The 66,189-nt window shown below is 43.3% G+C and overlaps 2 protein-coding genes across 3 annotated transcripts; both read right to left on the reverse strand.

Moving 5' to 3' along the window:
• Positions 1 to 34,991: 34,991 nt before the first annotated feature.
• On the reverse strand, positions 34,992 to 40,556 carry LOC129867895 (GTPase IMAP family member 7-like). Of its 2 annotated transcripts, XM_055941365.1 has the most exons (4): positions 40,448 to 40,556; positions 39,518 to 39,580; positions 38,518 to 38,571; positions 34,992 to 38,346 (listed from the first exon to the last, which is right to left on the reverse strand). In XM_055941365.1, exons 1-4 carry the CDS (start codon positions 40,470 to 40,472, stop codon positions 37,439 to 37,441), a joined length of 1,050 nt encoding a protein of 349 aa, XP_055797340.1. In that variant the 5' UTR covers positions 40,473 to 40,556; the 3' UTR covers positions 34,992 to 37,438. The 2 variants fall into 2 exon arrangements, with proteins under 2 accessions (XP_055797340.1, XP_055797338.1); XM_055941363.1 differs by lacking the exons at positions 39,518 to 39,580; positions 40,448 to 40,556 and having other exon boundaries at positions 38,518 to 39,494.
• A 9,311-nt stretch (positions 40,557 to 49,867) lies between these two features.
• zgc:64002 (uncharacterized protein LOC393330 homolog) lies at positions 49,868 to 60,690 on the reverse strand. The gene is made up of 4 exons (XM_055941266.1): positions 60,619 to 60,690; positions 57,672 to 57,881; positions 51,076 to 51,283; positions 49,868 to 50,364 (listed from the first exon to the last, which is right to left on the reverse strand). Exons 2-4 carry the CDS (start codon positions 57,811 to 57,813, stop codon positions 49,941 to 49,943), a joined length of 774 nt encoding a protein of 257 aa, XP_055797241.1. The 5' UTR covers positions 57,814 to 57,881; positions 60,619 to 60,690; the 3' UTR covers positions 49,868 to 49,940.
• Positions 60,691 to 66,189: the final 5,499 nt, after the last annotated feature.

A 66,189-nucleotide genomic window follows, 5' to 3' on the forward strand; every position in this document is an offset into this window, starting at 1 on the left:
GTGGGGCCCATTCTACATGGAAACCTCTATATGTGGGGCCCATTCTACATGGTAACCTCTATATGTGGGGCCCATTCTACATGGAAACCTCTATATGTGGGGCCCATTCTACATGGACCTCTATATGTGGGGCCCATTCTACATGGAAACCTCTATATGTGGGGCCCATTCTATACCTCTATATGTGGGGCCCATTCTATACCTCTATATGTGGGGCCCATTCTACATGGAAACCTCTATATGTGGGGCCCATTCTACATGGAACCTCTATATGTGGGGCCCATTCTACATGGAAACCTCTATATGTGGGGCCCATTCTACATGGAAACCTCTATATGTGGGGCCCATTCTATACCTCTATATGTGGGGCCCATTCTACATGGAAACCTCTATATGTGGGGCCCATTCTATACCTCTATATGTGGGGCCCATTCTACATGGTAACCTCTATATGTGGGGCCCATTCTACATGGTATCCTCTATATGTGGGGCCCATTCTACATGGAAACCTCTATATGTGGGGCCCATTCTATACCTCTATATGTGGGGCCCATTCTACATGGTAACCTCTATATGTGGGGCCCATTCTACATGGAAACCTCTATATGTGGGGCCCATTCTATACCTCTATATGTGGGGCCCATTCTACATGGTAACCTCTATATGTGGGGCCCATTCTATACCTCTATATGTGGGGCCCATTCTATACCTCTATATGTGGGGCCCATTCTACATGGTAACCTCTATATGTGGGGCCCATTCTATACCTCTATATGTGGGGCCCATTCTATACCTCTATATGTGGGGCCCATTCTACATGGTAACCTCTATATGTGGGGCCCATTCTACATGGAAACCTCTATATGTGGGGCCCATTCTACATGGAAACCTCTATATGTGGAGCCCATTCTACATGGAAACCTCTATATGTGGGGCCCATTCTACATGGAAACCTCTATATGTGGGGCCCATTCTACATAGAAACCTCTATATGTGGGGCCCATTATACATGGAAACCTCTATATGTGGGGCCCATTCTACATGGAAACCTCTATATGTGGGGCCCATTCTATACCTCTATATGTGGGGCCCATTCTACATGGAAACCTCTATATGTGGGGCCCATTCTACATGGAAACCTCTATATGTGGGGCCCATTCTACACCTCTATATGTGGGGCCCATTCTGGAACCTCTATATGTGGGGCCCATTCTACATGGAAACCTCTATATGTGGGGCCCATTCTACATGGTAACCTCTATATGTGGGGCCCATTCTACACCTCTATATGTGGGGCCCATTCTACATGGTATCCTCTATATGTGGGGCCCATTCTACATGGTAACCTCTATATGTGGGGCCCATTCTACATGGTAACCTCTATATGTGGGGCCCATTCTATACCTCTATATGTGGGGCCCATTCTACATGGTAACCTCTATATGTGGGGCCCATTCTACTACCTCTATATGTGGGGCCCATTCTACATGGTAACCTCTATATGTGGGGCCCATTCTACATGGTAACCTCTATATGTGGGGCCCATTCTACTACCTCTATATGTGGGGCCCATTCTACATGGAAACCTCTATATGTGGGGCCCATTCTACATGGAAACCTCTATATGTGGGGCCCATTCTATACCTCTATATGTGGGGCCCATTCTACATGGAAACCTCTATATGTGGGGCCCATTCTACATGGAAACCTCTATATGTGGGGCCCATTCTACATGGAAACCTCTATATGTGGGGCCCATTCTATACCTCTATATGTGGGGCCCATTCTACATGGAAACCTCTATATGTGGGGCCCATTCTACATGGAAACCTCTATATGTGGGGCCCATTCTATACCTCTATATGTGGGGCCCATTCTACATGGAAACCTCTATATGTGGGGCCCATTCTACATGGAAACCTCTATATGTGGGGCCCATTCTACATGGTAACCTCTATATGTGGGGCCCATTCTATACCTCTATATGTGGGGCCCATTCTACATGGAAACCTCTATATGTGGGGCCCATTCTACATGGAAACCTCTATATGTGGGGCCCATTCTACATGGTAACCTCTATATGTGGGGCCCATTCTACATGGAAACCTCTATATGTGGGGCCCATTCTATACCTCTATATGTGGGGCCCATTCTACATGGAAACCTCTATATGTGGGGCCCATTCTACATGGAAACCTCTATATGTGGGGCCCATTCTATACCTCTATATGTGGGGCCCATTCTATACCTCTATATGTGGGGCCCATTCTACATGGAAACCTCTATATGTGGGGCCCATTCTACATGGAAACCTCTATATGTGGGGCCCATTCTATACCTCTATATGTGGGGCCCATTCTACATGACCTCTATATGTGGGGCCCATTCTACATGGAAACCTCTATATGTGGGGCCCATTCTACATGGAACCTCTATATGTGGGGCCCATTCTACATGGAAACCTCTATATGTGGGGCCCATTCTACATGGAAACCTCTATATGTGGGGCCCATTCTACTACCTCTATATGTGGGGCCCATTCTATACCTCTATATGTGGGGCCCATTCTACATGGTAACCTCTATATGTGGGGCCCATTCTACTACCTCTATATGTGGGGCCCATTCTACATGGAAACCTCTATATGTGGGGCCCATTCTACATGGAAACCTCTATATGTGGGGCCCATTCTACATGGAAACCTCTATATGTGGGGCCCATTCTATACCTCTATATGTGGGGCCCATTCTACATGGAAACCTCTATATGTGGGGCCCATTCTACATGGAAACCTCTATATGTGGGGCCCATTCTACATGGAAACCTCTATATGTGGGGCCCATTCTACATGGTAACCTCTATATGTGGGGCCCATTCTACATGGAAACCTCTATATGTGGGGCCCATTCTACATGGAAACCTCTATATGTGGGGCCCATTCTATACCTCTATATGTGGGGCCCATTCTATACCTCTATATGTGGGGCCCATTCTACATGGAAACCTCTATATGTGGGGCCCATTCTATACCTCTATATGTGGGGCCCATTCTACATGGAAACCTCTATATGTGGGGCCCATTCTACATGGAAACCTCTATATGTGGGGCCCATTCTATACCTCTATATGTGGGGCCCATTCTACATGGAAACCTCTATATGTGGGGCCCATTCTACATGGAAACCTCTATATGTGGGGTCCATTCTACATGGTAACCTCTATATGTGGGGCCCATTCTACATGGAAACCTCTATATGTGGGGCCCATTCTACATGGAACCTCTATATGTGGGGCCCATTCTACATGGAAACCTCTATATGTGGGGCCCATTCTATACCTCTATATGTGGGGCCCATTCTACATGGTAACCTCTATATGTGGGGCCCATTCTACATGGAAACCTCTATATGTGGGGCCCATTCTACATGGTAACCTCTATATGTGGGGCCCATTCTACTACCTCTATATGTGGGGCCCATTCTATACCTCTATATGTGGGGCCCATTCTACATGGAACCTCTATATGTGGGGCCCATTCTACATGGAAACCTCTATATGTGGGGCCCATTCTACATGGAAACCTCTATATGTGGGGCCCATTCTATACCTCTATATGTGGGGCCCATTCTACATGGAAACCTCTATATGTGGGGCCCATTCTACATGGAAACCTCTATATGTGGGGCCCATTCTACATGGAAACCTCTATATGTGGGGCCCATTCTACATGGAAACCTCTATATGTGGGGCCCATTCTACATGGTAACCTCTATATGTGGGGCCCATTCTACATGGAAACCTCTATATGTGGGGCCCATTCTACATGGAAACCTCTATATGTGGGGCCCATTCTATACCTCTATATGTGGGGCCCATTCTACATGGAAACCTCTATATGTGGGGCCCATTCTACATGGAAACCTCTATATGTGGGGCCCATTCTATACCTCTATATGTGGGGCCCATTCTATACCTCTATATGTGGGGCCCATTCTACATGGTATCCTCTATATGTGGGGCCCATTCTACATGGAAACCTCTATATGTGGGGCCCATTCTATACCTCTATATGTGGGGCCCATTCTACATGGAAACCTCTATATGTGGGGCCCATTCTACATGGAAACCTCTATATGTGGGGCCCATTCTACATGGAAACCTCTATATGTGGGGCCCATTCTACATGGAAACCTCTATATGTGGGGCCCATTCTACATGGAAACCTCTATATGTGGGGCCCATTCTACACCTCTATATGTGGGGCCCATTCTATACCTCTATATGTGGGGCCCATTCTACATGGTAACCTCTATATGTGGGGCCCATTCTACATGGAAACCTCTATATGTGGGGCCCATTCTATACCTCTATATGTGGGGCCCATTCTACATGGAAACCTCTATATGTGGGGCCCATTCTATACCTCTATATGTGGGGCCCATTCTACATGGAAACCTCTATATGTGGGGCCCATTCTACATGGAAACCTCTATATGTGGGGCCCATTCTATACCTCTATATGTGGGGCCCATTCTACATGGAAACCTCTATATGTGGGGCCCATTCTACATGGAAACCTCTGAATGTGGGGCCCATTCTACATGGAAACCTCTATATGTGGGGCCCATTCTACATGGTAACCTCTATATGTGGGGCCCATTCTACATGGAAACCTCTATATGTGGGGCCCATTCTACATGGAAACCTCTATATGTGGGGCCCATTCTATACCTCTATATGTGGGGCCCATTCTATACCTCTATATGTGGGGCCCATTCTACATGGAAACCTCTATATGTGGGGCCCATTCTATACCTCTATATGTGGGGCCCATTCTACATGGAAACCTCTATATGTGGGGCCCATTCTACATGGAAACCTCTATATGTGGGGCCCATTCTATACCTCTATATGTGGGGCCCATTCTACATGGAAACCTCTATATGTGGGGCCCATTCTACATGGAAACCTCTATATGTGGGGCCCATTCTACATGGTAACCTCTATATGTGGGGCCCATTCTACATGGAAACCTCTATATGTGGGGCCCATTCTACATGGAACCTCTATATGTGGGGCCCATTCTACATGGAAACCTCTATATGTGGGGCCCATTCTATACCTCTATATGTGGGGCCCATTCTACATGGTAACCTCTATATGTGGGGCCCATTCTACATGGAAACCTCTATATGTGGGGCCCATTCTACATGGTAACCTCTATATGTGGGGCCCATTCTACACCTCTATATGTGGGGCCCATTCTATACCTCTATATGTGGGGCCCATTCTACATGGTAACCTCTATATGTGGGGCCCATTCTACATGGAAACCTCTATATGTGGGGCCCATTCTACATGGTAACCTCTATATGTGGGGCCCATTCTATACCTCTATATGTGGGGCCCATTCTACATGGAAACCTCTATATGTGGGGTCCATTCTACATGGAAACCTCTATATGTGGGGCCCATTCTACATGGAAACCTCTGAATGTGGGGCCCATTCTACATGGAAACCTCTATATGTGGGGCCCATTCTACATGGTAACCTCTATATGTGGGGCCCATTCTACATGGAAACCTCTATATGTGGGGCCCATTCTACATGGAAACCTCTATATGTGGGGCCCATTCTATACCTCTATATGTGGGGCCCATTCTATACCTCTATATGTGGGGCCCATTCTACATGGAAACCTCTATATGTGGGGCCCATTCTATACCTCTATATGTGGGGCCCATTCTATATGGAAACCTCTATATGTGGGGCCCATTCTACATGGAAACCTCTATATGTGGGGCCCATTCTATACCTCTATATGTGGGGCCCATTCTACATGGTATCCTCTATATGTGGGGCCCATTCTACATGGTAACCTCTATATGTGGGGCCCATTCTACATGGAAACCTCTATATGTGGGGCCCATTCTACATGGTAACCTCTATATGTGGGGCCCATTCTACATGGTAACCTCTATATGTGGGGCCCATTCTACATGGAAACCTCTATATGTGGGGCCCATTCTACATGGAAACCTCTATATGTGGGGCCCATTCTATACCTCTATATGTGGGGCCCATTCTATACCTCTATATGTGGGGCCCATTCTACATGGAAACCTCTATATGTGGGGCCCATTCTATACCTCTATATGTGGGGCCCATTCTATATGGTAACCTCTATATGTGGGGCCCATTCTACATGGAAACCTCTATATGTGGGGCCCATTCTATACCTCTATATGTGGGGCCCATTCTATATGGAAACCTCTATATGTGGGGCCCATTCTACATGGAAACCTCTATATGTGGGGCCCATTCTATACCTCTATATGTGGGGCCCATTCTACATGGTAACCTCTATATGTGGGGTCCATTCTACATGGTATCCTCTATATGTGGGGCCCATTCTACATGGAAACCTCTATATGTGGGGCCCATTCTATACCTCTATATGTGGGGCCCATTCTACATGGTAACCTCTATATGTGGGGCCCATTCTACATGGAAACCTCTATATGTGGGGCCCATTCTATACCTCTATATGTGGGGCCCATTCTACATGGTAACCTCTATATGTGGGGCCCATTCTATACCTCTATATGTGGGGCCCATTCTATACCTCTATATGTGGGGCCCATTCTACATGGTAACCTCTATATGTGGGGCCCATTCTATACCTCTATATGTGGGGCCCATTCTATACCTCTATATGTGGGGCCCATTCTACATGGTAACCTCTATATGTGGGGCCCATTCTACATGGAAACCTCTATATGTGGGGCCCATTCTACATGGAAACCTCTATATGTTGGGCCCATTCTATACCTCTATATGTGGGGCCCATTATACATGGAAACCTCTATATGTGGGGCCCATTCTACATGGAAACCTCTATATGTGGGGCCCATTCTATACCTCTATATGTGGGGCCCATTCTACATGGAAACCTCTATATGTGGGGCCCATTCTACATGGTAACCTCTATATGTGGGGCCCATTCTACACCTCTATATGTGGGGCCCATTCTACATGGTAACCTCTATATGTGGGGCCCATTCTACACCTCTATATGTGGGGCCCATTCTACATGGTATCCTCTATATGTGGGGCCCATTCTACATGGTAACCTCTATATGTGGGGCCCATTCTACATGGTAACCTCTATATGTGGGGCCCATTCTATACCTCTATATGTGGGGCCCATTCTACATGGTAACCTCTATATGTGGGGCCCATTCTATACCTCTATATGTGGGGCCCATTCTACATGGTATCCTCTATATGTGGGGTCCATTCTACATGGTAACCTCTATATGTGGGGCCCATTCTACACCTCTATATGTGGGGCCCATTCTACATGGAAACCTCTATATGTGGGGCCCATTCTACATGGAAACCTCTATATGTGGGGCCCATTCTATACCTCTATATGTGGGGCCCATTCTACATGGAAACCTCTATATGTGAGGCCCATTCTACATGGAAACCTCTATATGTGGGGCCCATTCTACATGGAAACCTCTATATGTGGGGCCCATTCTATACCTCTATATGTGGGGCCCATTCTACATGGAAACCTCTATATGTGGGGCCCATTCTACATGGAAACCTCTATATGTGGGGCCCATTCTATACCTCTATATGTGGGGCCCATTCTACATGGAAACCTCTATATGTGGGGCCCATTCTACATGGAAACCTCTATATGTGGGGCCCATTCTACATGGTAACCTCTATATGTGGGGCCCATTCTATACCTCTATATGTGGGGCCCATTCTACATGGAAACCTCTATATGTGGGGCCCATTCTACATGGAAACCTCTATATGTGGGGCCCATTCTACATGGTAACCTCTATATGTGGGGCCCATTCTACATGGAAACCTCTATATGTGGGGCCCATTCTATACCTCTATATGTGGGGCCCATTCTACATGGAAACCTCTATATGTGGAGCCCATTCTACATGGAAACCTCTATATGTGGGGCCCATTCTATACCTCTATATGTGGGGCCCATTCTATACCTCTATATGTGGGGCCCATTCTACATGGTATCCTCTATATGTGGGGCCCATTCTACATGGAAACCTCTATATGTGGGGCCCATTCTACATGGAAACCTCTATATGTGGGGCCCATTCTATACCTCTATATGTGGGGCCCATTCTATACCTCTATATGTGGGGCCCATTCTATACCTCTATATGTGGGGCCCATTCTACATAGAAACCTCTATATGTGGGGCCCATTCTACATGGAAACCTCTATATGTGGGGCCCATTCTACATGGAAACCTCTATATGTGGGGCCCATTCTACATGGAAACCTCTATATGTGGGGCCCATTCTACATGGAAACCTCTATATGTGGGGCCCATTCTACACCTCTATATGTGGGGCCCATTCTATACCTCTATATGTGGGGCCCATTCTACATGGTAACCTCTATATGTGGGGCCCATTCTACATGGAAACCTCTATATGTGGGGCCCATTCTATACCTCTATATGTGGGGCCCATTCTACATGGTAACCTCTATATGTGGGGCCCATTCTATACCTCTATATGTGGGGCCCATTCTATACCTCTATATGTGGGGCCCATTCTATACCTCTATATGTGGGGCCCATTCTACATGGTAACCTCTATATGTGGGGCCCATTCTACATGGAAACCTCTATATGTGGGGCCCATTCTACATGGTAACCTCTATATGTGGGGCCCATTCTACATGGAAACCTCTATATGTGGGGCCCATTCTACATGGAAACCTCTATATGTGGGGCCCATTCTATACCTCTATATGTGGGGCCCATTCTATACCTCTATATGTGGGGCCCATTCTATACCTCTATATGTGGGGCCCATTCTACATAGAAACCTCTATATGTGGGGCCCATTCTACATGGAAACCTCTATATGTGGGGCCCATTCTACATGGAAACCTCTATATGTGGGGCCCATTCTACATGGAAACCTCTATATGTGGGGCCCATTCTACATGGAAACCTCTATATGTGGGGCCCATTCTACACCTCTATATGTGGGGCCCATTCTATACCTCTATATGTGGGGCCCATTCTACATGGTAACCTCTATATGTGGGGCCCATTCTACATGGAAACCTCTATATGTGGGGCCCATTCTATACCTCTATATGTGGGGCCCATTCTACATGGTAACCTCTATATGTGGGGCCCATTCTATACCTCTATATGTGGGGCCCATTCTATACCTCTATATGTGGGGCCCATTCTACATGGTAACCTCTATATGTGGGGCCCATTCTACATGGAAACCTCTATATGTGGGGCCCATTCTACATGGTAACCTCTATATGTGGGGCCCATTCTATACCTCTATATGTGGGGCCCATTCTACATGGAAACCTCTATATGTGGGGTCCATTCTACATGGAAACCTCTATATGTGGGGCCCATTCTACATGGAAACCTCTGAATGTGGGGCCCATTCTACATGGAAACCTCTATATGTGGGGCCCATTCTACATGGTAACCTCTATATGTGGGGCCCATTCTACATGGAAACCTCTATATGTGGGGCCCATTCTACATGGAAACCTCTATATGTGGGGCCCATTCTATACCTCTATATGTGGGGCCCATTCTATACCTCTATATGTGGGGCCCATTCTACATGGAAACCTCTATATGTGGGGCCCATTCTATACCTCTATATGTGGGGCCCATTCTATATGGAAACCTCTATATGTGGGGCCCATTCTACATGGAAACCTCTATATGTGGGGCCCATTCTATACCTCTATATGTGGGGCCCATTCTACATGGTATCCTCTATATGTGGGGCCCATTCTACATGGTAACCTCTATATGTGGGGCCCATTCTACATGGAAACCTCTATATGTTGGGCCCATTCTACATGGTAACCTCTATATGTGGGGCCCATTCTACATGGTAACCTCTATATGTGGGGCCCATTCTACATGGAAACCTCTATATGTGGGGCCCATTCTACATGGAAACCTCTATATGTGGGGCCCATTCTATACCTCTATATGTGGGGCCCATTCTATACCTCTATATGTGGGGCCCATTCTACATGGAAACCTCTATATGTGGGGCCCATTCTATACCTCTATATGTGGGGCCCATTCTATATGGTAACCTCTATATGTGGGGCCCATTCTACATGGAAACCTCTATATGTGGGGCCCATTCTATACCTCTATATGTGGGGCCCATTCTATATGGAAACCTCTATATGTGGGGCCCATTCTACATGGAAACCTCTATATGTGGGGCCCATTCTATACCTCTATATGTGGGGCCCATTCTACATGGTAACCTCTATATGTGGGGTCCATTCTACATGGTATCCTCTATATGTGGGGCCCATTCTACATGGAAACCTCTATATGTGGGGCCCATTCTATACCTCTATATGTGGGGCCCATTCTACATGGTAACCTCTATATGTGGGGCCCATTCTACATGGAAACCTCTATATGTGGGGCCCATTCTATACCTCTATATGTGGGGCCCATTCTACATGGTAACCTCTATATGTGGGGCCCATTCTATACCTCTATATGTGGGGCCCATTCTATACCTCTATATGTGGGGCCCATTCTACATGGTAACCTCTATATGTGGGGCCCATTCTATACCTCTATATGTGGGGCCCATTCTATACCTCTATATGTGGGGCCCATTCTACATGGAAACCTCTATATGTGAGGTCCATTCTACATGGAAACCTCTATATGTGGGGCCCATTCTACATGGAAACCTCTATATGTGGGGCCCATTCTACATGGAAACCTCTATATGTGGGGCCCATTCTATACCTCTATATGTGGGGCCCATTCTACATGGTAACCTCTATATGTGGGGCCCATTCTATACCTCTATATGTGGGGCCCATTCTACATGGAAACCTCTATATGTGGGGCCCATTCTACATGGTATCCTCTATATGTGGGGCCCATTCTATACCTCTATATGTGGGGCCCATTCTATATGGAAACCTCTATATGTGGGGCCCATTCTACATGGTATCCTCTATATGTGGGGCCCATTCTACATGGAAACCTCTGAATGTGGGGCCCATTCTACATGGTAACCTCTATATGTGGGGCCCATTCTACATGGATACCTCTATATGTGGGGCCCATTCTACATGGAAACCTCTATATGTGGGGCCCATTCTATACCTCTATATGTGGGGCCCATTCTATACCTCTATATGTGGGGCCCATTCTATACCTCTATATGTGGGGCCCATTCTACATGGTAACCTCTATATGTGGGGCCCATTCTACATGGTAACCTCTATATGTGGGGCCCATTCTACATGGAAACCTCTATATGTGGGGCCCATTCTACATGGTAACCTCTATATGTGGGGCCCATTCTACATGGAAACCTCTATATGTGGGGCCCATTCTACACCTCTATATGTGGGGCCCATTCTACATGGTAACCTCTATATGTGGGGCCCATTCTATACCTCTATATGTGGGGCCCATTCTATACCTCTATATGTGGGGCCCATTCTACATGGAAACCTCTATATGTGGGGCCCATTCTACATGGTAACCTCTATATGTGGGGCCCATTCTACATGGTAACCTCTATATGTGGGGCCCATTCTACATGGAAACCTCTATATGTGGGGCCCATTCTATACCTCTATATGTGGGGCCCATTCTACATGGAAACCTCTATATGTGGGGTCCATTCTATACCTCTATATGTGGGGCCCATTCTACATGGTAACCTCTATATGTGGGGCCCATTCTATACCTCTATATGTGGGGCCCATTCTACATGGTAACCTCTATATGTGGGGCCCATTCTACACCTCTATATGTGGGGCCCATTCTACATGGTAACCTCTATATGTGGGGCCCATTCTACATGGTAACCTCTATATGTGGGGCCCATTCTACATGGAAACCTCTATATGTGGGGCCCATTCTACATGGAAACCTCTATATGTGGGGCCCATTCTACATGGTATCCTCTATATGTGGGGCCCATTCTACATGGTAACCTCTATATGTGGGGCCCATTCTATACCTCTATATGTGGGGCCCATTCTACATGGAAACCTCTATATGTGGGGTCCATTCTATACCTCTATATGTGGGGCCCATTCTACATGGAAACCTCTATATGTGGGGCCCATTCTACACCTCTATATGTGGGGTCCATTCTACACCTCTATATGTGGGGCCCATTCTACATGGAAACCTCTATATGTGGGGCCCATTCTACATGGAAACCTCTATATGTGGGGCCCATTCTATACCTCTATATGTGGGGCCCATTCTATACCTCTATATGTGGGGCCCATTCTACATGGTAACCTCTATATGTGGGGCCCATTCTACATGGTAACCTCTATATGTGGGGCCCATTCTACATGGTATCCTCTATATGTGGGGCCCATTCTACATGGAAACCTCTATATGTGGGGCCCATTCTACATGGAAACCTCTATATGTGGGGCCCATTCTACATGGTAACCTCTATATGTGGGGCCCATTCTACATGGTATCCTCTATATGTGGGGCCCATTCTACATGGAAACCTCTATATGTGGGGCCCATTCTATACCTCTATATGTGGGGCCCATTCTACATGGAAACCTCTATATGTGGGGCCCATTCTACATGGAAACCTCTATACGTGGGGCCCATTCTACACGGAAACCTCAAAGTAAAAAAGTTATTGCATGTGAGTCCCTGTGTCACATCCAGGACAACCCACATCCCTTGGTTCTTCTCAGGGGGCTCCTACATCTGACTTCCCCGTATACACTTGCAAGTTCCATGCATATGATGAAGCAGCATCACAGGCAGCCCAGATCTTGATTCTATATTTTGAGGGGTTAGACAGTATGTACTGCCTGAAGGGGCAGCGGCCCCTAAATGGCACAAGCCATCACAGTTGGTGTGTCGTGTCATGGTGTGTCGTGGTGTGTCGTGTCATGGTGTGTCGTGTTGGGTTATGGTGTGTCGTGTCATGGTGTGTCATGGTGTGTTGTGTTGGGTTATGGTGTGTCGTGTCATGGTGTGTCATGGTGTGTCGTGTCGTGGTGTGTCGTGTTGTGTTGTGGTGTGTCGTTTCATGTTGTGTCGTGGTGTGTTGTGTCGTTTCGTGGTGTGTCGGGTTGTGTCGTTTCGTGGTGTGTCGGGTTGTGTCGTTTCGTGGTGTGTCGTGTTGTGGTGTGTCGGGTCGTGTTGTGGTGTGGTGTGTTTTTGCGGTCCCTCCTCTATCCTTATCTCACCCCCACTTCCCTCCCACCTGGCTGTCTCTACTCAGAAACGGCCAGTCGGTCTGGTGGTTTCATTTAACCAACACCAGTCTTATTACAAGCCAGTCGGTCTGGTGGTTTCATTTAACCAACACCAGTCTTATTACAAGCCAGTCGGTCTGGTGGTTTCATTTAACCAACACCAGTCTTATTACAAGCCAGTCGGTCTGGTGGTTTCATTTAACCAACACCAGTCTTATTACAAGCCAGTCGGTCTGGTGGTTTCATTTAACCAACACCAGTCTTATTACAAGCCAGTCGGTCTGGTGGTTTCATTTAACCAACACCAGTCTTATTACAAGCCAGTCGGTCTGGTGGTTTCATTTAACCAACACCAGTCTTATTACAAGCCAGTCGGTCTGGTGGTTTCATTTAACCAACACCAGTCTTATTATAAGCCAGTCGGTCTGGTGGTTTCATTTAACCAACACCAGTCTTATTACAAGCCAGTCGGTCTGGTGGTTTCATTTAACCAACACCAGTCTTATTACAAGCCAGTCGGTCTGGTGGTTTCATTTAACCAACACCAGTCTTATTACAAGCCAGTCGGTCTGGTGGTTTCATTTAACCAACACCAGTCTTATTACAAGCCAGTCGGTTTGGTGGTTTCATTTAACCAACACCAGTCTTATTACAAGCCAGTCGGTCTGGTGGTTTCATTTAACCAACACCAGTCTTATTACAAGCCAGTCGGTCTGGTGGTTTCATTTAACCAACACCAGTCTTATTACAAGCCAGTCGGTTTGGTGGTTTCATTTAACCAACACCAGTCTTATCACAAGCCAGTCGGTCTGGTGGTTTCATTTAACCAACACCAGTCTTATTACAAGCCAGTCGGTCTGGTGGTTTCATTTAACCAACACCAGTCTTATTACAAGCCAGTCGGTCTGGTGGTTTCATTTAACCAACACCAGTCTTATTACAAGCCAGTCGGTCTGGTGGTTTCATTTAACCAACACCAGTCTTATTACAAGCCAGTCGGTCTGGTGGTTTCATTTAACCAACACCAGTCTTATTACAAGCCAGTCGGTCTGGTGGTTTCATTTAACCTAACACCAGACCTATTACAAGCCAATCGGTCTGGTGGTTTCATTTAACCAACACCAGTCTTATTACAAGCCAGTCGGTCTGGTTGTTTCATTCAACCAACACCAGTCTTATTACAAGCCACTCACTACAATAATGCACCACTGGCTATATACATATATACAGTATATATATATATTCCACTAATGATATATATATATATATATATATATATATATATATATACACTAACTCTTCACTCTGTGGGAAAAATACATTCCACCAAGTACTAGAATTCCACTAATGATTTGGCCTTCCACTAGAAACGACTGGATACAAGATAAAAGACAAGAAAAACTAAATGGCTAGAGACCAGCTTTCTGTAAAACTCTATTTAGGTCCATCTATGTAACATGCTGTAACATCTATTAGGCTGTTCAATGTGATTGTTTTGGTAGTCGTTGGGTCCAGCCAGGGCGGTGACGTTGCCATGTCAACATGTGTGACTGATTCATTGTCTACCGCTTTCCTTTGCCTTTATTCATTCATTTGTTTATACATGTTTTAAAATTAACAATTTGTGTATTCATGTGTTGCTATTTTGATATTTGTATTTTGTTTCTCTGTGCTCATCACGTTTTAAAATTTGCACTAGGGCTGTCAGAGTTAACTGATTAACTGTAATGTAATGTTTTGTAATTTGTGGCACCAAAAAATTGGAGCGCAATTAATCGCATTTTCTGAAAACGTACAATGAAAACATCAAAAAAAGTATCTACCGCTAAGATCTACCATGTACAAACTACTTGACATTGTGTGGTTTCTCAATTTACCTAATTCTGCTCACCATTACTTAAGCCAAAATCAAGATCTTCTTGTAGTCTTTTTAAAAAATCTTAAATTACAGCTCACTGAACAAATTCTGAATTTGCGATTAATCATAATCAGTAGCAGCAAATTCTGCAAGTTGACACGCAATTGATTTTTATTGTTTGACAGCCCTAATTTGCATATGATGTTTTGATATTTATTTACATTTCCGTCCTCTCTGTGTTCATGGCAGACGGCAGCAAACCAGCTTTCTTTTCATCCACAGTGATGATAACTTTATTTATAAAGAATTTCACATACACTGCCTATAGAAAGTCAACACCTCCTTTAAAAACCTCTTGGCAATAGGGGGGCGCCATTTCGACTTTGTAAAAATTCGTTCCCAAATTAAACTGCCTCGTACTCAATTCTTGCTCGTACAATATGCATATTATTATTACTATTGGATAGAAAACACTCTCTAGTTTCTAAAACCGTTTGAATTATTTCTCTGAGTGAAACAGAACTCATTCTGCAGCACACTTCCTGTCAAGGAGTGAGATTTCTGAAATCGAGGTCTCTGTTCTGGGGTCAGTTTATAAATTCCCATGTAAGCTATGGGGCTACATCCTCTAGATGTCAGTAAGCGGTGAGAATTTGAATGGAGTGGATTGCACCATCTGGGGCCCTATATAAGCCCGTGGAACGGAAGGTCCGACCTTTTCAACGGGGCGCCTGGCGCAGGAGGGACATCACAATGGCGTCCTGAAAAGCTTTCGTTTTAGCAGTTCTATATCTCCGGCTCTGATTTAATTTGATTTTTGTCTTAAAAACTTCATAAGGTAGTTAATTTAAACCGACTTATAGCAGTTTATATCAGTTTATTGCGATTTTCTGGAATTTCTTTGTGACGCGCTATCACAAGTTGGACACCTCTCCTGCACATAGCTAGCGTTAGCTGCAATTTCTACAGGAGAAGAGGACATCTTTCAACCAAAAGACGATTGTTCTGGAGAAAGGACACCTTGCCCAAGATTCTGATGGAAGCTCGTCAAATAGTAAGAAGTCTTTATGCTGTTAATTCGTATTTATGTTGAGAAATGTTGAACAATAATTCCGCCATGAATTTCGGTGCGGTCTCGCTTTAGTGCACGCTGTATGTAGCAGTAACGTTAATTTTTAAAATCTAACACAGCGATTGCATTAAGAACTAATTTATCTTTCATTTGCTGTCCAATCTGTATTTTTTAGTCAAGTTTATGATTACTTATCGATTAGAATAGGTGCCTTTCTCAAGATTTCTCCTGACATTTTCTTTGCAGCTCGGCTACTTTTCTCATTGTATAACCACGATTTGTGCCGCTAAATATGCACATTTTCGAACAAACGCTATATGCATTGTGTAATATGATGTTATAGGACTGTCATCTGAAGAATTCTGAGCAGGTCAGTGAAAAAATTTATATCTTTTGCTGGGTTATACGTTGTCGCTATTTTTGGCTTGAATCAATGCTGTTGTATGGTTTGCTATTGTGGTAAGCTAATATAATGCTATATTGTGTTTTCGCTGTAAAACACTTAAAAAATCTGAAACATTGGCTGGATTCACAAGATCTGTGTCTTTCATTTGCTGTACGCTGTGCATTTTTCAGAAATGTTTTATGATGAGTATTTAGGTAATTCACGTTGCTCTCTGTAGTTATTTTCGTCGCTTTGGTGAGAGTTGTGATGGTGGCTGCAATGGTAAACTATGATTTATACCTGACATATGCGCATTTTTCTAACAAAATATATGCTATACAATAAATATGTTATCAGACTGTCATCTGATGAGGTTGTTTCTTGGTTAGTGGCTATTTATATCTTTATTTGGTCGAATTTGTGATAGCTACTGATGCAGTAAAAAAATGGTGGAGTAAAAAAGTGGTGTCTTTTGCTAACGTGGTTAGCTAATAGATTTACATATTGTGTCTTCCCTGTAAAACATTTAAAAAATCAGAAATGATGGCTGGATTCACAAGATGTGTATCTTTCATCTGGTGTCTTGGACTTGTGATTTAATGATATTTAGATGCTAGTATTTACTTGTGACGCTATGCTAGGCTATGCTAGTCAGCTTTTTTACTGATGGGGGTGCTCCCGGATCCGGGTTTGGGAGGAATTAGAGGTTAACTTGTTGCCTTACAAAATGGGATTTAAAAAGATGGAATTGTAATTTTTATTATTATTGATCTACACAAAACACACAGTACCAGTCAAAAGTTTGGACACACCTACTCATTCCAGGATTTTCTTTATTTTTTACTATTTTCTACATCGTAGAATAATAGTAAAGACATCAAAACTATGAAATAACACATATGGAATCACGGAGTAACCAAAAAAGTGTTAAACAAATCAAAATATACTTTATAGTTGAGATTCTTTAACCAACTAAGCCTTAATGACAGCTTTGCACACTCTTGGCATTCTCTCAACCAGCTTCATGAGGTAGTCACCTGGAATGCATTTCAATTAACAGGTGTGCCTTGTTAAAATTTAGTTTGTGGGATTTCTTTCCTTCTTAATGCATTTGAGCCAATCAGTTGTGTTGTGACAAGGTAGGGGTGGTATACAGAAGACAGCCTTATTTGGTAAAAGACCAAGTCCATATTACGGCAAGAACATCTCAAATAAGCAAAGAGAAATGACAGTCCATCATTACTATAAGATATGAAGGTCAGTCAATCCAGAATATTTCAAGAACTTTCAAAGTTTATTCAACAGCAGTCAAGCGCTTTGATGAAACTGGCTCTCATGAGGACCGCCACAGGAAAGGAAGACCCAGAGTTACCTCTGCTGCAGAGCATAAGTTCATTAGAGAGTTACCTGCACCTCAGATTGCAGCCCAAATTAATTATTCACAGAGTTCAAGTAACAGACACATCTCAACATCAACTGTTCAGAGGAGACTGAACAGGGCACACTTAACCAGCATGGCTACCACAGCATTCTGCAGCAGTACGCCATCCCATCTGGTTTGCGCTTATAGTGGGACTATCATTTGTTTTTCAATAGGACAATGACCCAACACACCTCTGGGCTGTGTAAGGGCTATTTGACCAAGAAGGAGAGTGGAGTGCTGCATCAGATGACCTGGCATCCACAATCACCCCACCTTAACTCAATTGAGATGGTTTGGGAGGAGTTGGAACGCAGAGTGAAGGAAAAGCAACCAACAAGTGCTCAGCATATGTGGGAACTCCTTCAAGACTGTTGGAAAAGCATTCAAGGTGAAGCTGGTTGAGAGAATGCCAAGTGTGTAAAGCTGTTAAAAAAAAAACTTCAATGAGTGTGTCCAACCTATTGACTCGTACTGTATATTTAGTTTTATTAATAAAAATGTAATATCTAAAATACAGTTGTTGTATAAGTATTCACCCATTTGTTTAGTCAGGCCTAAATTATCTCAGAAGTAAAATGTGGCTTAACAAATCAGATAAGTTATATGGACTCACTCATTGTTAAATAATAGGGAGTTGATATGATTTTTGAACGACGACTCCTTCCTCTGTCCCCCATACATACAGCATCTGTGAGGTCCCTCAGTCAAATACTGAATTTCAAGCACAGATTAATCTACAAAGACTAGGGAGCTTTTCAAACGCCTTGTAAATATGGGCATCGATTGGTAGATGGATAAAAATAACAAATCAGACCATTTAAGAATGGTCAGGAAAATAACTATGCTGTGGCTGATGTACAGTGGAAAGTATTCACCCCCTTTGGCATTTTTCCTATTTTGTTGCCTTACAACCTGGAATTAAAATAGATTTTGGGGGGGGGAGGGGTTGTATCATTTGAGATAGACAACATGCCAACCACTCTGAAGATACAAAATATTTTTTATTGATATTAGGTGTGGGTGGATTTTTCTACCTCCCTCTGCATTTGAATACTGGACTTTCTGACGGGCTGCCCCCAGGTGGTAAGGGTAGGCAACAACACATCTGCCACACTGATTCTCAATGCGGTAGTCCCTCAGGGGTGCGTGCTTAGTCCCCTCCTGTACTCCCTGTTCAACCACGACTGCTTGACCGCGCTGTGTGATGCCAGGACAACCTCTACTTCAACGTCAACAAAACATAGGAGCTGACCTCGAGGAAACAGAGCACGCCGCCATTTTACATTGACGGGGTTGTAGTGGAGAACGTCGAGAGCGTCAAGTTCCTCCATCTCCATATGACTAAAGGACCTATCATGGTCCAAACACACCAACACAGTCGAGAGGCACGACAACGCCGCTTTCCCCCTCAGGAGGCTGAAAACATTTGTCATGGCAACTGCTCAGCATCTGACCACAAGGTGCTACAGAGGACAACTACTCTGTACATCACTTGGGCTCCGTGTCATCAAGGACCACTATAACAGGCGGTGTCAGAGGAAGTCCATAAAAAACTGTCACAGACTCCAGCCATGCAGCCACAGTCTGTTCTCTCTGCGGTACCAGAGAGCCAAGTCTGGGACCAAAAGGCTCCTGAACGGTTTCTACACCAAAGCCATAACAACGCTGAACTGTTAAAACGGCTACCCAGACGTTTACCACCTACCTACATATACAGCGCCTTCGGAAAGTATTCAGACCCCTTGACTTTTTCCACATTGTTAAGTTACATCCTTATTCTGAAACTGATTAAATCCTTTTTTTTGTTTCCCTCGTCAATCTATACACAATACTTCATAATGACAAAGCAAAAACAGGTTTTTATACATTTACATAAGTATTCAGACCCTTTACTCAGTACTTTGTTGAAGCACCACTGACAGCAATTTCAGCCTCGAGTCTTCTTGGATATGACGCTACAAGCTTGGCACATTCTTCCCTGCAGATCCTCTCAAGCTCTATCAGGTTGGGATCGGGAGAGTTGCTGCACAGATATTTTCAGGTCTCGAATGCAGAGATGGTTGTCCTTCTGGAAGGTTCTCCCATCTCCACAGAGGAACTCTAAAGCTCTGTCAGAGTGACCATCGAGTCCGTGGTCAGGGAGACTTCTCCACAGAGGAACTCTAAAGCTCTGTCAGAGTGACCATCGAGTCCGTGGTCAGGGAGACTTCTCGCCAGATTGCTCAGTTTGGCACTAGGAAGTCTTGGTGGTTCCAAACGTCTTCCATTTTAAGAATGATGGTGGCCATTTTGTTCTTGGGGCCTTCAATGCTGCAGAAATATGTTGGTACCTTTCACCCGATCTGAGCCTCGACACAATCCTGTCTCGGAGCTCTACGGACAATTCCTTCAACATCATGGCTTGTTTTTTTGCTCTGACATGCACTGTCTACTGTGGGACCTTATAGAGACAGCTGTGTACCTTTCCAAATCATGTCCAATCAATTGAATGTACCACAGGTGGACTCCAATCAAGTTGTAGAAACATTTTCAAGGATGATCAATGGAAACAGGATGCACCTGAGCTTAATTTCGAGTCTCATAGCCAAGGGTCTGAATACTTAAAAAAGGTATTTGTTTATTTTTAATACATTTGCTAAAATTTCAAAAAACCTGTTTTCGCTTTGTCATTATTGGGGTAATGTGTGTAGATTGCTGAGTTCAAATTTAATTTAATCCATTTTAGAATAAGGCTTTAACGTAACAAAATGTGGATCAAGTCAAGGGTCTGAATACTTTTTGTACTCCCCCCCCCCCCCGCCCCCTCCCCCCCCCCCCAACTACCTCGTACCCCAGTACACAGACTCTGTACTGATACCTCTTGTATATTATTTTACTGTGTTACTATTTATCTATTTTATAACTTTTCAAAATGTATTTTTGGTTTAAGGGCTCGTAAGTAAGCATTTCACAGTAAAGTCCACACTTCCTCTATTCGGCGCATGTGACAAATACAATTTGATTTTGATCACATGACATAGTCTCTCTCGCGCGCGTGTGTGTGTGTGGTGTGTGTGTGTGTGTTAGAGAGAGAAAGAGCATCACACAGGGGAGTGTAAACCAGCCAGACAGGACTTTGGAATGCAACAATCAGGAATCTGAAGATCTCTTGCTAAGTTCTAACATCAAACACAGAAGCGCTTGGTGAGAGAAAGAGGTATTTTATTATTTCATAAACCTTTTGCTGTTTACCATGTAATATAATGTTTACAATCACAAGAAACAGTACATTACATTTAGAAAGATAAAATATATTTAAAACATTTATAAAATAAGGCCTACATACACTGTTACGGATACAGATCCTGTGTGTGTTTGTTTTCTCTCCATCATCAGTCGCCACTCTGAAGACACACCTGCTTCTTTTCCTTACCCAATCACATCCCCTTGGTTTTAAAAGGAAGCCCAATCAGTTGTCACTGAAGACACACCTGCTCCTTTTCCCTTACCCAATCACATCCCCTTTGTAACGGCTCTCTTTTGGTGAGTGAGTTGACCAAGGCGCAGCGCGTGATGAATACATAATGTTTTAATGACAAGACGGAAAAACACGAAACGAAATACACTTGAATGATTTACAAAATAACAAAACGAACTAGACAGACCTAAACTATGAACTTACATGAAAACGAGGAACACATAAACAGGAACGACCGAACGAACAAGACGAGACAGTACCGTGTGGTGCAAAATACACAGACACAGCGACAATCACCCACAAACAAACAGTGAGAACAACCTACCTTAATATGACTCTCAATTAGAGGAAAACGCAAAACACCTGCCTCTAATTAAGAGCCATAAAAGGCAACCCAAAACCAACATAGAAACAGAAAACATAGACTGCCCACCCAAAACTCACGCCCTGACCATCACACACATACAAAACAACAGAAAACAGGTCAGGAACGTGACACCCTTGGTTTTAAAAGGAAGCCCAATCAGTTGTCACTGAAGATTTCTCATTTGTTTTTGAACGTACATCTCACTTTGTCCGTTATGCTGTGAGTATTGTATTGTTATGGTGTATGACTGTTGGTTTGTTGGTGAGAAAAGGGGATAACCAGCCAAGTCGTCCTTTTTATTTGCAATAAAATGCAAATGAATTACTTAAAAATCATACAATGTGATTTTAGATTCCGTCTCTCACAGTTGAAGTGATAAAAATTACAGACCTCTACATGCTTTGTAAGTAGGAAAACCTGCAAAATCGGCAGTGTGTCAAATACTTGTTCTCCCCACTGTATATCGACGGAATTAATCGAACAAAAGGACCATTTGTGATGTTTATGGGACATATTGGAGTACCAACAGAAGAAGCTCGTCAAAGGTAAGGCATGAATTATATCTTTATTTTTGCGTTTTGTGTCGCGCCTGGAAGGTTAAAATATGATGGTCTGTGATTGTTAGCTGGGGTGCTATCCTCAGATAATAGCATTGTTTGCTTTCGCCGTAAAGCATTTTTTTTAATCTGACACGTTGGCTGGATTCACAAGTGTAGCTTTAATTTGGTGTATTGAATGTGTGATTTGATGAAAGTAAAATTTTTATAGTAATGTATTTGAATTTGGCGCTCTGCATTTTCACTGGATGTTGGCCAGGTGGGACGCTACCGTCCCACATATCCCAGAGAGGTTAACACGTGATAGTTTGTTCAGTTTGTTCAGTTGCATCCTTCTCCCCATCTAATACCTCCGTTTACAACTGCCCTGATAGTCTAGTCCTGCAGACAAACGCTTGAGACATTTGCACAATTCTTATAATAATCATCAATAAGTAACTTAGTGGATGTTCTAATAAGTATCAACAGCAACATGGGCACCTTGAAAATAACCTTTAAAATAATCTTTAAAATATATATCCTCAATTTTCTGTAAATATTTCCAGATGATTAAAATGACCAGTAAATTAGCATGGTTGTGAAAGAATGCTGTAATTGTGGGCAGATTTGTGGGGAAGTGTGTCAGCGTTACAAAAACGTTCAAAAAATGTACAAATTCCTTTCCAGATGGAGACCATCCAGATGTAGAAGTGTCCCCAAGCAGTACTCAGCCCATCGCTGACATTTGTAGCGGTCTCTCTTTGTTCTCGCATGATAGCGGTCTCTCTTAGTTCTCGCATGATAGCGCGCGCTATGCCGACAATCTCACCGACATAGGCTGTACCACCATTGACTTGTACCATCTCATCTACCTTCGTAAACAACTCCCTAACCTGTCGTTCGTCGTTCCTGGATTTGTTGTTGAAGATACAGTATCTGTCACCACACATTTTCACAAGGTTTTTAAGATCATCGTTTGCCTGTATATTTTGTTCAATGTTTTGGCTGCTGAGTTTATCACCATGTGTAAAGAGAACCACTGCATATTTCAACGCCTCCTCACCAAATGCCTTTTTGAGTAAGTAAATTATCTCATCATCATTCTTTTCAAACCTGCCCAGCTCAACCACTAAGACAAATGCATGCAGCCCCTCTTCAGCGAGCAGGCAACTCTTCATCATCTCATTAAACACATGCTGAGGAGTGTGTTTCCCCTTGGAGAGGCCAGGTGTGTCTATCACCTTGACTTCACTTCCTGCCACTACTGCCGATTTGACCTCGCTCTTTTCTGTTACTGAGTTAAAGCTACAGTCAGACCGGAACTGATCTGATCCTCTCAGACCCAAAATGGTGTTTCCCGATGCACTCTTCCCAACTCCACTTCTGCCCAGCAACACAATTCTTCTCTCAGCTGAGCTCTCCATGGTGTTTTCTGAATTCATGTTGGAAGCTGATGAAGGAACGCAAATTTGTAAAACACTTTTTTTTTTTTTTGTTAATAGAACGACTGATACTGACAATTGTCTCAATAACAAGACATTTCCCCAGATATCCTTTTCAAATGGAATACATACTTTAACCCGCTTGTATTTAACAGTTTCTACAGGAACAACATTTTACAGCACTTACCAGTCTTCTGGAGTGCGTCTAGTTTGGTCAGAAGATTGTCAACCTGATCACGACTCTCAATCTTATTGTTGAACAGATAGCACCTCCCCTGAAATTTCATCACTGCTTCACGGAAGTCTTCAGCTCCTTCTTCTCGAATAATTTCCTCCACTGTCAGCTCATCTGCCATGTCACCATGTGTCAAAAGGATAAAGCTTCTTTTCATTCCATCTTTACCAACTATGTCTTCAATTCTCTCCACGGCTTCTTTCTCTTCATTTGTGAACCTGTCCACTTTAACTATCACAAGGAAAACACAGGGGACAGGAGATTCCTTGGCCCGCTTGCATTCTGCCTCAATCAGACCATCAGAGCTGTTGGTGCTGAAAATACCCACAGTGTCCACCACAGAGATTTTAAGACCATTAATTATGCACATTTCTTCTGCACAATCTTTTGTCACAGAGGCTAAACTCCGTTTGGACAGAAAAGCTTTCCTTCCCAGGATGGTGTTTCCTGACGCACTCTTCCCAACGCCTGTTTTGCCCAACAGGACAATCCTAAGGTCCGGTGACTCTGTCATTCGAGACTCAGCCATCACTTCCGTCTTAAGATGTCCCGAGGATCACTATAGAAAACAACAAGCGTTAAGCACCTTCAGCAGGTGGAGGTGAGTCATTGATGAGCTTTGCTGAACGAACTGTGAAAAATATTGTTAGTTTATCTGAAGAGAATAAAGTAGGATATCCATATAGATCTATCAATGACAATGAGGGAGAAAAACAACAAATTTATTATTATTATTCCTTCGGTCAACTGAAGTCGATGAAATTCTCCGGTTGGAACATTATTCAAGATGTATGTTAACAACATACATCAATAAAGATTGATTCAGTACATCGTTTGACATGTTTCTACTGACTGTAACGGAACTTTTGGACATTTTCGTCACGTTATAGTGGACGGTAGTGGACGCGCTTTGGGTGGGGCGTTTGGTAAACATGTCCAAAGTAGCTAATTTGACAAATAACGGACATTATTGAACAAATACATTATTTATTGTGACCTGGGAGTCCTAGGACTACATTCTGATGGATTCAACAAAGGTAAGGAAACATTTATCATGTATTTTCTGGTTTCTGTTGAGTCCAACATGGCGGCTAATTTGGCTATTGTTCTGAGCTCCGTCTCAGATTATTGCATGATTTGCTTTTTCTGTAAAGTTTTTTTGAAATCTGACACAGCGGTTGCTTTAAGGAGAGGTATATCTATAATTCCATGTGTATAACTTGTATTATCATCAACATTTATGATGAGTATTTCTGTTGAAACGATGTGGCTATGCAAAGTCACTTGATGTTTTTGCAACTAGTGAATCTAACTCGCCAATGTAAACTCCGATTTTTTTATATAAATATGAACTTAATCAAACAAAACATGCATGTATTGTGTAACATGAAGTCCTATGAGTGTCATCTGATGAAGATAATCAAAGGTTAGTGATTCATTTTCTCTATTTCTGTTTTTTGTGAAAGCTATATTTCGCTGGAAAAAATGGCTGTGCTTATTGTGGTTTTGTGGTGACCTAACATAATCGTTTGTAGTGCTTTCGCTGAAAAACATATTTGAAATCGGACACTTTGGTGGGATTAACAACAAGATTACCTTTAAAATGATAAGACACATCTACTGTATGTTTGAGGAATTTTAATTATGAGATTTCTGCTTTTTGAATTTGGCGCCCTGCACTTTCACTTGCTGTTGTCATATCGATCCCGGTAGCGGGATTGCAGCCATAAAAGGTTTTAATTAACCTGTTGAGGATGGGGGCGCTGTTGAGACTATTTATGCTAATCGTGTAATTTTTGAAACGGCTTCCCACAAAATCCTTGATCGTACAATATGCATATTATTATTATTATTGGATAGAAAACAGTCTATAGTTTCTATAGGAGTTGAAATTTTGTCTCTAAGTGGAACAGAGCCCATTCTACAGCAATTTCCCTGACATGGAGTCAGATTTCAGAAATTTTGGCCACTGTTCTGGAGTCAGTTAAAAGGGCACTGTTATTGCTATGACTATACGGACACTGCTTACGTCTTCCCCTGGATGCCTTTACGTGATGACGATTTGAATGGGGTCGATTGCGCGTTCACAGGCCCTATAAATAAAAAAACCCTGTAGGTAGGAGCTCCTTTGCAGCTGCGTAATGCGCGTGGAGGACATCGACCTGCTATTTTTCCAAGCGTTAGTTTAGCCTGTTATATTTTTCCGGTCATGTTTTTACTCGTTATAGGAGTTAAAAACATCATAAGGTAGTTAATTGAAAGCGTTTTATAGCAATTTATATCCGTTTAGTGCGATTTTGGGACATTTATTTCTTTAACGCTGTGAATAGCTGGGCACGCTTCCAGTTCATCCCGAACGCAGTTGGCATTTCCACATGGCAAGAGGACAGCTTTCCACCAAAAGACGATTACTCCCAAGAAAGGATCCTTTGCCCAAGATACTGATGGAAGAACAGCTCAAAGTAGGACATTTTTATTATGATAAATCGTGTTTCTGTCGAAAATTTTTAGTGGCTTAGGACGCCATGTTTTTTGACGTAGCTTCGCTTGGCGCAAACTGTATTGAAAAGTAAGGATAAATTAAAAAATGTAATTCCGCAATTGTATTAAGAATTAAATTGTCTATCAATCCCTGTCCACCCTATATTTTTTAGTCACGTTTATGAGTATTTATGTATAAGAGTAGATCACTGTCTAAGTGGCGCAAGGACATTTTCTGACCAGCTGAGCTACATTTCACATTGTCTAACCATGATTTTGGTGGCTAAATATAAACATTTTCGATCAAACTCTATATGGATTGTGTAATATGATGTTACAGGAGTGTCATCTGAAGAATTCTGAGAAGGTTAGTGAAAAAATTAATATATTTTGGCGATGTTGACTTTTATCGCTCACTTTGGCTAGAATCAATGCTGGGCTGCTATGTGCTATGTGCTATGCTAATATAACGATTTATTGTGTTTTCGCTGTAAGACACTTAGAAAATCTGAAATATTGTCTGTATTCACAGGATCTGTGTCTTTCGATTCGTGTATGCTGTGCATTTTTACGAAATGTTTGATGATTAGTAAGTAGGTAAACACGTTGCTCTAAGTAGTTTTTCTATTCCATTTGTGACGGTGGGTGCAATTGTAACCTATGCCATCTACCTGAAATATGCACTTTTTTCTAACAAAACCTATCCCATACCATAAATATGTTATCAGACTGTCATCTAATGAGTTTTTTTCTTGGTTAGGGGCTATAAATATCTTAGTTTAGCCGAATTGGTGATAGCTACTGGTGTTGGTGGACAAATAAAAGATGGTGGATTATGCTAATGTGTTTTTAGGTAATAGATGTACATCTTTAGATATTGTGTCTTCCCTGTAAAACATTTTAAAAATCGGACATGTTGACTGGATTCACAAGATCTGTGTCTTTCATTAGCTGTATTGGACTTTAATGTGTGAAAGTTAAATATTTAAAAAAAATATTTTTTTTGAATTTCGCGGCACTGGTTTTTCAGTGGGGGTGGGGGGGGAGTGCCGCTAGCGGCACACTCATCCTAGACAGGTTAAAGTACGTAGTTACACGGCACAAAAGTCATTTATTTATCGTCTCTAATTTAACAGCAAAGAGGCCCCTTCCAATAATTTTCTATTTTGGCTTTGTTGAAGTCCTTCTTTGTCATCCCCTGACAAGCTGAATGGTACCGTCTCTGGCACACAGAGCATTCTATCTGCAGTATTAAAAACATATATAATAATAATAATGATAATATAATAATAATAATATTAATAATAATTAAAAATATTAAACAGGGTTATGTTTATTTATGTAACAGTTTACCTTTAGTCCGTCTCCTCGCCCAGAACCGGGGCGAACCAGGGACCCTCTGCACACATCAACAACGGTCACCCACGAGGCGTCGTTACCCATCGCTCCACAAAAGCCGCGGCCCTTGCAGAGCAAGGGGAACCACTACTTCAAGGTCTCAGAGCGAGTGACGTCACCGATTGAAAGGCTATTAGCGCGCACCACCGCTAACTAGCTAGCCATTTCACATCGGTTACATTTACATGTCATTTTCAGTTCTGGAATACCCAAATTATGTTACATGCTTTTGCAATTAGGAACATTTTCAAATTGAATTGGATTTTTGTTCAATTGCTAAATTGTCTTTAATAATTAAGACACTAACAGCTTACAGACGGTAGGCAATTAAACCTGTCTAGGATCAGCGTGGCGCTAGCGGCACACCCCCCCCCCCCCCCCCCACTGAAAAACCAGTGCCGCGAAATTCAAAAAAAAATTTTTTTTTAAATATTTAACTTTCACACATTAAAGTCCAATACAGCTAATGAAAGACACAGATCTTGTGAATCCAGTCAACATGTCCGATTTTTAAAATGTTTTACAGGGAAGACACAATATGTAAAGATGTACATCTATTACCTAAAAACACATTAGCATAATCCACCATCTTTTATTTGTCCACCAACACCAGTAGCCATCACCAATTCGGCTAAACTAAGATATTTATAGCCCCTAACCAACAAAAAAACTCATTAGATGACAGTCTGATAACATATTTATGGTATGGGATAGGTTTTGTTAGAAAAAAGTGCATATTTCAGGTAGATGGCATAGGTTACAATTGCACCCACCGTCACAAATGGAATAGAAAAACTACTTAGAGCAACGTGTTTACCTACTTACTAATCATCAAACATTTCGTAAAAATACACAGCATACACGAATCGAAAGACACAGATCCTGTGAATACAGACAATATTTCAGATTTTCTAAGTGTCTTACAGCGAAAACACAATAAATCGTTATATTAGCATAGCACATAGCACATTGCAGCCCAGCATTGATTCTAGCCAAAGTGAGCGATAAAAGTCAACATCGCCAAAAGATATTAATTTTTTCACTAACCTTCTCAGAATTCTTCCGATGACACTCCTGTAACATCATATTACACAATCCATATAGAGTTTGATCGCAAATGTTTATATTTAGCCACCAAAATCATGGTTAGACAATGTGAAATGTAGACAAGCTGGTCAGAAAAAGTCCTTGCGCCACTTAGACAGTGATCTACTCTTATACATAAATACTCATAAACGTGACTAAAAAATATAGGGTGGACAGGGATTGATAGACAATTTAATTCTTAATACAATTGCGGAATAACATTTTTTAATTTATCCTTACTTTTCAATACAGTTTGCGCCAAGCGAAGCTACGTCAAAAAACATGGCGTCCTAAGCCACTAAAATGTTTCGACAGAAACACGATTTATCATAATAAAAATGTCCTACCTTGAGCTGTTCTTCCATCAGTATCTTGGGCAAAGGATCCTTTCTTGGGAGCAATCGTCTTTTGGTGGAAAGCTGTCCTCTTGCCATGTGGAAATGCCAACTGCGTTCGGGATGAACTGAAAAGCGTGCCCAACTATTCACATCGTTGCAAAAATAAATGTCCCAAAATCGCACTAAACGGATATAAATTGCTATAAAACGCTTTAAATTAACTACCTTATGATGTTTTTAACTCCTATAACGAGTGAAAAGATGACCGGAGAAATATAACAGGCTAAACTAACGCTTGGAACAGGAGGGGGTCGGTGTCCTCCACGCGCGTTACGCAGCAAGAAAAGACTTGCTAGCCTCAGGGTTTTTTCATTTGTAGTGCCTGTGAACGCGCAATCGACCCCATTGGAATCGTCATCACGTAAAGGCATCCAGGGGAAGACGTAAGCAGTGTCCGTATAGTCATAGCAAAAACAGTGCCCTTTTAACTGACTTCAGAACAGTGGCCAACATTTCTCAAATCTGACTCCATGTCAGGGAAATTGCTGTAGAATGGGCTCTGTTCCACTTAGAGACAAAATTTCAACTCCTATAGAAACTATAGACTGTTTTCTATCCAATAATAATAATAATATGCATATTGTACGATCAAGGATTTTGTGGGAAGCCGTTTCAAAAATTACCCAATTAGCATAAATAGTCTAAACAGCGCCCCCATCCCCAACAGGTTAACATGTGGAACTGTTGCACTAAAAATGCAAACATTGATTTGGCATACAATTTAAGATGGTAACCATTGCACAACTTAATGTAAACATTGTCTAATTTCATATAGAACAAATTGCACTTAAAATTATTTATTTAAAAGTTATTACAAATAAATGCATATTTTCACCTTTTTCTGAGACAATCACTGAATTAGTTATTGATTTCTTCATCTTTAAATGCAATATTTGAGATGATGTATTTCTATCAAATCAAAACTGGATTTATTTCCCCTCAAAACAAAGGTCGTACAAGTATGCTAGACATTTATTGAATAAATCATACCTAGTTTGAAGTTTCTGTGACAAAGGGTGAATTAGTTATTGATTTATACAATTTTAAATGTCTTTTGGCGAATGCCTGTTCAATGCCTGTTTAACATCTGAATATAAAACCAACTTTACCTTTGGTCATGAAGAGAAAGAGAAGTGTAGGCTATTTCCTCAGGCGCAACCCAACAACCTCAGCAATTTACCACTTGCTTCAAATTGCAAATGTATTTTAAATCCTTTCTCTTCCTTTCTGACTTCCCGAAGAGATAAAACCCCACCCACTAAAGCGTCGAGCGCGTTCAAACGTCTCCGAGTGAACTACGATGTAAATATGATCCACATTGAATGCCCAATGAGACAAATGGTGAACTGTGCTACAGTCACAACTTGATAAACTATCTCTCGAATTTTACGGCATGTGATTATGAAAAAGAAACACTCACTAATGATAGGCCAAGCAGGTAATGATTACATTAGCTTTGAATAAAATCTTTACACTTACCTTTAACAACCTATAATAAGGTCTGATTTATCGGTTAAACGTCCTCCACATAACTACTTTCGGTTGTGAATGTTACATAACAACAGCGCAAGAGACTTCCTCCTTTTATTTTTCTTCGTCTTCTTCTTCTATATTTTATATGGCGGTTGACAACCAACTATAGGGTGCATTACCGCCACCAACTGGACTGGAGTGTGGACCAGAGACAAGGACGGTCTAAATCCTACCCAATAATCTCGTCTCCCTAAGGAAACTAAATACATAATTAAATACTACTCCTGTTCAACTCCCTCTCCCAACCACACCTCTCCCACTACATAGTCCTGTTCAACTCCCTCTCCCAACCACACCTTTCCCACTACATAGTCCTGTTCAACTCCCTCTCCCAACCACACCTCTCCCACTACATAGTCCTGTTCAACTCCCTCTCCCAACCACACCTCTCCCACTACATAGTCCTGTTCAACTCCCTCTCCCAACCACACCTCTCCCACTACATAGTCCTGTTCAACTCCCTCTCCCAACCACACCTCTCCCACTACATAGTCCTGTTCAACTCCCTCTCCCAAACACACCTCTCCCACTACATAGTCCTGTTCAAAGCATGCGCAGACCAACTGTCAAGTGTCTTCACTGACATTTTCAACCTCTCCCTGACCGAGTCTGTAATATCTAAATGTTTTAAGCAAATCACCATAGTCCCTGTGCCCAAGGAAGTGAAGGTAACCTGCCTAAATGATTACCGCCCCGTGGCACTCACATCGGTAGCCATGAAGAGCTTTGAAAGGCTGGTCATGGCTCACATCAACAGCATCATCCCGGAAACCCTGCTTTGAGTACACGTCCTGGTAATCCATCTGGCCCAGTGGCTTTGTGAATATTGACCTGTTTAAAGGTTTTGTTCACATCGGCTACCGAGAGCGTTATCACATAGTCATCCAGAACAGCTGGTGCTCTTGTGCGTGCTTCAGTGTTGCTTGCCTCGAAGCAAGCATAAAAGGCATTTAGCCAGTCTGGTAGGCACGCGTCACTGGGCAGCTTGCTGCTGGGTTTCCCTTTGTAGTCCGTAATAGTTTTCAAGCCCTGCCACCTCTGTCGAGTATCAGAGCCGGTGTAGTAGGATTCAATCTTAATCCTGTATTGATGCTTTGCCTGGTTGATGGTTCGTCGGAGGGTATAGCGGGATTTCTTAGAAGCGTCCGGAATAGCTACACAAACAGTGTAGCTATTCCCTCCACAAGGCAATCAAACAAGCTAAGCGTCAGTATAGAGACAAAGTAGAGTTGCAATTCAATGGCTCAGACACGAGGTATGTGGCAGGGTCTACAGTCAATCACGGATTACAAAAAGAAAACCAGCCCCGTCGCGGACCAGGATGTCTTGCTCCCAGACAGACTAAATAACTTCTTTGCTTCGCTTTGAGGACAATACAGTGCCACTGACACGACCCGCTACCAAAACCTGCGGACTCTACCAAAACCTGCAGCTGCAGGCCCAGACATCATCCCCAGCCGCGTCCTCAGAGCATGTGCAGACCAGCTGGCTGGTGTGTTTACGGACAAATTCAATCAATCCTTATCCCAGTCTGCTGTTCCCACATGCTTCAAGATGCTTGTTCCTGTTCCCAAGAAAGCTAAGGTAACTGAGCTAAACGACTACCGCCCCGTAGCACTCACTTCCGTCATCATGAAGTGCTTTGAGAGACTAGTCAAGGACCATATCACCTCCACCTGCCATCCTAGACCCACTTTAATTTGCTTACCGCCCCAATAGGTCCACAGACGACGCAATCGCCATCACACTGCACACTGCCCTAACCCATCTGGACAAGAGGAATACCTATGTGAGAATGCTGTTCATCGACTACAGCTCAGCATTTAACACCATAGTACCCTCCAAACTCGTCATTAAGCTCAAGACCCTGGGTCTCGACCCCGCCCTGTGCAACTGGGTCCTGGACTTCCTGACGGGCCGCCCCCAGGTGGTGAGGGTAGGTAACAACATCTCCACCCCGCTGATCCTCAACACTGGGGTCCCACAAGGGTGTGTTCTGAGCCCTCTCCTGTACTCCCTGTTTACCCATGAATGTGTGGCCATGCACGCCTCCAACTCAATCCTCAAGTTTGCGGACGACACTACATTGGTAGGCTTGATTATCAACAACAACGAGACGGCCTACAGGGAGGAGGTGAGGGCACTCGGAGTGTGGTGTCAGGAAAATAACCTCACACTCAACGTCAACAAAACAAAGGAGATGATTGTGGACTTAAGGAAACAGCAGATGGAGCACCCCCCTATCCACATCGACGGGACAGTAGTGGAGAGGGTAGTAAGTTTTAAGTTCCTCTGCGTACACATCACGGACAAACTGAATTGGTCCACCCACACAGACAGCTTTGTGAAGAAGGCGCAGCAGCGCCTCTTCAACCTCAGGAGGCTGAAGAAATTTGGCTTGTCACCAAAAGCACTCACAAACTTTTACAGATGCACAATCGAGAGCATCCTGTCGGGCTGTATCACCGCCTGGTACGGCAACTGCTCCGCCCACAACCGTAAGGCTCTCCAGAGGGTAGTGAGGTATGCACAACGCATCACCGGGGGCAAACTACCTGCCCTCCAGGACACCTACACCACCCGATGTCACAGGAAGGCCATAAAGATCATCAAGGACAACAACCACCCAAGCCACTGCCTGTTCACCCCGCTATCATCCAGAAGGCGAGGTCAGTACAGGTGCATCAAATCAGGGACCGAGAGACAGAAAAACAGCTTCTATCTCAAGGCCATCAGACTGTTAAACAGCCACCACTAACATTGAGTGGCTGCTGCCAACATACTGACTCAACTCCAGCCACATTAATAATGGAAATTGATGTAAAAAACGTATCACTAGCCACTTTAAACTATCCCACTTTTATGTTTACATACCCTACATTACTCATCTCATATGTATATACTGTACTCGATACCATCTACTGCATCTTGCCTATGCCGTTCTGTACCATCACTCATTCATATATCTTTATGTACATATTCTTTCATTCCTTTACACTTGTGTGTATAAGGTAGTAGTTGTGGAATTGTTAGGTTAGATTACTTGTTGGATATTACTGCATTGTCAGAACTAGAAGCACAAGCATTTCGCTACACTAACATTAACATCTGCTAACCATGTGTATGTGACAAATAAAATTTGATTTTCTCCTTGAAAGCAGCAGCTCCAGCCGTTAGATCGATGAGGATGTTGCCTGTAATCCATGGCTTCTGGTTGGGATATGTACGTACAGTCACTGTGGGGACGTCATCGATGCACGTATTGATCAAATCAAATCAAATGTATTTATATAGCCCTTCGTACATCAGCTGATATCTCAAAGTGCTGTACAGAAACAGCAAAAACAGCAAAATTGATGAAGCCGATGACCCAGGTGGTGTATTCCTCAATGCCATTGGATGAATCCCGGAACATAATCAAGTCTGTTCTAGCAAAACAGTCCTGTTGCGTAGCATCCGCGTCATCTGACCACTTCTGTATTGAGCAAGTCACTGGTGCTTCCTGCTTTAGTTTTTGCTTTTAAGCAGAAATCAGGAGGATAGAATTATGGTCAGATTTGCCTAATGGTCGAGGCTTTGTATACATCTCTGTGTGTGGAGTAAAGGTGGTCTAGAGTTTTTTTTTCTCCACTGGTTGCACATTTAACATGTAACATGCTGGTAAAAAAACATGACATGGCAATTCAAGACAGTAGAAACAGACTGGCACCTAGTGAACTGACATTAGCCAGTTTGACAGTAGGCCTGAATAGATACAGGATCAGATTTGCCTCTGTGGATCGATGTTCAATATTAACGATAATGAATATCTGATAATGAACGATAGGCCAGTATAATTCTGCATCATCTGAGCACCGAATTCAAAGCGAAAGGCTTCAAATCAAATCACACTTTAATTGTCACATGCTTCGTAAACAACAGCTGTAGACTAACATTGAAATGCTTACTTACAGGCTCTTCCCAACAACGCAGAGAACAAGACAAAAGATAAATAGAAAAGTAATAACACGTAATAATAAACCAATACAGAGTAACTTGTCTGTTTTATTCATTTGTATTTTGGTATAAAGAGACAATGTACAACAATACATTTGTGCTCAAACATTATAAAACAGTTATAACCAATGTGGTCCTCATTACAGTCATATATTTACAAAATACAGTATATGAAAAAGTATACCCTAAAAAACAATATATACATACCAGTACAGTAAACCATACTTGCATGAATGATTATTACAAAGCTGTGCAGCCTGAGGCATTTTGCATGGCAATAACCGGCTGACAAAATGTCATGACTGTCACAGCCTTAGTAGGAAGCTCCTATAGACCACTGAGTTGTTCTCCTTCAGAGTCAGTGAACAGGTACAACAGGTACAACAGGTTATAACATTTACAGAAAAGACAGAAATGTCAAAGGTGGAGGTGTTTCTGTTTATATTCAGAACCACATTCCTGTAAAGATTATTCAGATCCATCAGATGTAGTGATCATAATATAATATCCATGTCTAGGAAAACCAAAGTTGCAAAGACTGGACCTAAAATTGCGTATATGTGATCATAAAATAGGTTTTGTAGTGATTCCTATGTCGAAGATGTGAAAAATATTTGTTGATCTGACGTGTGTAATGAGTAAAAATCCTCATTGTTTTTTGCACAGGCTGCACACACTTCATCAGTCTCTCATTCACAATTTGACAATTTCCTGGCAGAATCCCTCGTGTGGCCGTAACGCCCCCAAATCCATGTCTTTTGTGGCCAGTGGCCGTTGTGCCCTTGGGCTGAATATTATAATCTTTATCATTTATTATATTATATTATAATCTTCCGGCTGCCAATCACTGTGTTCCAAAGCACCTCTCACTCACATGGCTCTCTCAGATATCTACATTTTTATTAGCCAATCACGTGATCATGTCCTTCTCATAGGCATCTCACCTAAGAAGTAGGCTACAAGTGAAGACAGACACATCGGTGACACAACTGCACACGTCCTCCTTATCCAATTCCGAGGTGCATATTGAAGATATTGGAAGAACTGTGCACATTTACTTTCGTCAGCCAACAAGATGAGTAGGCCAAACAAACAGCAAAAGCTCTAGCCTATGTCAATCTACTAACACCCATAGTACAAAAGTCGACCTATTCCATTGGTCAACTTGTCCTTCTGTGCGAGAAAGACATATTGCAAACATAGTCTGGGACAGTTGTGGAATGCGATAGATCCCAAATTAATACAACCACTAGCATCAACAACAACAAAAAATTACGCAATGTGGCCGATGCAACAGATCAGAACGTTTAGCATAAAATGTTGATAAACTATTAGTTTCTTCACATTATAAGCGATGCGCACATGGTAGTAGGATATAAGAGTGAATGTTCCATTAGCAGGAAAACACTATTATCATCAGTGACCACAAACGTAATGATGCAGATAATGCATTTATTATAAAGGTGCATTTATTTATGGTGAAAATTATCTTCCCCAAACTTGAAACTCACATGCTGCGTATATATGCCAGTTAGTCTCTACGCCCCTTGTAAAGCTGATTTAATATGCTTAATTTTAAGAAGTTGTTTGGACACTTAGTTGTGATACAAATCTTATCAGAGCATATAGGCCTGTGGGCTAGGCTACATGAGGTATGCAACTATGATTTGTCGAAAAAAAAAGGCATGCTCTGTTTCTTGCCTTACTGAACACAAGCTGGGCATCAAGTGATAATACACCATTCACATGTGACAGGCTAATATTGTCACCCATCAGACTATTCTTGATTTAATCTTATCTTTACATATACTAAATGATATATGTGTGAAATGTATTTTGATTTAGAATGGACCATTATCAGGCACCTGAATCGAAACAAGGGGAATAAATATATGTCATCTACGCACTTAAATAGCGAATGGAGGCCGCTTTTCCCCGTGGTTCATTTTCATGCCAGCCAGGTAGGCTATACTCCTGTTGTAAAGAGAAGCAATGTGCTTAATATTAGGAAAGAAGTTAAGAAATAAATACAGTAGGCCTACTGTATAGAGAGCTGATGGGATCCTCCTCTTTTTTGATAGAGGCCATCACTCTGTTTTCTCACGCAATTGCATATCCTATAGAAATGTTGAGCAACATGAGCTCCCATGAAGTGTTTGATTAGATTTTCCATTACATTTGTATTGATGTCAGAGTGATTAGAGGGACAATAGAGTGCTGAGAACAAGGCAGTTAGCAAGTTTGGTAGACTACTAATGACAAGCAGCAGCACCAGAGCTTGGAGAAGACTAATTACCGTGACTAAACGGTCATGTGGAATTTGACTGTGGCCATTACCCGTAACTGCCTAGTCACCGTAACAGCCATAGTTATGTATATTATGTATTTCTGGCAGCGGCTAATTGGGGATCCAATTGGGGATAAAATGCTAAATACTAAAATCAATCAATCCATTAGTTTCCAGATTTAGGCAACTTCTATGCATATTGCTTAATCGAACCCTCTAAATTCTCAAAATCTGGGATCTGTTCAATAAGCTGTGGTACATCTTTTTGTAAAGCAGCAAAGTAGCGCTTTGTCTCTTTCAGGTCCCTGTCTCTATTGATCCTAAGCTTTCTCTCCAGCTCTCTGATTCTGTTTTCCTTCTCCAGGACCGTCTCCTCAAGAGTTAGATTTTCAAACAGCAGTGCTCTCAAAGCTTCCTCGTATTTAGCTAGTAATGACGCCACCTTTTCCTGCATTTTCTTCTCAAAGATATCCCTGACCTTCCTTTCCCTATCAGCAAGCATTTCGACTACCTGTTGATATGTGTAATTTGTGTAGTAGCTACTCTGATTTGCCTTAATCATTTCATCTATCTTGTCAAAGAGTTCCAGCACTTGGGTACGGTCACTTTTTTCCATATTGTTGAAAACATGATATCTATTCCCTAACCTCCGCAGAATTTTCCTGAATTCCTCATTTGCCTCTTCCAACATTTTCTCAATCCCTCCTTCAGCACAGGTAAAAAGGATCATGGTGTGCTTCTCTGCATCTTTCCCAAACATTTCCTCAACTTTCTGTACTGTGCTCATCTCCTCTCTGGTGATGGGACCTAGTTTAATGACAACTATGATGGCATGGGGACCAGGTGCTGACATGTTGACACACTTGGCTATCTCTCTCTTCACTGTCAATTCAGGCAGATTTGTGTCAAATAGACCAGGTGTGTCGACTATGGTGACCTGTCTGTCTCCCACCTCTCCTGTCTCTTTAGAACACTCTTTGGTGACAGATGACATACGACAAGCTGATCTGAAGGCATCTCTCCCCAGAATGGTGTTGGCTGAAGAACTCTTCCCGGCACCAGTCTTCCCCACCAGCACTATCCTGGTCCTAGTGGACACTAGGAGAGAACAAAAATGAGTACAGAGTCACATACGCCTCACACAACTATATGGCATACTCCTTGAGTAAGTGAATGGACACACGAAGTGGTATTGAAAGCATAAATTGATCAACAACTGAGCCACATATTAATGATCCATTTCCTGTAGTTCACGGTTGGTTCACTCACTGTTAGGAGGAAGTTCTGAGCTCCATGTTCTCCGACGTGGCTGGCCCTCATCTACTGATTTTGAAAAAGTAAAGTTAAAACATAGTGTATTAGGTGCTTTTCCCCAGCAGCAGTAGGCCACGATCCACGAGGACGATATACGGCGTATAAATGCACAGTTAAGCAATGAGAACCTGGGGATTGTCGTGTGAAAACTCCCCATTAAAGGCTGTTCTATGGCCGGACACGGAGCGGAGTAATTCAAACTGGGACAATTCAAATGAAACTGTTAACAGGCATACCCCGGGTACTGTGGTGCACGGCAAGCGGTACCGGAGCGCCAAGTCTAGGTCCTAGAGGCTTCTAAACACCTACCCCCAAACCATAAGACTCCTGAACATCAAATAAAATGGCTACCCAGACTATTTGCATTGCCCCCCCCCCCCATACGCTGCTGCTACTCTCTGTTATTATCTATGCATAGTCTCTTTAATAACTCTACCTACATCTATATATTACCTCAATTGCCTCAACTAACCGGTACCCCTATATATAGCCTCGTTATTGTTATTTTACTGCTGCTCTTTAGTTATTAGTATACTTTTATTTATTTATTTATTTTTAACTACATTGTTGGTTAAGGGCTTATATGTAAGCATTTCACTGTAAGGTTGAATTCGGCGCATGTGACAAATAACGTTTGATTTGAACTCTCTGCTATCAACCAATCACCATCCAGGATCCAAAACAACTTGTGTTATAAAGTGCATTATACAACCTTATAGTACTTTGTTGTGTTAAAATTAGTAGTTATCAGTTATACATTCATAATATCCGTTGTGTAGGAAGGTTAACAAATTAAACGACATTACAATAGAAAAAAAATGAAATAGTGAGAAATTAACACATTCATTAATATCATTGTAATTGTTACATGAATATGGATGTGTTTCTACAACTGATATAGGCTTTTAGAAAAAAAACAAATATTTCCTGTAAAAAATAGATGGGTAATTCTTACAAATGGGACATCCACCACCACCACTGGATCTTCTCTGTCCTCCTGTCAGCAGAGAATCTTCTGCTAAAGAGAAAATAATTATAATGAAAAATAATCCATAATAATAATTTAATACTATTACACATGAGAAAATGGAGAATGATGATATCTGAAAACAAATATTTAGCTAGTTAATGTCAAGTTATCCTAGAGGGTGATTTTTTAAACATTTTAAATACTTGCAGTTCATGAATGAGCCAAAGTTGACAAGTGGGAAATATGACAAGGCGCGTTCACACTCCACCTTACCCGGGGCTAAGAACAATGCCAGAGTGGAAAGGCCTAACTAGCTGGCCTACACACCTGGCGTGTTTTCACTAGGCACTAAACGGAAGCAAACAATCCAATACGGGGACGGACCTAGTTTAATTGTCCAACAAGAAACTCTCGATTTCGTTCCAAAAAGTATTCCGCTGAAAAACGTTTTGCTACGGTTTGCTACAATTTGCACTAATTTTAAATACTGGTAAATGTAAGAGATTATGGATACTCGACCCCAGTTCAAATGTATCACCACAAACACAGCATATTTCATTTTGCTTTGATTTAAAAAAAAAATAATAATAATAATAATAATTGTATGTGGCTTACTTTCACTCTCATATAAAAACGTAACAAAACTGGATCGAATTTGTATTCAAAAGTTATGTTCTCGTCTGCGTATAGAGCATATACATTAAGGCTAACTGTGTTGAACTGTAAACTACCTAACAATTCAGTATTGGCTATGTTTTCGGGCGTAGACTTGCTGCATGCTTTAGGCGCGTCTAGTCTTATGGTCTGTGGAATAGGAATGGACGAATGGAATAGTCCAACAAATATCCAAAAAACATACGGCCAGTTTGTGAGAAGTATTCTAATAGATGCATAGTGCATTGTCAAATAACTCACCGTCGGTCGGTTTAGAAGATGCCATTGAGAATGTAAATAACAAACGTCCGTGAATTTACTAAAGACAGTACAGTATGAAGACAGCCTAAAACTGCTTCCCCTATAGAAATCCGTGATCACGCTTGACGATAATGGACAGGTAAACTCGTGCGCAGAATCACATCATCAAGTCTAGCCGTCGTTTCGCGACGAACTGCGCATGTGCAGGTCGTCAACTCAAAGACATTCTTTCGATATAAAGTTGTTTTTTGACGAAAATAAAAACGTGTCAGTTTGTCACTTTCACGAAGTTTGAGTAATAACATGTTGAAATACTTGAGATTGGTTCGAATCTAGGTTGTGTGCCTTTCAGATTTAGATACAATTAATAACTAAGGAAGAATATTTAAATTCTCTCATTGTTCTCAAACCCGAACCTCCGGCCTGGTCTACTTAATCAGCTTCGCAAGCATTCCAGGAAGTCTCGACATTTTGCGCCTCTGGGTTTAAGAAAACTTTGTGATTTTACCATGCCATCGGCTGATTACGATTCTCTGAAATAGTTAACTGCACCAACACACGGAGTACTGCACCGGTGGGGGTAGGCCTACAGTACATAGTCAGGCCTACTAAGAAGCCCGTGTAAAAAAAAAACATTATCGTAAAGGATAAATATGTCACATTCATGTAATGCAGATGATGCTTGAGCAAATAAATAAACAATGCTTAGCAACAGTTTTTAATCTGAGTAGAGCCTCTGTGGCTTTTTTCATCTTTGTATACTAGATATGAACCTAACACAGGAGATTATTACAGTCTCTTTAACCACAGACATCCTGTTCCAGCCCAGCCTCACGTTCAATTCGCGCATCCTGTTCAACTGAAGATCTCTGAGGCAGAAACAATGCAGCAAAGATTCGCCATAAAAGGCAGAACATTAAGTCCTGTGAAGAAGTTGGTAAAACATCTACAAAAAACGTTCTCATTGAGTTTCCAAGTGCACGCAACATTGATGGAGGGGGGGGGGGGGGGGGGGGGGGTTGAAACTGGGCTTTGGTTTAGAAGTCATTATTAACAGGGATGGACCTCTTGTGCTAGCCTGGAGAAATCTGTTCATACTAACATTCCACTCATTCAAATCAAATCAAGTTTTATTTGCACATGCGCCGAATACAACCGGTGAAATGCTGGAAACCGTCTGGATTACTGCAACTCGCTGTTGGCTGGGCTCCCTGCCTGTGCCATTAAACCCCTACAACTCATCCAGAACGTCGCAGCCCGTCTGGTGTTCAACCTTCCCAAGTTCTCTCACGTCACCCCGCTCCTCCGCTCTCTCCACTGGCTTCCAGTTGAAGCTCGCATCCGCTACAAGACCATGGTGCTTGCCCACGGAGCTGTGAGGGGAACGGCACCTCAGTACCTTCAGGCTCTGATCCGGCCCTACACCCAAACAAGGGCACTGCGTTCATCCACCTCTGGCCTGCTCGCCTCCCTACCACTGAGGAAGTACAGTTCCCGCTCAGCCCAGTCAAAACTGTTCGCTGCTCTGGCACCCCAATGGTGGAACAAACTCCTTCACGACGCCAGGACAGCGGAGTCAATCACCACCTTCCGGAGACACCTGAAACCCCACCTCTTCAAGGAATACCTAGGATAGGATAAAGCAATCCTTCTGCCCCCCCCCCCCCCCTTAAAAGATTTAGATGCACTATTGTAAAGTGGCTGTTCCACTGGATGTCATAAGGTGAATGCACCAATTTGTAAGTCCCTCTGGATAAGAGCGTCTGCTAAATGACTTAAATGTAATGTAAATGCTTACTTACGAGCACTTTCCCAACAATGCAGAGTTAAAAAGTAAAAATAATAATAACTAGCACAAAAAATATATATTAACACAATAAAATAAGAATAACGAGGCTTTACAATGTATTAGTATTCAGACCCCTTGACTTTTTCCACATTTTGTTATGTCAGGAAGCAAGTTCAGGGAGTACATCATTTAATAAACAAATGACCAAAACAAGTAACACAAACAACGCACAGACAAGAAACAGAAACAATGACTCCTGGGGAAGGAACCAAAGGGAGTGACAAATATAGGACAGTTAATCAAGGAGGTGATGGAGTCCAGGTGAGTCTGATGACGTGCAGGTGTAACGATGGTGACAGGTGTGCGCCATAACGAGCAGCCTGGTGACCTAGAGGCCGGAGAGGGAGTACACGTGACAACAGCCTTATTCTAAAATTGATTAAATAGTTGTTTTAACCTTATCAATCTACACACAATACCCCATAATGACATCACAATACCCCATAATGACATCACAATACCCCATAATGACATCACAATACCCCATTATGACATCACAATACCCCATAATGACAAAAGCAAAAAAAAACTTATTTACATAAGTATTCAGACCCTTTGCAATGAGACTCGAAATTGAGCTCAGGTGCATCCTGTTTCCATTGATCATCCTTGAGATGTTTCTACAACTTGATTGGAGTCCACCTGTGGTAAATTAAATAAATGGACATGATTTGGAAAGGCACACACCTGTCTATATATAAGGTCCCACAGTTGACAGTGCATGTCAGAGCAAAAGTCAAGTCATGAGGTTGAAGGGATTGTCCGTAGAGCTCCGCGGCAGGATTGTGTCGAGGCACAGATCTGGGGAAGGGTACCAAAAAACATTTCTGCTGCATTCAAGGTCCCCAAGATCACAGTGGCCTCCATCATTCTTAAATGGAATAAGTTTGGAACCACCAAGACTCTTTCTAGAGCTGGCCACCTGTCAGAGTGATGGTCACTCTGACAGAGCTCCAGAGTTCCTCTGTGGAGATGGGAGAACCTTCCAGAAGGACAACCATCTCTGCAGCACTCCACCAATCAGGCCTTTAAGGTAGAGGGGCCAGACGCAAGCCACTCCTCAATAAAAGGCACATGACAGCTAACTTGGAGTTTGCCAAAAGGCACCTAAAGGACTCTCAGACCATGAGAAACAAGATTCTCTGGTCTGATGAAATCAAGATTGAACTCTTTGGCCTGAATGCCAAGCGTCACATCTGACAGCACAGGAGTGGCTTCGGGACAAGTCTCTGAATGTCCTTGAGTGGCCCAGCCTGAGCCAAGACTTGAACCTAATCGAACATCTCTGGAGAGACCTGAAAATAGTCGGGATACGCTCCCCATCTAACCTGCAGAGCTTGAGAGGATCTCTAGAGAAGAATGGGATAAACTCCCCAAATACAGTTTCTAAAAACCTGTTTTTGCTTTGTCATTATGGGGTATTGTGTGTAGATTGATGAGGGGGGGAAAAAACTATTTCATCCATTTTAGAAAAAGACTAATGTAACTTAATGTGGAAAAAGTCCAGGTGGCCATTTGATGAACTGTTCAGCAGTCTGATGGCTTGGGTGTCGAAGCTGTTCAGGAGCCTTTTGGTCCCAGACTTGGTGCTCCGGTACCACTTGCCGTGCGGTAGCAGAGAGAACAGTCTATGATTTGGGTGGCTGGTGTCTGACCAATTTTCTCTCCTCTTACACCGCCTAGTATAGAGGCCCAGGGTGGCAGGGAGCTCGGTCCCTGTAATGTACTGGACCGTACGCACTACCCTCTGCCGCACTTTGCGGTCAGATGCAGGTCAGTTGCCATATCAAGGGGTGATGCAGCCCATCAAGATGCTCTCAATGGTGCAGGGGGAAGAGGTTTTGTTGTGCCCTCTTCACGTTTGTGTTTATGTGTGGACCATGATAGGTTCTTAGTGATGTGGACACAAAGCAACCTGAAGCTCTCGACTGCTCCACTACAGCCCCGTCGATGTGAATGGGAGGCGCGTCCTCGGCCCTCCGTTTCCTATACTCCATGATCAGCTCCTTTGTCTTGCTGACGTTGAGGGAGCGGTTGCTGTCCTAGCACCGGAAAACCTAATGATGGTGTTTGAGTCCACGTAGTTCGTGGTTGAACAGGAAGTACATACCTCTGAGGGGCCCCCGTGTTGAGGATCAGCATGGTGGATGTGTTGTTGCCTACTCTTACCACCTGGGGGCTCTGGGGGGGTGGCCCGTCAAGAAGTCCAGGATCCAGTTGCAGAGGGAGGTGTTTAGTCCCAGAGTCCTTAGATAGGTAATGAGCTCAGAGGACACTATGGTGTTGAACGCTGAGCTGCATTCCATGAACACCCTTCGTACTGCTTTTGTCCAGGTGGGAAAGGGCAGTGTGGAGTGCAATAGAGATTGCATCATCTGTGGATCTGTTGGGGCGGTATGCGAAGTGGAGTGGGTCTAGGGTTTCTGGGATGTGAGCCATAACAAGCCTTTCAAAGCATTTCATGGCTACAGACGTGAGTGCTACGGGTCGGTAGTCATTTAGGCAGATTACCTTGGCGTTCTTGGCCACTGGGACTATGGTGGTCTGCTTGAAACATGATGTTATTACAGACTGGAGAGGTTGAACTTGTCAGTGAAGACACTTGCCAACTGAGTACGATTCCTGGTAATCCGTCTGGCCTTGCGGCCTTAACCTGTTTAAAGGTCTTACTCACATTGGCTACGGAGAGCGTGTTAACACAGTCATCTGGAACAGCTGGTGCTCACGCATGGTTAAAAAAAAGTTGTTGCTAGCCTCGTAGGGCTCATAGAAGGCATTTAGCTCTGGTAGGCGTCACTGGGCAGCTCGTGGCTAAAGTTCCATTTTGTAACCCATGATAGTTTGCAAGCCCTGCCACATCCAACGAGCGTCAGAGCCGGTGTAGTAGGATTCGATCTTAGTCCTGTTTTGTTTTGCCTGTTTGATGGTTCGTCAGAGGGCGTAGCTGGATCTCTTACAAGCTTCCGGATTAATGTCCTGCTCCTTGAAAGCGGCAGCTCTAGCCTTTAGCTCAGTGCAATTGTTGCCTGTAATCCATGGCTTCTGGTTGGGGGATGTACGTACAGTCACTGTGGGGACGACGTCCTCAATGCACTTATTAATGAATCCGGTTACTGATGTGGTAAACTCCTCAATGACATCAGAGGAATCCCAGAACATATTCCAGTCTGTGTAAAACAGTCCTGTAGCTTAGCATCTGCTTCATCAGACCACTTCCGTATTAAGTGAGTCACTGGTACTTCCTGTTTGAGTTTTTGCTTGCCGTGCCATACATTGTTTAAAGGCTGCGTTTTGACATGTAGACCTGGAACACTCAGTGTGTGTGTTTCTGAGAGTGTGTCTGAGAGTGTGTGTGTGTATTTACTTTCCAGCCCTGACCAACACATTTCACTTCACCTCACCTATCCGGTGTATGTCCCACATACAACGCCCGCCAGTCACATTCTGTTAAAGGTCCCCAAAGCACACACATCTCTGTGTCGCTCCTCTTTTCAGTTCACTGCAGTTAGCGACTGGAACGAGCTGCAACAAACACTCAAACTGGACAGTTTTATCTCCATCTCTTCATTCAAAGACTCAATCATGGACACTCTTACTGACAGTTGTGGCTGCTTTGTGTGATGTATTGTTGTCTCTACCTTCTTGACTTTTGTGCTGTTGTCTGTGACCAAAAATGTTTGTACCATGTTGTGTTGCTACCATGTTGTGGTGCTACCTTGCTGTGTTGTCATGTGTTGCTAGCTTGCTATGTTGTTGTCTTAGGTCTCTCTTTATGTTGTGTTGTCTCTCTTGTCATGATGTGTGTTTTGTCCTATATTTATATTGTATTTATGTATTTATTTTTAATCACATTTTTTGTGTTCCCGCAGGAGGCCTTTTGCCTTTTGGTAGGCCGTCATTGTAAATACAAATTTGTCTAGGAATTTGCCTAGATTATTACAGGATAAATAAAATAAAAAGTGTGTGACAATAAAAAATAAAATTAATGACTTAACACACATACTGAAACACACACATGCTCTCTCTCAAGCACACACACACACACACACACACACACACACACACACACACACACACACACACGCACACACACACACACACGCACACACACACACACACGCACACACACACACACACACACACACACACACGCACACACGCACACACGCACACACGCACACACACACACACACACGCACACACGCACACACGCACACACGCACACGCACACGCACACGCGCACACGCACACGCACACACACACACACACACGCACACGCACACGCACACGCACACGCACACACACACGCACACACGCACACACGCACACTCGCACGCGCGCACGCGCGCACGCGCGCACACACGCACGCACACACGCACACACGCACACACGCACACACACACACACACACACACACACACGCACACACACACACACACACACACGCACACACACGGCTTCCAGAGGAATACTTGGACCTAAATTAGGCGAGAGCTTGGAAAACAAAATGTGCTTTTAGTTGTTGAGTTTAGTTTTTTGTACCTTGAAGTTGTAACATTGAATGGCTAACAAATATAAATGACCATTACACAACAACTGTAGGCATATTCTGCTATGTATGTAGAGGCTTTTCTAAAGAGGACTACAGTCGTTTGAGTCTGTACTACACATGCAAACTCTTATTCAGCATGTTATAGCACTTGTTTTATAAATGTTTATGTTCAAGAAAGCTGTCTGTTCCCATCTGAGGTTTCCTTGTCTATCAGCTTTCTCTAGACACAAATGTTGTCCCAAGCATATACATACCTTACAATGCAGCTCTTTCTGGAATGTATTAATGAAACTGTAATATACTGCTATTGTCATTCTAGCCAAAAAAAACTAATTGTTTATGCCATTATTTCAAGTCTGGTTTTGGGCGTAAGAGGTAACTATGGAGGGTTACTAAGTATCGGGGAGGCAAGTGGTTGTTCTATTCTATTCCCTCAGAATGAATACACTTGGATTGTGATGAACTGAACATGGATCTCTGCTGCCCTCTATTGGATTTAAACGGTACTGCATGTCTTCTCAACCAAATACAGTAATGAATACTGTCAGATAGCTTAGTGTAAATCTACTATGTGGGCAAAAGTCCAGTAACTTTCCCCAAATTCCCAGTTTTTCCAGAAATCCTGGTTGGAAGAGTCACAGTTTGAACTATTTCCTGTCAACCAAATACACTACACACTGTAATATAGGGGGGGGGGGGGGGGGGGGGGGGGGGGGGGCTGGTGGATGAGACGAACCTGCAATATCCAGAAGGTAGTGATGGGGAAATTAAGGTTCCTAATCAGACTAATGCAAAGAGAGATCAGTAGGAGCGCCCTGTCTCACTACAGAAAGAGGAGATAGACTACCCTCACTACAGAAAGAGGAGATAGACTGCCCTCACTACAGAAAGAGGAGATAGACTGCCTCACTACAGAAAGAGGAGATAGACTGCCTCACTACAGAAAGAGGAGATAGACTGCCCTCACTACAGAAAGAGGAGATAGACTGCCCTCATTACAGAAAGAGGAGATAGACTGCCCTCACTACAGAAAGAGGAGATAGACTGCCTCACTACAGAAAGAGGAGATAGACTGCCTCACTACAGAAAGAGGAGATAGACTGCCTCACTACAGAAAGAGGAGATAGACTGCCTCACTACAGAAAGAGTAGATAGACTACCCTCACTACAGAAAGAGGAGATAGACTACCCTCACTACAGAAAGAGGAGATAGACTGCCTCACTACAGAAAGAGGAGATAGACTGCCCTCACTACAGAAAGAGGAGATAGACTGCCTCACTACAGAAAGAGGAGATAGACTGCCTCACTACAGAAAGAGGAGATAGACTGCCCTCACTACAGAAAGAGGAGATAGACTGCCTCACTACAGAAAGAGGAGATAGACTGCCTCACTACAGAAAGAGGAGATAGACTGCCCTCACTACAGAAAGAGGAGATAGACTGCCCTCACTACAGAAAGAGGAGATAGACTGCCCTCACTACAGAAAGAGGAGATAGACTGCCTCATGCTTCATAAACAGAAGTAGGCTTCTACTCTATAGGCCGTTCTGGCTGGGACAAGGCTACTTCCTGTATCAACCACTCTGCAGCTTGCTATATGTAGTTCCCACCGTGTTGACTTCCCCCACCACAGGCCTCTATTTTAGACCAGGGCCTATGTTCACAGTGAGTCAGAGTAGGAGTAGTGATCTAGGATCAGGTCTAGAATCAGGTCTCAGGGTAGGAGTGGTGATCTAGGATCAGGTCTCAGGGTAGGAGTGGTGATCTAGGATCAGGTCTCAGTGTAGGAGTGGTGGTCTAGGATCAGGTCTCAGGGTAGGAGTGGTGGTCTAGGATCAGGTCTCAGTGTAGGAGTGGTGGTCTAGGATCAGGTCTCAGTGTAGGAGTGGTGGTCTAGGATCAGGTCTAGGATCAGGTCTCAGGGTAGGAGTGGTGATCTAGGATCAGGTCTCAAGGTAGGAGTGGTGATCTAGGATCAGGTCTCAGTGTAGGAGTGGTGGTCTAGGATCAGGTCTCAGTGTAGGAGTGGTGGTCTAGGATCAGGTCTCAGAGTAGGAGTGGTGGTCTAGGATCAGGTCTCAGAGTAGGAGGGGTGATCTAGGATCAGGTCTCAGGGTAGGAGTGGTGGTCTAGGATCAGGTCTAGGATCAGGTCTCAGAGTAGGAGTGGTGATCTAGGATCAGGTCTCAGGGTAGGAGTGGTGATCTAGGATCAGGTCTCAGGGTATGAGTGGTGATCTAGGATCAGGTCTCAGGGTAGGAGTGGTGATCTAGGATCAGGTCTCAGTGTAGGAGGGGTGATCTAGGATCAGGTCTCAGGGTAGGAGTGGTGGTCTAGGATCAGGTCTAGGATCAGGTCTCAGGGTAGGAGTGGTGATCTAGGATCAGGTCTCAGAGTAGGAGTGGTGATCTAGGATCAGGTCTCAGGGTAGGAGTGGTGATCTAGGATCAGGTCTCAGGGTAGGAGTGGTGATCTAGGATCAGGTCTCAGTGTAGGAGGGGTGATCTAGGATCAGGTCTCAGTGTAGGAGTGGTGGTCTAGGATCAGGTCTCAGTGTAGGAGTGGTGGTCTAGGATCAGGTCTAGGATCAGGTCTCAGGGTAGGAGTGGTGGTCTAGGATCAGGTCTCAGTGTAGGAGTGGTGGTCTAGGATCAGGTCTCAGTGTAGGAGTGGTGGTCTAGGATCAGGTCTAGGATCAGGTCTCAGGGTAGGAGTGGTGATCTAGGATCAGGTCTCAAGGTAGGAGTGGTGATCTAGGATCAGGTCTCAGGGTAGGAGTGGTGATCTAGGATCAGGTCTCAGGGTAGGAGTGGTGATCTAGGATAATAATTAAAATAATTATAATAATTATATGTATAATTATACAAATCCTTTCCAAACACAACCACAGCATGGTACATAGAACAAAAACACTGATCATAGTTCTTACATAAATATACAAGCGGTTAAATGTTAGCACAAACAGACTGGTTGGCTCCAGGCTATTCTGAAGATGTGTCAAATGAAAATCAAACCAAATAATGTTACAAAACAAACATTCTGAGTTGTATTTATTATAATATGAATGATTAATCCGTTGGTTAATGACTGATCAGTGTTTGATGGCGATGAGATGGTAGGAGGCCGCGTAGTCACACTTGTGGTTGCTGTCCCGGTCCTCAGCCTGCTGCAGCGTGAACTCCTCCACAGACAGCCCCAGCTTCGACAGCGTCTCAGTGATGAACTCCTCGCTCAGGTTGACACAGTCAAACCTCTGCTCTCCCACCGTGTAGAAGGTCTCATCCAGGTCCCCGATCAGGACCAGGACCCCTCCAGACCTCAGCAGGTCCACCATGGAGGACAGTGAGCGGCGGTAGGACTCGCGGTCCTTACACGCCGCTTCCAGGCACAGCGAGGATATGACGCAGTCCGCCGGTGGAACCGTGACAGGGTGGAACGGGTTCTCCAGGCAGATGTTGCACTTTAGAACCTGTTTAACTCTCTGACGGAGAATGTCTGTGATGATCGCTGGGGTTCTGGTGAGAGCAAGAGACAGAAGGAGAATGTGTGTTTAAAAAAAAAAAGTAAATACAATACAGTGATTACAAGATACAAGAAAGAAATGAAGCGAAAAGAAGGATGCCTACATTTACAAAACATTTTTTAACCATAGTTGAAACCGTACAAGCTCACTTCTTACCCGTATCTGCACTGTAAAATTACAGTACATTTTACAGTAAGTTTCTTTGGAATGTATGGTAACATACTGTACCTTTTTTTTTACAGTAACTTTCAGGTAACCAGGTGCCAGTAAGTTAGTATAAAAAAACAACAGGATTACTGTACCTTTTTTTTACAGTAACTTTCAGGTAACCAGGTGCCAGTAAGTTAGTGTAAAAAAGGATTACTGTACCTTTTTTTTACAGTAACTTTCAGGTAACCAGGTGCCAGTAAGTTAGTGTAAAAAAGGATTACTGTACCTTTTTTTTACAGTAACTTTCAGGTAACCAGGTGCCAGTAAGTTAGTGTAAAAAAGGATTACTGTACCTTTTTTTACAGTAACTTTCAGGTAACCAGGTGCCAGTAAGTTAGTGTAAAAAAGGATTACTGTACCTTTTTTTTACAGTAACTTTCAGGTAACCAGGTGCCAGTAAGTTAGTGTAAAAAAGGATTACTGTACCTTTTTTTTACAGTAATTTTGAAGTAACCAGGTGCCAGTAAGTTAGTGTAAAAAAGGATTACTGTACCTTTTCTTCTCCAGATCACAGACATACTGTAGGTGAGCGTTCCAGTCGAAACATCCCTCCTCTGCTTTCAGCCACCTCTCAATCTCCTTCCTGTTGCTGTCCACGTAGTCCGACACCACAATCTCATCATAGTACTCACAGGCACTGATCAACGTGTGGATGGTTGGCCCTGTACCCACCTCTATCAGCCTCTGGCCCCTGTACTTCCCTGAGGAGAAGAAACAACAGAGTTGGTATTTATTTTAATGTCCATTAGGTAGCCTAGTGGTTAGAGCGTTGGACTAATAACCGAAAGGTTAGAAGATCGAATCCCCGAACCGACAAGGTAAAAATCTGTCGTTCTGCCCCTGAACAAGGTCTTGTCGTTGATGTGTTCATATAGTATAGTAAACTTTGGTAAACTGGAACTTTGTTGTTGTGTCATTTCGAGTTAGCTCCTTTCCAAAGGAACCTGTTTCACTGACTTCACCCTTAAAGACTGTGAAGTTGTGACTACTAAATGCATTATGCAATCCACATAACAGCTTCTCTTTGTCACATTATCCTCAGTTTCTAACTGTTGAACTCCCTTCTCCAGCTTTATTTCCCACCTGGCTGTCTTACGGGGACCGTGTTCTGCTTCAGATCAGCGAGTGCAAGGATCTGTTCAGAGACCAGAGCCACAGCGTCTCTGTGTTGATGAAGAACCTTAAGCCATGGATGGATATGGACCGGATCAAACGAAGTGAGCTGGGCATGTCGTATGCTGGGAGGCAGCCGGATACGCTGGGGGATGTGGTGGAGCTCCTCCTGGAAAGGAAGAACCGGGTATATCCACAGCCTGAGCGGCTGCCTGGACACCAGTCCCATGCTGCATGACTGGGCCCACAAACTGGACAGCTCAGGTCAATACACATTACATGTTCTCCTGGTAATCAGGACTTCAACTTGTGTATTGAAGAGCAATGCTAACCTCCCAGCTGCACACTTGTGTTCCCTCGCCACTATATTACTGGTTCTAATCAAGTACTCTGCAGCAACACAAATTGGCATGGCTTTATGTGCCGTCTTGGCTAATTTGTCTTTTCCTCCCCTGATGTACTCACCAGGTCTGAATGGAGCTGGATTGTTTATTGACCGCTATTTCTAGGCCGTCATTGAAAATAAGAATTTGTTATTAACTGACTCGTCTGGTTAAATAAAGGTAAAACATTTTTTTACATACAGTGCATTGGGAAAGTATTCAGACCCCTTCCCATTTTGTTACATTACAGCTTTATTCTAAAATTGATAAAAATACAAACATTTCCTCATCAATCTACACACAATACCCCATAAATACAGGTGAATACAACGTTTTTAGACATTTTTGCAAATTTATAAGCAAACAAAAAAAGAAATACCTTATTTGTGTTTGTATTTATTATGGATCCCCATTAGCTGTTGCCAAAGCAGCTACTCTTCCTGGGGTTTATTATGGATCCCCATTAGTTCCTGCCAAGGCAGCAGCTACTCTTCCTGGGGTTTATTATGGATCCCCATTAGTTTCTGCCAAGGCTGCAGCTACTCTTCCTGGGGTTTATTATGGATCCCCATTAGTTCCTGCCAAGGCAGCAGCTACTCTTCCTGGGGTTTATTATGGATCCCCATTAGTTCCTGACAAGGCAGCAGCTACTCTTCCTGGGGTTTATTATGGATCCCCATTAGTTCCTGCCAAAGCAGCAGCTACTCTTCCTGGGGTTTATTATGGATCCCCATTAGTTCCTGCCAAGGCAGCAGCTACTCTTCCTGGGGTCCAGCAAAATTAAGACAGTTTATAAAAAAAAAAAACATTACAACACATTCACAGATTTCACAACACACTGTTTGCCCTCAGGCCCCTACTCCATCACTACCACATATCTACAGTACTAAATTCATGTGTATGTTTTGTGCGTATGTTATTGTGTGTGTGTGTGTGTGTGTGTGTGTGTGTGTGTGTGTGTGTGTGTGTGTGTGTGTGTGTGTGTGTGTGTGTGTGTGTGTGTGTGTGTGTGTGTGTGTGTGTGTGTGTGTGTGTGTGTGTGTGTCTGTCTGTCTGTCTGTCTGTCTGTGCCAATGTTTGTGTTGCTTCACAGTCCCTGCTGTTCCATAAGGTGTTTTTTTAATCTGTTTTTTATATGAAATTAGACTGCTTGCGTCAGTTACTTGAGTTCCATGTAGTCATGTAGTCTGACCACACGACTGAACAGTAATCTAGGGCCTGTAGGACCTGCCTTTTGATAGTGTTGTTAAGAAGGCTGAGCATCGCTTTATTAAAGACAGACTTCTCCTCATCTTAGCTACTACTGCATCAGTTGTCAACGTCGTGTGTATAGGTGGCAGGGAAGTCAGGTGCAGGAGAGTTAAACGAAGTGTAAATGGAGACTTTTAATAAATGTCCACATAACATGCTCCAAACACGAAAATATACAGACATAAAATAAACATGGGTACGAGGACCCGTCGCGCACCTATACACCAAAAATCAACCCTTGACATAAAACAATCTCTGACAAACACATGAGGGGAAACAGAGGGTTAAATACACAACAGGTAATGAATGAGATTGACAACAGGTGTGTGGGAAGACAAGACAAAACCAATGGAAAATGAAAAATGGATCGATGATGGCTAGAAGGCCGGTGACGTCGACCGCCGAACACCGCCCGGACAAGGAGAGGCAACGACTTCGGCAGAAGTCGTGACATCAGTATGTTGTGACCAAGACAGTTTACAATCAAGGGTTACTCTCCAAGCAGTTTAGTCATCTCAACTTGCTCAATTTCCACATTATTTAATACAAGATTTAGTTGAGGTTTAGGGTTTAGTGAGTGATTTGTTCCAAATATAATGCTTTTAGGTTTAGAAAATATTTAGGGCTAACTTATTCCTTGCCACCCACTCTGAAACTAACTGCAGGGCTTTGTTAAGTGTTGCAGTCACTTCAGTCGCTGTAGTAGCTGACGTGTATAGTGTTGAGTCATCCACATACACTCTGGCTTTACTCAAAGTTAGTGGCATGTCGTCAGTAAAGATTTAAAAAAGCAAGGGGCCTAAACAGCTGCCCTGGGGAATTCCTGATTCTACCTGGATTATGTTGGAGAGGCTTCCATTAAAGAACACCCTCTGTGTTCCGTTAGACAAGTAACTCTTTATCCACATTATAGCAGAGGGTGTAAAGCCATAACACATATGTTTTTCCAACGGCAGACTATGATCGATAATGTCAAAAGCGGCTCTGAAATCTAACAAGACAGCCCCCACAATCATTTTATCATCAATGTCTCTCAGCCAATCATCAGTCATTTGTGTAAGTGCTGTGCTTGTTGAGTGTCCTTTCCTAGATGCGTGCTGACATTCTGTTTTCAATTTGTTTACTGTGAAATAGCAGTGTATCTGGTCAAACACTATTTTTTCCAGAAGTTTACTAAGGGTTGGTAACAGACTGATTGGGCGGTTATTTTAGGCAGTAAAGGGAGTTTTAGTATTCTTGGGTAGTGGAATGACTTTAGCTTCCCTCCAGGCCTGAGGACACACTCTCTCTAGTAGGCTTAAATAGAAGATGTGGCAGTATCATCTGCTGTTATCCTCAGTAATTTTCCATCCAGATTGTCAGACCCCGGTGGCTTGTCATTGTGGATAGGCAACAATATTGTTTTCACCTCTTCCACACTGACTTTACGGAATTCAAAAGTACAATTCCTGTCTTTCATAATTTGGTTCGGATATACTTGAATGTGTAGTGTCAGCGTTTGTTGCTGGCATGTCATCTAAGTTTGCTAATCTTGTCAATGAAAAAGTAATTAAAGTAGTTGGCAATGGGTTTTGTGATGAATGAGCCATATGATTCAATGAATGATGGAGCAGAGTTGGCTTTTTTCCCCAAAACATTTCATTTAAGGTGCCCCAAAGCTTTTTACTATCATTCTTTACATAATTTATCTTTGTTTCATAGTGTAGTTTATTTTTATTTAGTTTAGTCACATGATTTCTTAATTTGCAGTACGTTTGCCAATCACTTGAGCTGCCAGACTTAATTGCCATATCATTTGCCTCATCCCTCTCAACCATAAAATTTTTCAATTCCTCATCAATCCAAGGGATTTAACAGTTTTTACATAAGTATTCAGACCCTTTGCTATGAGACTGTACATTGAGCTCAGGTGCATTCTGTTTCCATTGATCATCCTTGAGATGTTTCTACAACTTGATTGGAGTCCACCTGTAGTACACCTGTGGTAAGTTCAATTGGACATGATTTGGAAAGGCACACGCCTGTTTATAAAAGGTCCCACAGTTGACAGTGCATGTCAGAGCAAAAACCAAGCCATGAAGTCAAAGGAATTGTCCGTAGAACTCCGATACAGGATTGTGTCGAGGTAGAGATCTGAGGAAGTGTACCAACAAAAAATGGATGCAGCAATGAAGGTCCCCAAGAACACAGTGGCCTCCATCTATCTTAAATGGAAGAAGTTTGGAACCACCAAGACCCTTCCTAGAGCTGGCCGCCCGGCCAAACTGGGCCATCGGGGGAGAAGGGCCTTAGTCTGGGAGGTGACCAAGACGGCCACTCTGATAGAGCTCCAGAGTTCCTTCAGTGGAGATGGGAGAACCTTCCAGAAGGACAACCATCTCTGCAGCACTCCATCAATCAAGCCTTTATGGTAGAGTGGCCAGACGGAAGCCAATCCTCAGTAAAAGGCACATGGAGCTTGCCAAAAGGCTCCTAAACGACTCTCAGGCTTGAACTCTTTGGCCTGAATGCCAAGCGTTATGTCTGGAGGAAACCTGACACCATCCCTACGGTGAAGCATGGTGGTGGCAGCATCATGCTGTGGGGATGTTTTTCAGTGGCAGAGACTGGGAGACCAGTCAGGATTGAGGGAAAGATGAACGGAGCAAAGTACAGAGAGATCCTTGATGAAAACCTGCCCCAGAGCGCTCAGGACCTCAGCTTGGGGCGAAGGCTCACCTTCCAACAGGACAACAACCCTAAGCACACAGCCAGGACAACACATGCGCGGTTTTGGGACAAGTCTCTGAATGTCCTTCAGTGGCCCAGCAAGAGCCCGGACTTGAACCCGATCGAACATCTCTGGAGAGACCTGAAAATAGCTGTGCAGCAACGCTCCCCATCCAACCTGACAGAGTTTGAGAGGATCTGCAGAGAAGAATGGGAGAAACTCCCCAAATACAGGTGTTCCAAACTTGTAGCTTCATACCCAAGAAAACTCAAGGCTGTCATCGCTGCCAAAGGTGCTTCAACAAAGCACTGAGTAAAGGGTCTGAACACTTATGTAAATGTGATATTTAAGTTATTTATTTATTGATACATTTACAAAAAAATCTAAAAAGCTGTTTTTGCTTTGTCATTATGGAGTATTGTGTGTAGATTGATGAGGGGGGGAAAACTATTTAATACATTTTAGAATAAGGATGTAACTTAACAAATTGTGGAAAAAGTTAAAGGGTCTGAGGAGTTTCCGAATATACTTTATATACCGCTACACTGGATAGATTGATTTCAAGGTCTGAGATCAAGACATATTGTTGTTACCCAAAAGTGTGACACCAATGACCTTATCAATACACCTAGACACACCAATGACCTTATCAATACACCTAGACACACCAATGACCTTATCAATACACCTAGACCCCACCCTGACCGTATCAATACACCTAGACACACCACTGACCTTATCAATACACCTAGACCCCACCCTGACCGTATCAATACACCTAGACACACCACTGACCTTATCAATACACCTAGACCCCACCCTGACCGTATCAATACACCTAGACACACCAATGACCTTATCAATACACCTAGACACACCAATGACCTTATCAATACACCTAGACACACCAATGACCTTATCAATACACCTAGACACACCAATGACCTTATCAATACACCTAGACCCCACCCTGACCTTATCAATACACCTAGACACACCAATGACCTTATCAATACACCTAGACACATCAATGACCTTATCAATACACCTAGACCCCACCACTGACCTTATCAATACACCTAGACACACCACTGACCTTATCAATACACCTAGACACACCAATGACCTTATCAATACACCTAGACCCCACCCTGACCGTATCAATACACCTAGACACACCACTGACCTTATCAATACACCTAGACCCCACCCTGACCTTATCAATACACCTAGAAACACCAATTACCTCATCAATACACCTAGACCCCACCCTGACCTTATCAATACACCTAGACACACCAATGACCTTATCAATACACCTAGACCCCACCCTGACCTTATCAATACACCTAGACACACCACTGACCTTATCAATACACCTAGACACACCAATGACCTTATCAATACACCTAGACCCCACCACTGACCTTATCAATACACCTAGACACACCAATGATCTTATCAATACACCTAGACCCCACCCTGACCTTATCAATACACCTAGACCCCACCCTGACCTTATCAATACTCCTAGACACACCACTGACCGTATCAATACACATAGACACACCAATGAAGTTACATACTATTGGAATCAATGACACAGAGTGTCCAAGTGTTCCTGTTGTCTACCTGTTGAGAAGGTCTTGCTGAGCTGACTGAGGACGAAACAGACGAAGCGGCTGTTGTCTTTCTGGCCCGGGACAGCAGCAAACTGGTAGCAGTAGTTGAAGTAGGTCTTTGGGTCAAACTTGGCCTGGTGGCTCTCTCCCATGGTGGTCTGCTGGTGATGGTGTGGTGGCTGTTCAGGTGTGTGACTCAGGATGGTGATGGGAGAGGTGCCTGTGAGAGAGAGAGAGAAAACAATAGGTTAGATAGTGTGTACTACAGCCCTTTGTGTACCAGTCTGTAGTATTACAGACCTATAGTCACAGACTGATACCTGACCAGTCTGTAGTATTACAGACCTATAGTCACAGACTGATACCTGACCAGTCTGTAGTATTACAGACCTATAGTCACAGACTGATACCTGACCAGTCTGTAGTATTACAGACCTATAGTCACAGACTGATACCTGACCAGTCTGTAGTATTACAGACCTATAGTCACAGACTGATACCTGACCAGTCTGTAGTATTACACAGACTGATACCTGACCAGTCTGTAGTATTACAGACCTATAGTCACAGACTGATACCTGACCAGTCTGTAGTATTACAGACCTATAGTCACAGACTGATGTCTGACCAGTCTGTAGTATTACAGACCTATAGTCACAGACTAATGTCTGACCAGTCTGTAGTATTACAGACCTATAGTCACAGACTGATATCTAACCAGTCTGTAGTATTACAGACCTATAGTCACAGACTGATGTCTGACCAGTCTCTGTAGAGTAGTATTACAGACCTATAGTCACAGACTGATGTCTGACCAGTCTCTGTAGAGTAGTATTACAGACCTATAGTCACAGACTGATGTCTGACCAGTCTCTGTAGAGTAGTATTACAGACCTATAGTCACAGACTGATGTCTGACCAGTCTCTGTAGAGTACTATTAGATCTCATTGGCTGTTTCTAATGGAAAGCCACATGTCGTCTTGGACCTGTCAGACAGACACTCTTGTAAAGACATCACTTCAGAGAAACAGAAAGTTGACTGTGTGAAAGCAGGGTAAATATACTGCCACCTCCTGGGCCGGAGTTTGAATATCACCCAAAAAATTATGTTATGCTGCCACCTCCTGGGCCGGAGTTTGAATATCACCAAAAAATTATGTTATGCTGCCACCTCCTGGGCCGGAGTTTGAATATCACCAAAAAATGATATTATACTGCCACCTCCTGGGCCGGAGTTTGAATACCACCAAAACATGATATTATACTGCCACCTCCTGGGCCGGAGTTTGAATATCACGCAAAAAAATTATGTTATACTTCCACCTCCTGGGCCGGAGTTTGAATATCACGCAAAAAAATTATGTTATACTTCCACCTCCTGGGCCGAAGTTTGCAACCGAAGACAACTTTTTGAATAAACTATTTTGACGGACACTTTCTCCTCCCCGACACCAATCAACATACGTGGAATACTTAACTCGAGCCAAATACAACAGTTTCATTTTCATGGAAACAGCCATGATAAAGTTATTTAAAGTGGTAATCAGCAGTTAAAACAATAACAACGCGATCTCACCACCGATGTTTCGGGTATAAAGCTGGGCGATGGCGCTGAATAAATGTAACTACTCTCAAATTCAAACACACAGCGATGGATGCAAGGACTGACCATCCGTTATATTAAATGGGATGTTTGTAATGTTTTCTAGTTTTGACCAAATTTTCGAGGCTATACAGTGTTTTGTTTACAAAGCATTGTCGTAGAAAAGAAGGTTTTATTTTAGGTTCTGATGGGTACAACAGTTGAGCTAAGCTCATAAGCCATGTCTAAGTTATATTTATGCAATAAGGCACGATGTGCTGTGGTACATGGCCAATATACCACGGCTAAGGGCTGTTCTTATCCATGGTACATTGACCATATATCACAATCCTCAGAGGTGCCTTATTGCTGTTATAAACTGGTTACCAACGTAATTACAGCAGTAAAAAATACACATTTTGTCATACCCGTGATATATGGTCTGATATATACCACGGCTGTCAGCCAATCAGCATTCAGTGCTCGAACCACCCAGTTTATAATCTTCAATAATCAAATTGGTACATATCATTAATTTATAAGTCCAAAAAAAATGGATGTAGGGAACTGCTGATTGGCCCTCGTGAGATTGTCTCTGTCAGACCTGGTGGGTGTACAGTATTCACCCCTGTTGGTCACGAGAGTGTAGGGAGTGGTATCAACAATGTAAACATGCAGAGAGATAAGTGATGCCAGCATGTATGAAAGCAGGCACAATAGGACAGACAGATAGCATAGTTCTACTGTGTAGTACATGACAGAAACCCCATACTGGCCCACTGACAGATCTTCTCAACTCCGTGCAGTGATTCGTTGACACTACTGCTCATTTGAATGCGTCCATGACCATTATTATAGGTGGGATTTCTTGCTCCGTGTTGACCGCGCAACGCAGCGAGCTAAAGGGTAAGGGGATATATTATTAATAAACTCCAGCTGTCCGGCTACAGAATGTATTTTGGGGAGTTCTGTAGAAACAACAGCAGGGCTGCGCCCGACTATTTTCATTCGCTTCACCGGCTACAGAAATAAATCATTTAGTAATGATTTTATAAATGTAAGAAAAAAGTTAAACTACAGATAGGAAACTTTGAAACGAGGCAAGTGCAGATTGATTGCGGACTGTAGCCAAACTCTCCAAATGTCAGACAGCAGGTTTCAGGAAGCGCAACACCAGCCGGCAGTGTGACATGCCACGGTTACATGTAGTCTTTTTTTTTTAAGATCACATTTACAAGAGAGAAGACATTGAACAAAATAGTTAACCGCTCAAAGTAATAGTAGTATAGTAGTTCATAGTTCATACAAATGTTTAAATTCAATACTGTGGCATGTCGGAGGACAGCATGAGAGACGGAGTGACGGAGTACTTACAGGTGGATCCGATGTGATGCGTGATATCCAAGAAGACTCCTGTGACTACACCCTTATGGAAAACCGGCTGAACTGGAGTAACGTGTGTGTGTGTGTGTGTGTGTGTGTGTGTGTGTGTGTGTGTGTGTGTGTGTGTGTGTGTGTGTGTGTGTGTGTGTGTGTGTGTGTGTGTTTGCCAGATCAGCACGAGGACATGTACAAACAAGAACATAATTTATAAACTAAAAAATGCATCAACACATTTTATCCGCCATGTTTAATTATTAACATTTAAAAAAGGAAAGCCCACCCACTGTCCTTGCTTGTTTTACCCCCAAGCCATAAGACTCCTGAACAGGTAATCAAATGGTTACCCAGACTATTTCCATTGTGTACCCCCCCCCCCCCCCAACCCCTCTCATACGCTGCTGCTACTCTCTGTTTTTCTTATATGCACAGTCACTTTAACTATACATTCATGTACATACTACCTAAAATTATCCTGACTAACCAGTGCTCCCGCACATTGGCTAACCGGGCTATCTGCATTGTGTCCCGCCACCCGCCACCCACCACCCGCCAACCCCTCTTTTACGCTGCTGCTACTCTCTGTTCATCATATATGCATAGTCACTTTAATCATATCTACATGTACATACTACCTCAATCAGCCTGACTAACCGGTGTCTGTATGTAGCCTCGCTACTGTATACAGCCTGTCTTTTTACTGTTGTTTTATTTCTTTACTTACCTGTTGTTCACCTAATAACATTTTTGCACTATTGGTTAGAGCCTGTAAGTCAGCATTTCACTGTAAGGTCTACACCTGTTGTATTCAGCGCACGTGACAAATAAACTTTGATTTGATTTAGTTAGATTATTTAAGTTTAAATCATATTCAATCCAATTATTTCCCATGCACCACAGGTATCCTATGAAGCAGGTTTCAGAAGTTAGCCAGGTAACTTGGGTCAACAGTTAAACTTGGGATAACCGGTCATAGGAAAGCGGCTCGCCTTTTAGTCTGGTACATTTCAATGGAAACGAATCGTTCAGAAGCAGGGATGTAGTGGAGCCATTCTGCGGGGAGCAGCGCCCCCTTACTTTTTAACATTTTTCGAATAAACTGAGCTGGAAAAAATATTTCTGGGAAAAGTTTTTTTTTTTTTTATCGAAATAAATTATATTTAATTACCACTAAAATTAAATGAAAACCGGTAAATGGTGGTTTCTTTCCTGTCTTCTCTCTCTGGTTGTGGGACAAATGATGAATATCTTTAGACGTGTGTGCGGAGGCCATTGACTTGACCATTTTGAGCGGGACAAATCCATGTAACAAAAAATTAACTGACAGAATACTCTATCAGGGGTTGCTAACAAGGCTATCCTCATCAGTTTGTTCTGGACTCGGGGCTCACCTCGCGGCTATCCTCATCAGTTTGTTCTGGACTCGGGGCTCACCTCGCGGCTATCCTCATCAGTTTGTTCTGGACTCGGGGCTCACCTCGCGGCTATCCTCATCAGTTTGTTCTGGACTCGGGGCTCACCTCGCGGCTATCCTCATCGCAGTTTGTTATGGACTCGGGGCTCACCTCGCGGCTATCCTCATCAGTTTGTTCTGGACTCGGGGCTCACCTCGCGGCTATCCTCATCAGTTTGTTCTGGACTCGGGGCTCACCTCGCGGCTATCCTCATCAGTTTGTTATGGACTCGGGGCTCACCTCGCGGCTATCCTCATCGCAGTTTGTTCTGGACTCGGGGCTCACCTCGCGCCTATCCTCATCGCAGTTTGTTATGGACTCGGGGCTCACCTCGCGGCTATCCTCATCGCAGTCTGTTCTGGACTCGGGGCTCACCTCGCGGCTATCCTCATCAGTTTATTCTGGACTCGGGGCTCACCTCGCGGCTATCCTCATCAGTTTGTTCTGGACTCGGGACTCACCTCACGGCTATCCTCATCAGTTTATTCTGGACTCGGGGCTCACCTCGCGGCTATCCTCATCAGTTTGTTAGGGACTCGGGGCTCACCTCACGGCTATCCTCATCGCAGTTTGTTCTGGACTCGGGGCTCACCTCGCGGCTATCCTCATCAGTTTGTTCTGGACTCGGGACTCACCTCACGGCTGTCCTCATCGCAGTTTGTTCTGGACTCGGGGCTCACCTCACGGCTATCCTCATCAGTTTGTTCTGGACTCGGGACTCACCTCACGGCTATCCTCATCGCAGTTTGTTCTGGACTCGGGGCTCACCTCGCGGCTATCCTCATCAGTTTGTTAGGGACTCGGGGCTCACCTCACGGCTATCCTCATCAGTTTGTTAGGGACTCGGGACTCACCTCGCGGCTATCCTCATCAGTTTGTTATGGACTCGGGGCTCACCTCACGACTATCCTCATCGCAGTTTGTTAGGGACTCGGGGCTCACCTCGCCCTACTGTCCAACTACTTAGCTTACAGAAATGTAAACTTAAAAAAATAACGACCCATTTTGGTCATTTCCGTAACCCAGCTCCGGGTCACTAGAGTACTCTACCCACCTAGCGCCCGGTTATTTTCACTCATCGTTGTTGGATCATGTGAATGATCCAACACTTTGGGTTACTTGATTATTTATTGATTGATTGATTTATTAATTATCCCCCAACAGTGGGCTGATTTTTACTCTTTTGCTAGGTTATTGTTCTTCGTGTATTGTGGTCCTAGCAGTAGGTTATTTCTTTCTTAATTGCTGTGTTATCATTATTTAGATTGACCTTTGCTCTTTTACAGAATCTGATAATTACTTCTAACAATAACAATCAATGTTGCATAAACTGCCTCCATTTTGCTGGACCCCATGAAGAGTAGCTGCTGTCTTGGCAGGAACTCATGGGGATCCATAATAAACCCCAGGAAGAGTAGCTGCTGCCTTGGCAGGAACTCATGGGGATCCATAATAAACCCCAGGAAGAGTAGCTGCTGCCTTGGCAGGAACTAATGGGGATCCATAATAAACCCCAGGAAGAGTAGCTGTAACAGTCCTGACCTATTTATGTTAGTTTTTATGTGTTTTTGGTCAGGGCATGTGTTTTGGGTGGGCAGTCTATGTTACCTGTTTCTATGTTGGTTTCGGTTTGCCTGGTATGGCTCTTGATTAGAGGCAGGTGGTTTGCATTTTCCTCTAATCAAGAGTCATATTTAGGTAGGGCATTATCACTGTGTGTTTGTGGGTGATTGTCTCCTGTGATGTCTTCGTCGTTGTCGATGTGTTTCACTTACGGGACTGTTTGGCTGTTCGTGTGTTTCGATGTAACGTTCCTGTCCGTGAGTTTACGTTTGTTATGTGAGTTTATGTTCAGGTTCCGTTCTACTTCGTTTGTTATTTTGTAAGTTTTGAAAGTGTTTGTTTTCGTTGTCATCGGTGTTCGTTATAAAATAAAGATGGCATATTTCCCAGACTCCGCATTTTGGTCAGAAGATCCTTCTCTCCTCACCTCATCTGAGGATGAGGAAAGCGACAGCTATGACAGAATCACCCACCAAAATACAGAGACCAAGCGGTATGGGAAAAATGCTCGACGGAGCAACAAGGACTTTTGGACTTGGGAGGAGATCCTGTCTGGTAGAGGACCCTGGGCGCAAACTGGAGGAAATCGCTGCTCTCGTGAGAAGAGTGAGGCAGTCACAGCCCAGGAGCGCTGGTATGAGGAGGCAGCTAGGAGACGTGGATGGAAGCCGGAGATTCAAGCTCGTAACCGAAACCAACATAGAAACAGGTAACATAGACTGCCCACCCAAAACACATGCCCTGACCAAAAACACATAAAAACTAACATAAATAGGTCAGGACTGTTACAGTAGCTGCTGCCTTGGCAGGAACTAATGGGGATCCATAATAAACCCCAAGAAGAGTAGCTGCTGCCTTGGCAGGAACTACTGGGGATCCATAATAAACCCCAGGAAGAGTAGCTGCTGCATTGGCAGGAACTAATGGGGATCCATAATAAACCCCAGGAAGAGTAGTTGCTGCCTTGGCAGGAACTAATGGGGATCCATAATAAACCCCAGGAAGAGTAGCTGCTGCATTGGCAGGAACTAATGGGGATCCATAATAAACCCCAGGAAGAGTAGCTGCTGCCTTGGCAGGAACTACTGGTGATCCATAATAAACCCCAGGAAGAGTAGCTGCTGCATTGGCAGGAACTAATGGGGATCCATAATAAACCCCAGGAAGAGTAGTTGCTGCCTTGGCAGGAACTAATGGGGATCCATATTAAATACAAATATAAAATGTTACAATTTTACTGAACAGTCTATGAAATTCTTAAAATGACATAAGGCCAATTATGACAAATTGTAGATAAAATACAATTTTTTTATTTTTAGATATTGCAAAATGCTTGTGTTCCTAGTTCCTAGCTCCAACAGTGTTCCTAGTCCCTAGCTCCAACAGTGTTCCTAGTTCCTAGCTCCAACAGTGTTCCTAGCTCCAACAGTGTTCCTAGTCCCTAGCTCCAACAGTGTTCCTAGTTCCTAGCTCCAACAGTGTTCCTAGCTCCAACAGTGTTCCTAGCTCCAACAGTGTTCCTAGTTCCTAGCTCCAACAGTGTTCCTAGCTCCAACAGTGTTCCTAGTTCCTAGCTCCAACAGTGTTCCTAGTTCCTAGCTCCAACAGTGTTCCTAACTCCAACAGTGTTCCTAGCTCCTAGCTCCAACAGTGTTCCTAGTTCCTAGCTCCAACAGTGTTCCTAGTTCCAACAGTGTTCCTAGTTCCAACAGTGTTCCTAGTTCCTAGCTCCAACAGTGTTCCTAGTTCCAACAGTGTTCCTAGTTCCAACAGTGTTCCTAGTTCCAACAGTGTTCCTAGCTCCAACAGTGTTCCTAGTTCCAACAGTGTTCCTAGTTCCAACAGTGTTCCTAGTTCCAACAGTGTTCCTAGTTCCTAGCTCCAACAGTGTTCCTAGTTCCAACAGTGTTCCTAGCTCCAACAGTGTTCCTAGTTCCTAGCTCCAACAGTGTTCCTAGTTCCAACAGTGTTCCTAGTTCCAACAGTGTTCCTAGCTCCAACAGTGTTCCTAGTTCCATCAGTGTTCCTAGTTCCAACAGTGTTCCTAGTTCCTAGCTCCAACAGTGTTCCTAGTTCCAACAGTGTTCCTAGCTCCAACAGTGTTCCTAGTTCCTAGCTCCAACAGTGTTCCTAGTTCCTAGCTCCAACAGTGTTCCTAGTTCCTAGCTCCAACAGTGTTCCTAGTTCCAACAGTGTTCCTAGCTCCAACAGTGTTCCTAGTTCCTAGCTCCAACAGTGTTCCTAGTTCCAACAGTGTTCCTAGTTCCAACAGTGTTCCTAGTTCCTAGCTCCAACAGTGTTCCTAGTTCCTAGCTCCAACAGTGTTCCTAGTTCCTAGCTCCAACAGTGTTCCTAGTTCCAACAGTGTTCCTAGTTCCAACAGTGTTCCTAGTTCCTAGCTCCAACAGTGTTCCTAGTTCCAACAGTGTTCCTAGTTCCTAGTTCCAACAGTATTCCTAGTTCCTAGCTCCAACAGTGTTCCTAGTTCCTAGCTCCAACAGTGTTCCTAGTTCCTAGCTCCAACAGTGTTCCTAGTTCCTAGCTCCAA

The sequence above is a fragment of the Salvelinus fontinalis genome, chromosome 13 (genome assembly GCF_029448725.1).
Source record: "Salvelinus fontinalis isolate EN_2023a chromosome 13, ASM2944872v1, whole genome shotgun sequence".
Lineage (NCBI taxonomy): Eukaryota > Metazoa > Chordata > Actinopteri > Salmoniformes > Salmonidae > Salvelinus > Salvelinus fontinalis.

Bases quoted from the DNA above. Each gene is read 5' to 3' on its own strand.
- LOC129867895 (XM_055941363.1), bottom strand. From the start codon at position 38,719: ATGGGGAGTTTTCACACGACAATCCCCAGGTTCTCATTGCTTAACTGT. The intron at 38,347-38,517 runs GTGAGTGAACCA...GTTCTCTCCTAG, and splicing joins CTCAGAACTTCCTCCTAACA to TGTCCACTAGGACCAGGATA.
- zgc:64002 (XM_055941266.1), bottom strand. From the start codon at position 57,813: ATGGGAGAGAGCCACCAGGCCAAGTTTGACCCAAAGACCTACTTCAAC. The intron at 51,284-57,671 runs GTAGACAACAGG...TCTTCTCCTCAG, and splicing joins CAGCAAGACCTTCTCAACAG to GGAAGTACAGGGGCCAGAGG. The intron at 50,365-51,075 runs GTACAGTAATCC...TGCTCTCACCAG, and splicing joins TGTGATCTGGAGAAGAAAAG to AACCCCAGCGATCATCACAG.